Here is a 72,089-nt window from a genome sequence, read left to right as displayed (position 1 = left end):
AGTTGACTGCAATAGTGTAAAAAATTGCAAATTTACATCCCACAACTTACAGTGTAACGGGACAAAATCGCAAATGGTGTAAATTGTGAGACGTAAATTGCATTTTTTCATACTTTTTGTAGTCAAACGTTGGTTAACAATGCACGTGTATCATTCCGTCAAAAATCTAATGAAAAATATGAGTGGGACATAAAATGCAATTCTTTTACATTTAAATGTGGTGAGTGGAAAAATAATGAGACCAAAATCACAAAATATATAAGTTATGGAACGTAGATTATAATTCTTCCAATTATATTTTTTGAAATGTCAGTTATATACATTGTTGTATTAGTAGTATAAATTATTATTTTTTTTATAAAAGAACTTTTGCCGTTTGAGCTGTACATAATCATCTGGAATTGATTTTAGGTAGATATTCAGACAAATAAAGATTTACTTACACTAATATAAAGAATAAAAAAAAATTCATATACAATCACAAACGACGATAAATAATACCAGTATATCAATTTAAATATGGCAATAACTATACGATAATTTTAAAAATTATTTTTATTTACTTGTGCATTTTTAACAAAAGTAACTTCATGTCATTTTACACCACTACATAAATTCTTTTATTATCTCGATATTATTTTAAGTTTTTAAAAAAAAAAACTATTTGTTTGAATTGCTCAATTGCACCTGATTACAAATTCTAATTCTGGAATTTCAGTCAGGTATTTAGGAGGTAAAAACTTGAAGTAATTAGCTGTGGTATATTGCTTAATTGAAATAAAATATTACGTATTATATGCACTCATGAACGGCGTGTCAAAATTGTTAGTATTATAAAAGAAAATAGGGTTTAATGCAATTTACCCCAGGTAATATTGTAAATGAGTAAATTACCCCTCTATGATAGAAAAATTAGCAATTTACCTCCTTATATTTTTTTTAAAATGAAGCAATTTACCTCCTTGCCTAAAGACGTAAATTGCTTCATTTTAACAAATACAAGGGGATAAATTATCGCATTATAAAAAACATAAGAAGGTAAATTGCTATATATTCTTTTCATAAAGGAGTAATTTAATCATTTACAATATCACAGTGGGTTACTTGCATTTTTTTCAAAGAAAATATTTTGTCCTATAAATTTTTTATTTATCAAATTTATTCTTTAATTCATTTATCCTCCCTTGAAAGAAAATTTTGGTTCGAATAGTAATTTTATAATTATAATTTTTTTCTTCTCAACCGCTACTTTAAGTTTCTCTATCACCTTACTTCTTTATGTTTTTTTTTTCCTCACAAACTTTCGTATTTTCAATAAATTCATATTTACAATTTGTTTTTCTTTCTCAACTCACCCCCACCTTTCTTATTTCACACTATGATTATTTCATTTTTCAAATTTATTTTTTCTTTTCATCTTACATCATAGTACATTTTTATATATTCCGGAGATTGCATGCCGCGGACCAAACATGTTACCAACTTTTGCAGTTTATTAGTAAATTTGTAAGTATTAAGTTGATTTCCCAACCACTTTTAGTAAATTGTACAATTTTTGTTTGGGATGGTCCAAACCGATCCAAATTAAAACTTTCGTTACTAACCCTTAACTCAAATTTTTTTCCTATTCATCTAATTGCGATTATGGGCATTGGCTTACTCAATTGTACAGTCCAATGATTTGAACTCAAAATTTCTTACAAGGGTTCTTGTTTTCGAAGTCGAGCACGTACGTTAAAGTAAAAACTTTGTACCTTGTTGGGTCTTTATTGCTTAATGGGTCATAAGGATAGGTCCAAATATCTTAATCTTCAAGCCCGTTCCTATCTAAGGTCTGATTTGCAGTTAATGGATTAAACGGGCCCCCTCTTCACAATGGGCATATGTAGGCCCAGTTTCGTTTAAGAAACAACAGCGACAACAATATTTACAAGAAAAATGCAATTGAATGCTGCAATGTCTTGGAGAGATAAACGGAGAAATAAATTAAAATTTTAATTTAAACTCTAATACCATATTAAATTATCAATATTTTTATAATTAATCAATTTAATATTTAATATTTTAATATAAAACTCAAATTCTAAAACCGATTAGGGGTGTTCATCAAAACCGTATGACCGCTTCAATCGATCGACCCAAACCAACCGCACCACAATTGGTGGGTTAAGGATGGGTTAAGTTGATCTTGCATAGATTAATAAAAAAAACAAAAAAAGGATCGTATTTTAATAATTTGGTTTGATTTTATATTTACATAGACCGTATAAACCGCGTTTGACCTCAATAAATTATCTAAACTGTTATAATAAAATAATTTTATTGAGATAATAAGAATCATGTGACGTGCTTCTCACTAGTATTTATAAATAAATAACTGAGATCAGTGAGTTAATTACTTCTTGGTTATTAGTAACTTTTTATATTTTTTGTGCCATTAATAAATACAAGAACTTGAAATAGATGTCACAATCTTTTTTCATAATCACCTTATTTTATTTTAATTAATATTTATATATTATTGTGATTCATTTAATTTATAATTTAATTCGTAATAAGGACTTTTTTCAGAATCTCATTTAAAAAAATTGGTAAATTTTTATATTTATCTGTGTTCTTCTATAATAAATATAGAATCATGTATATTTTACATGTTGTAATTGATATATCATATTTTTACATTTTTGGTAACTATCACTACAGGAAAATACATTTATTATAATAAATAATTATAAAAAATATAAATTGTCATAAAATACTAATATAATTGTACAATTAATTAACTCTGTACTAAAAATCGCAAAAATCTCCCCAACCCGCGGAAAAAAAACAATTATTTTGTCGCGAAAAAGATGCTATAGTATAAAATATACTAAGATTAATTATAATATTTTGTGGTGGTTGTCCGTACGATAATGTAATAGTTAAAGTATTGTACTTTTTGTACTTTTTGAGTAATTGCAAAATCAAAGCTCGCATGATTTTGAATATTGACATTTGTTTTTAGAGTAACAATGTTTGGATAAAATTGGACTGAATTTTTCATAGATATTAATGAGACAAATAGAGATTTATAATAATCTGAAGATTAAAAATTTTGAATATGGATTAATTAATTGCATAAATTAAAACAAAGATAACAATCCCATCAAATAAATTTGATCAAATATTTCATATTAAATTTCCAAATACTCATCAAAATAATAATAATAATGCCAATCAGGCATCAATTAGCCACCATTAAGTAAGTAAGATCTGACCACCCCCCAATGCCGCCTTCGCCGCAGCCAACGTCGCCGCCTTCGCCGCTTCGTCCCAGCTGCCGCCTCTTGCTAAAACGGCCACGCCACTGGAAACCGCTGCCCTTATTGGCAGGATAACTGAAATAGCTGCGCCCATTAATGTTTCTTTTACTCTGCAACTTGGACTAAATTGATGAATAAAGAGGGTTTGGAAGGGCATGCAATTTATAGGCATAATTCAGTCACTCCAAGAGTTATTTTGCAATAAAGTCGTTCGACTTTTAGTCGATCAAAACAAGACCGGATTCAGTTCATGTAATAAACCATCAAGAAATATATATATATATATATATGTGTGTGTGTGTGTGTGGTGTGTGTGTTGTTGTCCGTTGGTCTTTTCATATTCTCCACTCTAAGACAGTAATGTATTTTACTTTTTTATGTAAGGAAAAAAAATAAATAACCGTTGCAGTAAAATACAATACTATATATAGTTCCAAGAATATTTAAATGATTTATAAAGTGAAAACGATTTATTTGTTAATTATTAATATTCCAAGTATTATATATAATATATATGTATATATGAATGCATACACTTCTTGATATTCAATTTTAGTACCCATTATGTTATATCCTTTTATATCCCCCATTATGATTTGTAATTATAATAGTTACGGTGTATTTTGTAACCATAATTTTGATGGTCTATAAATACCACCATATATTTCATTTGTAAATAGACTTTTGGAGAGAATAAGAAAGTGATTTCGAGAAAATATATATATTGTTTTTTTATATTCTATTAGGAGTAATAGGCCAATAAACTTATAATTTTTCTAAGTTTATAACATATTCCACTGTATATATATTAGTGATTTGTACGATTAAAAAAATTAATTATGGTAAATTATTAATTTGATTGCCAACTTATTTATATTCTAATGCATCGATTTCCTATATCTCTATATATCTGTATCTATATCTACGTATAAAAGTATGAACTCGTTTGTTTCTAATTGTGAAAGGACAATTACACTCTTACTTAACTACTTCTTTTAATAATAAAAAATTAATTATAAAATAAAATTCCAATAAAAAATAAAACTATATAGTAGTTCTAAACTCCTAATTGCTCTAAACGAGAATGCATAATATACTTAGAGAATACAGAGTATATCCAACTAAAAAAATAATAGGCAAATAATATTTCAATGCAATTACTTTGCTAGAAGAAATCTTAATTTTTTTCACAAAAATTTAAAATAAAAATACACATTAATAATAAGTAAAATACTAATCTAAACTTAAATTTATCAATCATATATATATATATACACATGATAATGAATAAATATCAAAGTTTAATTGCATAGTTGAAAATGGGGTTTGAAAAACACAAGGCCTAACACATTTATTATGAGATATGCAGCTTACAACAGTTTCATGAATTTTTTTATCGTATTATATATATATATATAATTAACTTTGAATTAAGAAGAAATATCATATTTTTAGTAGAATACATTGTTATTATACTCACACAATTCAATAGACTATATCAAATTTGTCAATGAGGCCTAGTTCAATTGGTGAAACTGAGATAGAGGTCATTGGTAAGCCTGGCAATGACTCGAGCTCGACTCTATAACTTTGAGCTCGAGCTCGATTTTCTTTGTTTTGAAATATGATTTTGAGCACATTTATATAATAATTTATTGTTAATCAACTAATCATTTAAAAAAACAAACAAAGCTTACCAAATTCATAAAACCAAATAGAAACAACAATTTATAAAGATTAAATTTGTCAATAAATTATTTAAATAAAAATAAATTTGTTACATTTATCAAAATTCAGAAATCATTCTAAACCCATGTTTGTTCAAAAGTCACAAAGTCCATATAACGAAGTCGTTCTTGTTGTTATCCTCTCAAACCTACATAAAATAAATGATAATAAATTAAATTAAAACGGTATAACACAATTCAACCAATATGTATATATCTCTTTGCAAGTGAATGAGAATAGCACAAGATTATCGATATGGTTTGCTAGAAAATTAACAAACCCAACAAAAAAGATAAGAAAGTTACCACGTAATTTGATATCAATACCAATTGAAGTATCAACTCCAATCTCCAATCTCAAACCTCAAATCTCAAACTTCAAACCTCAAATCCACCACATTAAGTCATCTCAAAGATGTCACAACATGATGCAATTTAAAAAACAATCGAGATAATTATCGGCAGTTGAGTTACATGAAGTTACCTTGACAAATCACCATCAAGAGACAAATTTACATATATTGCTTTTTTGTCGCTCTGCAAATTAATGAATAAAATTCAATACACTTATAATAAGTTAGAAACAATAGTGATATGTTCAAAATTTTTAAAATACAAAAGAACTTACCAAAGATTTTTTTCTTCACTCTAATGCGTTTTCTCAGCCAATCTCCTCCGCAAATCAACACTTGAACCGTATCTGAAGTCAATTATGCACGATATTTGTTTATTACTCTACTTCCCACACTAAATGTAGCCTTAGAAGCAAAAATGGTGATTGGGATAGCTAAAATATCACTTGCCATTATTGATAAAATCTTATACTTCAATGCATGAACTCTCCACCATTCTAGAACATCAAAGTCTTTCTCATCCTTCTCGTCCTTCTAAAATATATAACAGTTTTTCTCAAGATATAAATCAAGTTCAGACTTTTGAGGTTGAATAGATTCCAATTACTTCAGATATTCAGCATACTCAGACCAGCCACATTGAGTTTCAACATTTCTAAGATCTCGATTCGATAGTTTGTTTCTTTGCCCTTCTCCAATTGACTCGTCTTCAATGTTGGAAATAGTCACATACTCAGAATAGAGCTTATATAATGTCTTCCGAACAATAGTAATTTGCCTCTCAACATTCTCTGAAGAAAATATAGTTTTGGATAGCAGAATTTAAACGCTCTCAACTTACACCTTGAATCCAAAACAGCTCCTGTAGACATCAGCAAATTAGTCTCTCCCCAATATTTGTCAAACTTGTTCTTCATTCTTACATCCATGTCCTGAATGAATATATCATTTTCTAATGTTTTCTTATCTAACAAAACTTTCAGTCTGCTCACCTCATTAAGGAACAAATTTGAAGTAGGATAATCACTTTCGGAAACAATGTTCGTAATAATCCAAAATAGCTCTAATATCGAGCACGTTTTCTCTGCTTTTGTCCAATCCTCTGCACTTGGAAAAATATCATAATCTGGTTCCCGATCAGCAAACCTTGGGAAGACATCCTTAAATTTGATTGCAGCAGCCACTATCTCATATGTTGAGTTCCATCTTGTCCGACAATCATCAACTAACTTCTTTGTCTAGTAAATTCAATTGCTTCACTATTCAGAAAATATTTTAAATCTTGTATCGGATCGTCAGAGATACTCTACACTATCACGTATAACATCAACAGTATTTTTGATCTCAAAAAGTTCATTTTGAGCAATGAGATTAAGTATATGGGTGCACATCTTACATGGAATAGTGTTCCCTCACAAAGTAGTCTTCTTTCTTCAGATTTTCAATAGTTGAATCATTGCAGAAGTATTATCTACAGATATGGTGTGGATCTTACCATTGATGCCCCAATCCTCGAAGCAGCGCCAAATGGCATTTGCAATTTCAAGACCTCGACGTGGAGGTGGAATATGAACAAAGTTAAGTACACGCTTCTGTAATTGCCAACTTTCATCAATCCAATGATCTGTAATGACCATGTATTCGATCTTTTGGTTCTCTGATTTTCAACAATCCATTGTGAGACTGATTTTGTTCACATTTTTCAATAAACTCTTCAGCTTCTTCTTTTCTTCCTCATACATGTTGATGCAATAAACTTTTGCTGTATTTCTTGTAATTTCGCGCCACTTAGGCATTCATCTTCTTTGCATCAAATTGAATCCCTCTTCTTCCACAATAGAAAAGGATGCTCATGCATCATCATCCAATGAGCCACTGATTCTTTCATCTTCTCCATATCAAACTTCCCAACATACAGACTTGGATACGAAATTGGATCTATACTACTGGTTACAAAACAAAGTTGTGTTTGCAAAAGTCCATCTTTAGACTTATCAGCTTTTACTTTAAGATAGTTAGCACAACTTTGCAAGTGCCGATGCAATTGAATTGTTGGAGTAGTTTTTGTTTTTGCTATACATTTTTTCACAATGTATACTAGAGATCTTCATAACTCCATCTGCATCCTTTATTTTTGTGAAATCTGATCAAACTGCTGATTTTTTTTTACGTTTGGGTTTTGATCCTAAAGTTTCATCATCTTTACTAGCCTCCTCAATGTTCTTCTCTATGCCAATAGTATCCATATCAACTCTATTAGTCATCTCTTTATTAGTAGCACTGGTTATTTGTTCAAGTATTTCCTCCTCACTTTGCATTACTGGACTTGTTGAATCGGCTATAGGAAAAGAAGTATTTGCTGAAATATTCATATCTGAACATTGAGGAGCGAATACTTATTGCCTTGAGGTTTGCTAAAAAAATTATGACCAATTAAAAAATAACCATAAATGCATATCCAGACTAGTAATCAATTAACATAACATTCTAAAACTTCCAAATTCTAAGTTTTGAGATGATGTTTATGAGGTTCCAAGTATCTATAACACTACAATTCAACATTCAACAATTCAATAAAGAATTAAACAAATAAAGAATCTGATTAGTATTAAATAAGATATAAAAAATTTACGTATAATTATATCAAATTTTAAGAGAAGGGAGCGTAACTATTTTCAGTATAAATGAAGAGAATTTAAATACATTTGGACGTTGAGTCCCCATGCACACACATTTCTTGTACACTTAGTTTCGTACAATCAAGTAGTGCCAACTTTTGTCCTTATGCATCCACTTGGCTTGATGACGCCGACACCAATTCATTTATTTGTTTAATTCTTTATTGAATGTTGAATTGTAGTGTTATGGACACTTGAAACCTCATAAACATCATCTCAAAACTTAGAATTGGAAGTTTTAGAATGTTATGTTAATTGATTACCAGTCTAGATATGCATTTATGGTTATTTTTTAATTGATCATAATTTCTCTAGCAAACCTCAAGGCAATAAGTATTCCCTCCTCAATGTTCAGATATGAATATTTCAGCAAGTACTTCTTTTTCTATAGCCGATTCAACAAGTCCAGTAATGCAAAGTGAGGAAGAAATACTTGAACAAAGAATCAGTGCTACTAATGAAGAGATGACTAATAGAGTTGATATGGATACTATTGGCACAGAGAAGAACATTGGGGAGGCTAGTAAAGATGATGAAACTTTAGGATCAAAACCCAAACGTAAAAAAAAATCAGCAGTTTGGTCAGATTTCATAGAAATAAAGGATGCAGATTGAGTTATAAAGATCTCTTGTATACATTGTCAGAAGATGTATAGCAAAACCAAAACTACTCCAACAACTCAATTGCATTGGCACTTGCAAAGTTGTGCTAACTATCTTAAAGCAAAAGCTGACAAGTCTAAAGATGGATTTTTGCAAATACAACTTGGTTTTGTAACCAGTAGTGTAGATCCAACTTCGTGTCCAAGTCTGAATGTTGGGAAGTTTGATATGGAGAAGATGAAAGAATCAGTGGCTCATTGTATCATGATGCATGAGCATCCTTATTCTATTGTGGAAAAAGAGGGATTCAATTTGATGCAAACAAGAGGAATGCCTGAGTAGCGCGAAAGTACAAGAAATACAACAAAAGCTTATTGCATCAACGTTTATGAGGCAGAAAAGAAGAAGCTGAATAGTTTATTGAAAAATTTGAACAAAATAAGCCTCACAACGGATTGTTGGAAATCAGAAAACCAAAAAATCGAGTAAATGGTCATTACAGGTCATTGGATTGATGAAAGTTGGCAATTACAGAAGTGTGTACTTAACCTTGCTCATATTCCACCTCCACGTCGAGGTATTGAAATTGCAAATGCCATTTGGCACTGCTTGGAGGATTGGGGCATCAATGGTAAGATCCACACCATATCTATAGATAATGCTCTTGCCAATGATTCAGCTATTGAAAATCTGAGATTTATGTGAAAAACAAAAGAAGACTACTTTGTGAGAGAAGAGTATTCCACGTAAGATGTTGTGTCTATATACTTAATCTCATTCCTCAAGATGGACTTTCTGAGATTAAAAAAATTGTTGATGGAGTATGTCCGACAATCTGATGTAGGACTTAAAATATTTTCTGAGATAGTGAAGCAATTGAATTTACCAGACAAAGAAGTTAGTTGATGATTGTTGGACAAGATGGAACTCAACATATGAAATGTTGGCTGTTGCAATCAAATTCAAATATGTCTTCCCAAGGTTTGCTGATCGTGAACCATATTATGATATTTGTCCAAGTGCAGAGGATTGGACAAAAGCAAAGAAAGTGTGCTCGGTATTAGAGCTATTTTGGACTGCTATGCATATTGTTTCCAGAAGTGATTGGAATCTATTCAGCCTCAAAAGTCTGAACTTAATTTATATCTCGAGGAAAACTGTTATATATTTGAGAAGGACAAGAAGGATGGGAAAGACTTTGATGTTCTAGAATGGTGGAGAGTTCATGCATTGAAGTATAAGATTTTATCACTAATGACAAGAGATATTTTATCTATCCCGATCATCACTGTTGCTTCTAATGCTACATTTAGTGCAAGAAATAGAGTAATAGACAAAGATCGTGCATCATTGACTTCAAATACGGTTCAAGTGTTGATGTGCGGAGGAGATTGGCTGAGAAAACGCTTTGGAGTGAAGAAAAAATCTTTGGTAAGTTCTTTTGTATTTTAAAAGTTTTAAACATATCACTATTGTTTCTAACTTATTATAAGTGTATTGAATTTTATTCATTAATTTGCAGAGCAACAAAAAAGTAATATATGTGAATTTGCCTCTTGATGGTGATGTGCCAAAGGTAACTTCATGTAACTCAACTGCCGATAATTGTCTCGATTGTTTTTCTTAAATTGCATCATGTTGTGACATCTTTGAGATGACTTAATGTGGTGGATTTGAGGTATGAAGTTTGAGATTTGAGGTTTGAGATTGGAGGTTGGAGTTATACTTCAATTGGTATTGATATCAAATTACGTGGTAATTTTCTTATCTGTTTTGTTGGGTTTGTTAATTTTCTAGCAAACTATGTCAAAATCTTGTGCTATTCTCATTCACTTGCAAAGAGATATATACATATTGGTTGAATTGTGTTATACGGTTCTAATTTAATTTATTATCATTTATTTTATGTAGATTTGAGAGGATAGCAATAAGAACGACTTCATTACATGGACTTTGTGACTTTTGAACAAACATGGGTTTCGAATGATTTTTGGATTTTGATAAATGTAACTAATTTATTTTTATTTAAATGGTTTATTGACAAATTTAATCTTTATATATTGTGCTTTCTATTTGGTTTTATAAATTTGGTAAGGTTTGTTTGTTTTTTTTTTAAATAATTAGTTGATTAATAATAAATTATTATATAAATGTGCTCAGAATCATAATTCAAAACAGGGTAAATCGAGCTCGAGCTGTCGAGCTCAAGTTGAGCTCATCGACTCGAGTTCGAGCTTGAGCTCGACCTAGGCGAGCTCGACTCATTGTCAGGCCTAATTGGTTCAAGCTCCACTTTATGCATGGATATTGTATTTACTAAATAGTAATTGTGTTGTTTTTACTATAATAACAAGTGTTGATTAGATTCCATTTATTCGATACTATTGATCAAAATATAATTATTATAATGATCGATTTCCCAAAAAAAAATAATTATAATTAATTTATTTTAATTAACAATAATTTAATGATCTTATTTTTTTTTTTTAAAAAAAGCTACATAAAATTTGAAAAGGTATGATCCATCTTCACGTGGTATTGTCTCAACATAGACAACATGTATTATATCTTTCCCCAAATTTTGTCAAAATCATGATTTAATTTGAAGAAACTCACAAGCTTAAGCAATATACACTCTACACGTGTATTTGATTTGGACATATAAATACAAATCGTAATGTGATGTCAATTGTCACACCTGATCAAACTAATTATCAATGGAATCTAAAAGGATAAATAGGTCCCATTAATATGAAAAGTGTTAATAATTTGAGCTTGCTGCCATTTGATTGATATACTCATTGTCAGATCGACGACTTATTTTGAATTGTATATCAATCATATGAGACATAAATTATACTTATTTTATAATTGATTTTGATCTAGCAAAACTCGATTTGAGTTAGAATTTTTTGTGAAACCTAATAGTCATGGAATATTCATTTTTCAGAAAGTATTGTTACTTTTCCCAACTTGATTACTGTCGCCCCCGCTAGTGTACGTGTAAGTGAAGCCTAATTTCAGTGAATCGAGTACCATGAGGTGACCACACCGGATGTTCCTTTTGCCAGCTTGTGAGACTCGTCGAACTTAAAGGGTGTTTGCAAACAAAAATTGAAAGTGAAAAAAAAAATTGAGGTTGGAGTTTCTGTATAAACAAGTTAATATTTTTTATTTTACTAATAAGTTGCAGACTATTAGGAAGATGCTTATATCATTTAGCGTAAATCAACTTAATTTAAGAAAAATTAGAAGTTTTAAAAGATTAACACTCTTTTCAACTTACTTTCAGCAATAAGTTGATAAGCAGTTAAAATAATTATTTGCAAAACTCTCCCTTAATCACAATAACCCCACAAATAAAGGAAGAGTCTTAATTTAGATAAAAATAAGTCTGAAACGGGTTAAATTTTGGACTATCGCAATAAATTCAACAAAAGATAGCGCAATATATTAGCAATAATCTGGTAAAATATCAGGCACAAACCTTAACTATCATATATACTATATAATAAAATAAAGGCCATCTTTTTTTTTCTTTAATGTAATATATTGATTTATATATTTTACTTCTTATATAATATATTTTAATTAAATCGTAAAATATTATTTATTATATGCACGCAGGAACAACATACTACAAAATATAAAAATTTGACTAAATTCGATCGAGAAATAGAAAAATCTAAAGAAATGTCCGAACAATAGTCGAAACGAAAAAATTTCACGATGCATGGTAGGTACATCAAAATGATAGATAAATTACCCCATAACTCTTCTCAAATAAAAAATTATAATTATTTGAAATTCCACCATCGGACCATACAGGAAAACACTATTATACTTTTTAGTTTTGTCCATTCAAAAGCTCACAAAGTGTATTCGCCTTACGTCCTATATGAAAAAGTCTATGAGTTCAGTTAATTATCATAAAAATTAGATGAAAATCTAAAAGAGGCTAATGAAATAGAACGTTACAATAAAAAAATATTGATAATTTTTCAAACAACAAATAATATTTATAATTATGACAAATTTAAATAAATATAGTTGTAAATTTAGCCTTTATTCATGTAGATGTTAGTATTTTTCTCTGACATATGTTTCCTTTTCCAACGTGACAGCAACAAGGAGTTCGCAGAGGTACTTCCAGGAAGAAGGCTATCTATCAATTGGAAGGGAGGGCCCGTGAGGTGGCTCAAATGACAACTATTACTAGGTGTGGTCATGGTGTGCTTTTCAGAATTAAATTAATTTAAGGATAAATTATAATCACATTTATTAAAATTTAATATGATTGTAAGTATCTTTTTATTTTTTAAAAAATTATAAATATTTATTTAATTTGAACGTTCGTCTATCAATGAAGTCATATTATTAATTTCTGTTAGATTTTCATTCAATTTTTGTAATGAACTGATCAAAATGTCATTTGGGATTATAAATCATAATTTTATATATTTTTTAAAATTTTTTGAAAAATTTTATGAACTAATATTCTCTATAGAATTTTTATTTTGCCCACCCTCAAGTTTTTTTTTTATGTTTTTTTTCAAATTATTATTATTTTTTATTTTTTTACAATACAACTTTCATTTCATGCTTAAGTACGATTCCACTAATACTAGAAGAAATATGATTTTTCACTATTAATAATTATCATGATTGAAAATAAAAAATCATAGTAAATGCTAATTAATCATGGCTGTGCAACTGCTTTCAACTGTTGTTTCTGTAAATGCCGCCAAAAACTTTTGCCACAACAAAACTGTGGCATATATTTTTTCATATTGTAGAAAAATTAATTATTCCATTTACTATTTACCATGACCAGATAAAATCCGTACCAAAACTTAAAAGTTTCACGATTAATCGACATTTACGATGACTTTACTCACGGCCAAAATTTTTGACATAGTTTTAGGATGTAATAAAAATAGTTTGACCTCACTTGTAGAAACATAGCCTAACAGCCGTTGTGTAGCTGTAATTAATTTATATCTGTCATAATTTTTTACTTTTAATCATTGTAATTAAGCATATTCAAAACCCATATTTCATTTATTGTTCGTCACTGATATTAAATTTAATTTTTTTTAATGTTATGCAATTTATAATACAATTTTTTTTTTATTGGCCGGTAATATTCTAAAATCGCAAATGAAATTCAATAAAAATTAATTTGAGAGTTCTTATTGTTGGAATAAGCGCTCATTTAACCATAACAAAGGGATATATAAATGCACATATATATAGATGCTTTTGGTTATTTTAGAGAGTTATAATTTTATTTTTAATAGAAATTAATGAATTATTACGTTATTAACTACCAAGATGTCAAAGACAAATCGAATAAATTTATAATTTTAAATTTAAATATATATTCAACAAAAACAAATAAGAAATTCCGACATTATTTATAATTAAGTATATTGAATAAATCGTGATATATATATGCATATAATAAGATAATAGTATTTAGAAAGAAGAAAATAAAATAAAATAAAGCCTTCACAATTGATTAACTACTTAGCAATATATAACCAATTATAATTATTTTTTTTAAATAAATCTAAATTAGTGAAACTTCAACTTGAAACCATGCTCAAATCATGCCAATTTTGAGGTAAGACTCATAACACACACACACACACATATATATAAATAACCTTAAAATTAATAATAACTCATGATTACCTTTTTTGCTTTATGTAATAATTAGTGTCTTGATTCATAATTAGTCATTTTAAAGTATCATTTACACTTCATCAAGTGCATTTAGATACAACCAAAATTGGCTTTTCAATTGTAATTATATTTTGACATACCACCTCAAAATTATCTTCCATGAAATGTAAATTATCATTTAATTTAATTTATTCCAATTAATTTAATTAAAATTACTTAAAAAATCCAATGTTTTGATTATTTATAACTAATTAAGTCTTATTATCATTTTTTTAAAAAAAAGAAAAATCTAATAATTTAAAATTACAATACAACATACAACATTTCCTATTAATTGATATATAATATCTTCATTTAATTAATTCTATTCATAGACAATATTGAAAATTTATTTAATACAACGCATTAATAAGAACAAAACAATAATAAATATCAATGAAGTCTTATAAACAAGTTCGAAGTTATGAGTTTAAATCTCATAATTAGACATATAAATATTTATCTCATTTTACACGAGTGTATTATAATTTATTTCTAAATTTTTTATTATATTAATTAATTTATTAAAGTAATGATATAATTACGTAAGTACGATTTCTATCAAAATAATAATGGATCTGTATTCAACAAATCTAAAAAGAAAAAAACCAAAATCGAAAACAGTCACTATCAATAAATATCTGCTTTTTATTTATTAAAATTAATTAATTAAATTAGGCAGTGGAAGGCTCATTTCGACCGTCCAAATTTTTAATCAATTTCTTGAATTCCACTCCATTTAATTATAACCCAAATGCCCTTCAACCATATAACAATATTATCTCCTGAATGCATTGAACTTATGTCTTCAATTATTCCCCTAACAAAGTAAAAATAAAATAATAATAATAATAATAATAAAAAAAAGAATTAACAATGATGTCTCTGTCAATAAAAATCTGCTTTAAATCAATTATTACATGTTTGGCAGTGAAGGGCTGATTTCAGACCGTCCGTTGCTTAATCACTTTCTCTAATTACAACCCCAACCCCATATATACCACTGATTGATGATTGCATACCACTAGTTCAGCATGTGGGAATATTCATGTTGTAATTAATTAGATCCTGTACTTAATGGCGGGCTATTAATTAATTATTTTCAGACACTAACAAATTAACCTGTCGTTTTCTGTTGTATGCTTTTGAGATACTCTTAAGGGCGTCGCAATGATTAATGACAATTAATGAGGGATTAATTAAATGGTGGCGAAGCAATGCGCACCGTTGAAATCCCGATGCGATCTTGTCTTAGTACTAATTGGTTGGAGATTTAGATACGTGAAATCAGGGTAATAACGCCACACCCACGACAAATAATAATGTTTTCATATGGTTCGAATGTCTGCCGGCGAATCCTTGGACTTGCGTCTTCAAATTAATTCTTGGTAATTATGATTATTATTTGGTTTTTTTTCTTCGTAAAATAATTACTATACTTATTCAGCTCATATCAGAGCTGATGACTGAGTGATCGATGAGGGTGTAATATCAAGATGTTCGACGAAAATGAGGAGTTTGTATGATTTATAATTTTTTATTATAAAAATATTAAATTGAGATGATATCGTCTGTGGGGATGATGCAATTCGTGTATATACCAAGACTCATTACAAAATACTTCGTCTGGACATGATTTTACATTGGATAAAGATGGAGAACTTACGTGTTATAAACCCTAAAACTCCGTCCCCTTTGCTCTTGCTAACAAAATATCTTTTCAAAAATAAATTTATGAGATTCCAACGAAGTAAAATAATAGATCGCGTATATATGATGATGGTCTCGTTAGATGTTATTGTCGTAATAATGCATTTTGTATTAATACTGAATCGTGTATTTAATTTTAAATCTTGTTGTTATCACTCAGTAGAACACACTTATGTATAGTATGTGTACGTGTAGATGCCTCCTGATAGAAGATTTACACGGCATAAAATGATAAAAACCACACTGAGAAGGTTTCAGTTATAATCCTCTACTGCCTAAGTAAAAAAGGTTGTAAATGATATAAATATTTAAAGTCGTAAGAACTACATGGGAATGTAGAAAAAATTATACAATTTTACATAAATCAAAAATCTAAAAATAATTGTAGGAATCCATACATAAACTCAAGCTTTAATTGGTCCTAAATTAGGGTTTATTATCAATGTAAATTTGGCCATGATGTTTTCCTAAGTGTTATTTCTTTAGTTAATAAAAGTTGTAGGTGGAAGTTTGAATGTAAAGCAAGTTTAGTGCTATGCTCAACAAACATAAAATATATATGTACTTATACTTTTTGCCGGCCATTATGTATTAATATGTCTTTCTCCTATGTAGTTGTAATAAAAATCTTCAGATAGAACAATGCTTCCTAAGTTGTATGCTTCATTTAATCTCGATCAAAGACAATTCTTACTAGTTATTTTATTACCAAATGAGTTTGTCATTCATTATTGTTGCGGCATCTACACGCCATATATTTTAAAGCTATATATATATATATATAATTGTAAGGGAAAAGTATTATTTTAGTCCGCTAAATATATCTAATTTTAATTTTAGTTCGATAATTATATCCATTTTTGTTTAGGTCCAGTAACTTACAAAATTGCTTACTTTTAGTTCTCTGACAAATTTTCGGACAATTTTACCCCTATGAGTGCATATGGACTAAAACTGCCTTTCAAAAGTTGTATAAAGGTAAAATTATCCGAAAATATGCTAGAGGACTAAAACTAAACAATTTCGTAAGTTACTGGACCTAAACGAAAATGGACATAGTTATCGGATTAAAATTTTAGGCATACTTAGTGGACTAAAATAATACTTTTCCCTAATTGTAACTTAAAAAAGTTTTTGGAATATGTTCTAATTTGAATTCACGGTTGCATAATTGATTATGAAAAAATTATTTTTGAAATGATTGATTTTTTGTTTTAAGAAATAGTTATGGTATTTGGATTTATAATTTGATCATATACATGCAAATTATAGTCGAGACCATGGTAAATATCGATTAATCATAATCAAAATTGAAGTTTTTACACTGATTGGTCCAATCCCGAATGATAGTATTCATTTCTTCAATTCTTAAATTATAATAATTTGTAATATATAGAATAATTCATTTTTTATACCGATATCAAATAGTCTATATTTTCAATAAATATAATTTAAAAAGATTGACTACATTATTAAATACACCATTTAACAAAAGTAATATTCAAATAACTAGTTAGTAACATATCAACTCACGTACATATATAGAACATTATTTTGATCTACATTACAACGTACAACAAATAAAGTAAAAATGCTAATTAAATATTCAAGTACATAAATCTCACAAATAATAGCAAAATGTGTACAGAAAGTTTGATAAGACCGAGAGGACATTAATTCTGCATAGCTCTTTTCAGAACATCTCTCCGTTTGGCCCAAAGAGCAGCAGTGATTTGCTTTATCAGCTGACCTGCTTTCCACACAGCACCGCTGGGGGTAAAAGGAGCTTTCTTTATTTCACCACCTTTTAGACACTATGCTACCACTGGGATTGTTGAGTCGAAAACTCTGGCTGAAGCCTTCCTTGCCTATATAAAAACACACAAGTTCAATTTTCATGTTTTTTTATCTTTTTATTACATTTTGTTAAGTGGGCTTATAACTGGATGTTCTGGTATGAACTGGGCTGCCTTATGACTAATCAAATGATAAGTGTACTAGCTTTTGTGCTTGAACATGGGGGCTTTTTTTCCGGTTATTTATTAATATGAGTGACTTTTACCTCCGTTTCCCAGTTAGTCCGGATGGTTATGATTGACAGGAAAAATGTTTGGGCGAAAACTGCAGCTATGATTCCGATCCAGAGGCCCTGAACATCGAGAGTAAATTTAGACAATTTTTTTAATGAAAAAGGAAAAGGACATCGTATAAGGACTAGAGATTAGTGAAATTATGTACCTTTCCTCCAAGGTGCAACACAAATGCCAGGACTACACCGAGGGGGATACCGATGATGTAAAACGACCCCAAGTTAACGATGGCGCCAATTTTTTGCCAACCACACCCTCTTGCGATGCCTGGAACAGTTCAAGAACGACGATTAACTCCCAGAACGCTGACTCATACGCTGATAGTACTGTTTGCTTATGTGGTAAGAATATAGAAGGAATAAGGCATATGTTACCGTTGAGAACGGAGAGAACCCCGTCTGCCAAATTGACTATGGCAATCAGTATCATCATATCAGAAACGTATGAGACCACATCTGTCTCACTGCTGAAACAGTATCCCCAGATCTTCCGGCCCAAGATTATGACCACCACCGCCACGACGCTCTCCAGTGCCACCATAAACGTGGCCATGAACACCGCCAGACGAGCCCCTTTTGGCCTTCCAGCGCCCAACTCGTTTGCAACCCGTACACTGAGGATATAACAAAACTTGAATTTAGGCATAGCAACTTATGATTGATGGAAAATGTTAAGGGATAAGCTACAATGAATCACCTTATCGCACTTCCTAGGCCGAGTGGTATCATGTAAATCATGCCATTGGTATTAAGGCTGGAGGACATAAACACCAGAATTTTTCAGTAATAGTTAACAATTTAAGTGTAGTTCATAGTTATCAACGACGACAGGTAACGGACCTGATTGAGAGAACCGACGTTTCCAATGTGGGATTCGGGAGAAGGCCTGACACGATAACCATAATCTCGTACGACCAAATCTCCAAGCTGTCAGCACAGCACACAGAAAGATAAGACATAGTCATCAGATCACTGCAACATGTTTCAATTTTCTACCAGAAAAACGAACATAAGCGGAACATATTCGTACCAGACCATAATTGCTGATGGAACAGCAAGCCAAATGAACTTAGAAACATTCTGCAAAGCTTCTTTGGACAAACCTCTCCAGGTATGCTTGCAAGCAGGGGACAGAGTAATATACAAGGCCAAGAACAAGTCGTTTGTCCAGTAAGAAATGCCGTTGGCCAGGGCAGCGCCTTTGCTGCCGAGTCCAAACTTGGCGATCAGGAGCCAGCAAATCGGTATGTGGAGCAACGTCGTGATGCCTGAAGTCAGCATCATCGGCACAACGTTGTTCTGAGTCTGCAAGAACCTGAACTGGCACTGGAGGAGAGCAAAAGGGAAGATTGACGGGATCATGTAACGTGCATAGGCGCCGGCCTCTGCTGCAATCGCCGGATCCTGCCCGAGTAACTGAAGAATGTCACCCGCCGTGGCCCAAATGCATGCGAGAGGGATACTCACTAGGAGCAAAACAAGCATGGCTCTTTGCATGTGGATTCCGAGCATGTGGTATTGTTTCGCGCCATATGCCTGCCCGCAGTATGTGTCCAATGCGCACGCCATTCCCACCTAAATGGTATTGCATTTTATATTCAGTTCATTAAAATGCAAGCTACGAGTATAAAATATTTCCTTAAATACATAAACGACGTGACTTCCGTATACATACCAGTAAGCTGAAACCGGTGACGGATGCGAAGGAAGTGGCCATGGAGGCCCCAGAGAGGGCAAGTTCTCCAACGTGGCCAACGAACATAACCGAAATTGTCTGTATGAGAGACAACAAAAGATTGACAAACATCATCGGACCTGCGAGGAACAATTGCAACTTAGTCTCTGCAAGAATCTCATCTCTAGTGAAAGTTGCTTTGGATTCAGCATCTTTGTCCTGAGAGATTGAGATCAATGGTGTTTGAAGCTCAGCCTTTTCACTATGAGAAGCCATTGTTTTTCCTTTCTTCTTTGTAGAAAACTAGAAAAGAAGTTGTCCTAATTATTTATCCCTCTCACAGCCTCACTCTCACTTAGCAAAAATATTCTAAGAGTAGTGTACTACTCTAGTGAGCGCAGTGTAGTGGGCATGCTTTACAATGAATATCTCACTATTTATACTAAAGTTTACCACTACCTTCCAATTCTTTAATATCATATAATAAAATCAAATCTTGAATATTTTAATCTGCATGATTGATGATTTTCCCCTTCTATTCATCTTATATATTTGTTGCATTTTCATAGGCCAAACCCTCATTTCCTTCTCCATTATGATTCATTTGAAGAAGGGACGTGGTGGCTTCTTGTCAGGTGCTACTTATTTATCATGTCCTAAAATGATTCAAATTTCTTGGTAAATTGGAATCTTGCCATGGTAATTATTTTTAAGACATAATTATATTTTTTGTTCTGTAATTATAGATTGGTGGCGGGTAAAATATTTTTTTAATCTCATAAAATAAGGATAAAATTTGTTTTGTTACCATAACTATGATAGGTGTCCATTGAGACCCACCAGCACCTATTATTTTGTTGCCCTTATGCTAGACAGTGTCTTCAACTGTGGCGACGTGAGGTCTACTTGTCTTGGACCACTAGAGAATGGATCATTGATGTATTTATTGCTGCACGAAGATGGAGGGGGAAACATGTTATCAATGCTGCCTATCGTAATCTTTTGGCATTCCTTATGTATCACATTTAGCAAGAATGGAGTCGACGGAGGTATCAACAGTTGGTTCGAGATGCAGTGCCCCTTGCTCGGATTATTCTTGATGAGCTTAAACTCCGCAAACTTAGTGCTGAACTACCTCATAGCATTAGTACTATCGCCTCGTACAGAGTATGGCGGATACCATGGCCTACTTAAATTGCTATTTAATTTGTACACTATGTACTTTTCCTTTACTTAATGAAATTTACCATTACCAAAAAAAAGCTATAGCAGGTATCGCTTTTAGTTCCATCAAACTCATAATTATGTTATTTTAGTCCCAAAAAGTCATGTGCGTTGTGGTTTTGGAACTGAAAAGGCGTTGTGATTTTGTGACTAAAAAGTCCTAAATTGGGGACTAAAAAGATGTGATTTTAAGTTTTGCAGGACTAAAAACGTCATTTACCATAATTGTGGTACCAAAAATAATTATGCCCTTATTTTATGGGACTTAAAAATTATTTTGCCCGGTCGGTGGCATTTTTGGTTCTGTAGATTGCTCTATGTAATAATTCGATCCTTTTTTTTTACGAGTCTCTGAATATCTCACATTAGATCATTTTTTTTTAATAAATTTAGTCATGTGTTGATAATTTTAGACCTAACGATCTAAAGGTACATGATAAAAAATAAATCTACTCCAGTATGAAGGGGACATAAATTATCAGCAAATGACTAAATTTGTCAAAGAATGACATAAGATTAGATGTTCAGGACTAAACTTGTCATAAAACGTACTAAATATCATGTAAATGAATTAACTAACACATTATAGGATCAAAATTGCCACCGACATAGTTATGTGATAAAAAATGTAATTTGATTTGCCTTATCTTTAATCACTGCCCAATAATCTTAACGCATACTAACATCTTGCAGCGATATATATATATGCCGATGCCTTCAAATTCTATGATGCAGCTTGTCTCTCTTTATATGGGTGATCGTTTCTTAGGAAGCAACATTGATGTTTCGATATATTTTGAAAACTGCCGAGCAAATTTGGTCGTCCTATTTCTAGCCGTTTGTGTTACATCGTAAGTCTGTACAGAAGTTATACTTCAATATTTAGTAGATTTTTCAGTACGAATTTTGTTTTCGTATTTTATTAAGTAAATATGTATATACATACATACGTGTACATCTTAAATAATTAAGTATGAGATGTAATACTATTCAATAATATTAATTAAAGATTGAACAGATGAATCCTTCTAATTATACAAAATTAGTAGAGGTCTGACGAATGTAAACTGGACTAGTATTTTGCCCTGACAACCTAGCTACACTCCAAATATATATATATATATATATATATATATTCCTATAATATAAATAATTACTGCTTAAAAATTATCGTAGATAAATATTAATTACTAAGGTCAAAATAAAATTAATATAAAATCTTAATTTTTGGTCATGATTACTCAATATTTATTATAATTTTAACTATGTCAAAAATATTTGTTATAATTTTAAATTATGACTAATGTTTTGGCATCATTTCTAAAAACAACAACCGTACCATTTCTTTGTAAAATCGAAAATGCCACTAAACTGATAAGATAATTAACTTATTTAACATTTCAAATTTTACATTAATTAGATAAAATAATTTTATTTTTTTTTTATTTTTTTAATGTAATTAATGTATTGATTTATATATATCTTACTCTTATTTATAGTATACCTTAAAGTATAAAATATTATATATAAAAAATTGATGATCACAGTTTCATGCTTGGAACAGTGATCGGCCAATTTTGTCCTTGTAAGTATGCACGATGAGTGTGTATTTAAATGAGTATAGTATGGACAACTACTTGGTTATTATAAGTATTTTTTATTTCAGATTTTTGTTGATGTCTTTTTCACAAGGGAGTTAGCACCAATTTTAAATGGCCATGTTAGAAATTAAATATTTAATTGTTTGAGCATTATGATTTATAGTAAAGACGGAAACATGCACTACGTCTCTCTACATCAAATACTACACTATTAATTATACATATAAATGATCAAGTGGCACAATTGAAATTAAAAAAATGTATTTATAAGCTGTCCTATTCGATAACCACTTATTAGTCTGAAGGGGGAGTCAGAAATCAACTACCACAAATTGGTGCATTTTCAGTGAAACAATGGGTGGTTAATTACAAAGATTATGCTATGAGTTTCATAAACAAGTTCAAAGTCATGAGTACTGATGGCACTTTCAGTCATGTTCGATTATGAAATTGCAATTCAAAATTGTAGTTAAAAAAAAATACATATTAGTCTAGATTTCGTCGAGAAAAGTTAAAATTGATCGGAAATTATAACATGTCTTATGTGGGACCTAGTCAGTTTATGAATTTTTAATTTTTTCGGGCGTTTTCTCTGATGTGGCATGAGAAACGTATGGGAAAAATGCAATTTCAGTAAATATTAATAATTTATTCAACAGCGTAAACTTTTAAATAAGATAATAATTTGATATTTTTATTTTTTATTTTTGGTTTCTTTTCCAAAATAACTGTCCTTATTCTTTTAAGCATTACTTCGATTGAATCATTACAGTAATATGACTGTAAACAAATTATAATAATTCACGTAAAGTGAGACAAATACTTACATAAAGTGAAACAAATATTCAAACATCGGACAGACTCAAACTTGTTCATAAAACTTCAACTTAACATCAGTCACCAGGTTAAGACATGATCGATGAAACAGACAGTGATTGAAGCCTGTGAATATGACATATTCCTCCTTGATTCTATGTTCCAGATTTCTGATTCTAATTGCACCTTCTAGCCCTTGTGAAAGCACATGGGACTCCCCATAATTAAATCCAAAGAGTGAAAACTCAATTGTAGCTAGCTTGTAAATTGCATGCAGACTAGCAAGCTCCAATATTTGGACATCGTCTATGGCCAGCAGAATTATTCCAAGAATCAGCCAATCACACACACCGAATTTAGAGACAAGATTCTATACGTATAATTTGCAGCTGGTTGGTAATAATAATAGTTTAGCATGAATATTTGGTGTCAAATCTGATTTTTTCTCAGAGGTCTGCTTTCTTACATGTTCAACTCCACATGCTCTACCTTTTTGGCATCCATGTGGTAATTTCATTAGTGGTCACCCTTTTTTCTGAGTAATTTATAAAGAATTGGACGGACAACTTTGTTTGTGGCATGTGTTCATGGGATCTAGTTGGTGAATCTTGAGCTTTTATGAAATGTTGGAGCGTTGAATGCAATTTCCTGCATTTTAAAGGGTTGTTTTGCAAATTTCAAAATCCACCAACCTCCTCTTTATTTAGTCAGACATGAGAAGGATGACCAACATAGCAATTTTTTTTAAGTGTGCATGATTGTAAGAGTTTCACACTTATGTTGTGAAATGTTCGATTTGAACCATATTTGAGGCTCAAAGGACGAGTCTGTCGTCACATTCCAACTGAAATGTGAAGCGGACCAAGACAACTTCTCGTACTCAAGGCTTGAATTTATTTATGTAGATTCATGGAAAATTCTTAATCAAATTAATTAGGTTTTGCAGAATCAAACCAATCATTTGTTATGTGATTGGTCACTTTTTTTTTATCTGTACACCTATCACATGACAAGTGTATTGTACTTGTCATATGAATGATTTAAATTTGACTGAACCAAATTTGAACTAAAATTTTTCATAGATTTAGATTTAATATGTGTCATGATAAATCAATACTATTCAAATTTGCTTGAAGAGTTTGTAGTATTTATGAAGAAAAATAATCTCTTCTTGATCAATCTAATTTGCAAATTCTAATATGAATGAATTAATTATTGCACTAACTATCAGGTAAACTTAGTATAATTAAAAGTAATAATAATAATAACGATAATAATAATATTGAAATCGGTATTACATACAGGGGCATTAATCTGGACATGGTGTCTTTTCAAGTGTGGACAAGCTAACATTAGTGAGTGAGGGAGGTCTTAGCAATTTTCGGATTTTTAAGGGATCAAAACTGTAATTTAGTCCATGTACGTACGTACTAACTAGGGGAGGGCGATGACTGATGAGGGTGGGGTGCAATAGAATATATATATACATACCCAAGTCAGATGCATCAACAAAGCTGGAAGTCCCATAAAGACAGCATGTGGAGGACGAGAAATTTAAACATAAACCAAGCAAACGTTTTTTAAAAGGGTTGTTGCAAGAACATAGCTAAAATCAAAGGCGGTATGTGGGAAACAACAAATTTAAACATGCCTGAAGTACCTATTTCCTCCCATAAATAAGAGGCTTTTTTCTTTCTAATTCTATGCTTTACGGGATTTTTATTTTGATTCCGTTTTTTTCAAAAACAAAAAAAGCTGTCAATTTAATCCCAAAACCCATCTTCCGTCAAATTTTAACGACAGAATGAAAAATCCATTTACTCTGGCTGCTGTAAGTGAAATTGATTGTTTTGCCCTTTTTGTAGAATAGAACTTGACTTTAAAAAACGGCAAGCATATATAAGAGGAGGTGTTTCCATTAAGCTACAACATGAAAATACTTAATTCTTTATTTTTTTTTTCCTTCATTTCTTCTTTTCTTGCTTGCTTGGATGGAAAAAAAAATGTTGGAAATTAATACAATAAATTGCTTTTTAAAAAAAAAAAAAAGAAAAACACATAACCTAACAAAAGATCATTAATTTCGAAGTACGATAAAGAGTGTTGAATACAGAAAATAACGTCATCACGGTCACCTATTTACACTTCATAAGTTTAGGGTATTGAGCATCATCAAGCCACTCTTGGACAAAAAACTTCTCAGGCCTATTCAAAGCTATACGACCAGCAAAAACAGTTGTCACAAGCCCTCAAAACCAATCATTAATCTAGGACAACTGACAACAACATCACTTCGAGAAAAAAAAAAAAAAAAAGCTCTAAAGTCTTCATTAAAAATCGAGAACAAAGATTACAAAAATAACCCTTCTTTCAGACCAAATCCAACCATTGATACACAACAAAGATCCAGCCATTATCTTACAAGTCGAGAAAATATAAAGCCCTAAAAAATTAAACATGTAAACATAGAAAATTAACACCTACCATAGCTAGGGTTTTCCAACTTGATGAGATGGTTGGTCCGCAAGGGCATCTTTGCCAGTCTTCGCTATGTTCACTTGAGTTTCTCAAGCAATTTGAAAGAAAATGACCGAAGAAATTTTTAGGGTTCAATAGGGGAGAAATGAGCATATGTTCGATTCGGGGCTGGATTCTACTCATAACTCACATGAGAACTACATGTGTAGCTTTTTCTTCAAACATTAATTGCCGTTTAACAAATTTTTCATTCTTCCGTTAAAACGAATATATATATATATATATATATATGATTAATTCATTTGAATTTGAAAATCATTATGTTATTATTCAGAAAATTAAATTATACTAACAAAATAATTCAATTCAACTACGTGGAAACGAGTTTTAATCAAATTCATCTCGTTTATTTATTTCTATACTAGCAGCAAGCGATTTATATACTCTCTGTGTGTGAAAAAATATTTAAAAATTAAATCTCTTATTGATGAATTTGTTATCAGTCACCGGATAGCATAGCGGGCTTCAAACCATAAAATGTGCCAAAAGTTTAAGTGTGTGCAATTTGATGGGTATTTTAGTAAATTCATTTAAAATGTTGTAATTATTGTTATGATTAAATTTTACTCAAGTGGTGGAATGAATTAAAGAATAAATCTGAATATTCAAAAATTGATATGACATCTGAATTTTTTTCTTTTATAATAGCATAATATATAATATTATACGCATTAATGAGGATTTGAATTTTAGTCGAACTGTGAATGATTATAGAGAAAAATAAAATATATATACATATATATATATATACACAATTCAGAAACATAATATTTACGTGGTTCGAATAATTCTTCTATATTTAGTCAAAATTGATTTTTCAGGAGAACAAATCATTGGATTTGAAGGTTGATATAGATCAGATTCTACGCTCCAACGAATCAACTCTATGCACTTGAAAAAAAATTACTATTAACTGTAATTATTAACCACACTTAAATTAAATTGATGAAAAAATCTAACTTTTTCGCTACAACTAAGAGCCATGATAGAAACAAAAAGTCATGGCAAATATTTTAGCCACTCTAGCAAAATTACTATTAGCAACTGTTACTTTATCAATGATTAATGATGATTTACTATAATTACTTATTATTAATTACGATTAAATGGTGTATTTCTTGTAGTGACACTAGAAAAAAAATTACTATTGATTATAATATTAATTGTTATGGTTGAAAATCATGGTAAATGATTATTATTAACTACGGTTCAATAAAATCGATGTAAAAAATTAGTTTTTTCATCGTAAAAAAATTATTTATTATGACTAAGAGCCATGATCAAAATATTTACCATAAATTTTAATCATGATAAATATTTTAGTAACTCTCGTAAAAACTAAAATCAATAATCATTATATAATAATGATCGATAACTATTTATTACGATTATTTATTATTATCAACCATAACAATCAATCACATTTAAATATTATAATTGTTGTAGTGTGATGAAAACCTAATCAATGTAGAATTTCCATTCATACATACTAGCCGTTAAATTTGTACTGGTGAGGTCCATGATAGGTAGACATCACTGTTTGTAAAGCGATGTCATGTCAGAAAAAATAAAGTCGTCCGCAGAATGATGAGAATTCACAGCACTGTGAAATTGAAAAGGATACCAAAGCAATCCCATCATTCTACAAACTTCTATTTTTAGCCAAAGTTTCTATATCTGAAAAAGCCTTAACTGTTGTTCAAGAACTTTAAGGTAAATTCTGAAACAATTATTATTGCAAGTTAACAGTAATTTTTCCAACCTTTACATAGGAGTACTGTAAATGTGCAGCCAAAATTTCTTTTCTTAAAAAGGGAAAAATTAGAGACAGCAAAAAGGGCAATTCAACAAAGTAAATATCTTTGGGCATAGTTAATAAATTAATACAAAAATTTAAATTTTGATCATAATAAATAGTTAATATCAACAATGATTATTTATTTATGGTCAAAGTATTTATTATGATTTACTATGACTAATATATCAGAATTGTTTATTGGAAAGACGACAATTAGTCATGTTTTTTTTTAATTTTTTGCCGTGATAATTAATCATAAAAAAAATTAATTATATTTTGATATTCAAACTATGAGTATTTTTATATTTTGACACTTAAACTTTTTTTTGTGTCAATTTACCATCTCAACTTTAAAAATTTTACACTTTGCCATTTATAACCATTTTTCAACCAAATTTTTTGTCCAAAAAAAAAGTTTTAATGCAAAAATGTAAGAACGAGCATAATTCAGATGGCAAGATATAATTTACCCTGAAAAATATCATATTTCTTACACTGCAAGATGCAAAGTGCATCAAATTCATTTCTATTGAATTATTGAGTGAGCAAGTTCAAGTTTAAATTAATCTAATCTATATTAATATATATATATATATATATTTATACTATATCTATACTAAATCTATCCTATATATAAAGAAAAGACCTTATTATCTCACAAACGGTGGTTATAACACATCAATACTAATTTTATTATTATGCTACTAATACCCCTAAATTGATTTTCTTTTTCTTTGTTGCTTTCTTTCTTTCTTTTTTTTTTCTTTTTAAAAATACGATGTGTTCGTTTATATATAATTTTCTTATTTTCAATATATTTTAAAATATAAAATATTATCTATACTATATAAAAAAGAAAAGACCTTTTTATCTTACAAACGGTGGTTATGACACCGCAACACTAATTTTATTATTATGTCAATATTACCCCTAAGTTGATTTTTTTTTCTTTTTTCTTTTAAAAATATGATGTGTTGGTTTATATATAATTTTTCTTATTCACAATATATTTTAAAATATAAAATATTATTTATTGTATGCACACAGTGACGGCGTGCCACGATGGCTAGTATATATAAAAGAAAACTCTATTTTCACTCACAAATAGTGGTTACTTATACGACTATATTAATTTTTTAAATACCAAAAATGTCCTTGTATATTTTCAATCACCTCTACTCAAATTCTTCTTTTGTATGATATATACTCCTTTATCTATACAATATGAAATTTCACTCACACTAATTTTTTTTTGTATCGATAATTCCCAAAATTAGTTTTATTTTTATTTATTAATTTTTTAAAAATATGAATATTGGTTTATATATCTTAGGCTTATTTATAATATATTTTAAAGTATAAATAATTATTATTGCACGCACACAAGGATAACGTGGCATAACAGCTAATTAATATAAAAAAGAAACATCCTCCACACTCACAACCGACGGTTGATGACATAGTTGCACTATTTCTTTCTTTTAAAACTAAAAATGCCCTTGAACTTATAACATAATTAACTTATTCAACTTTCTAATTTTTACATTAATTGATAAATTATTTTTTTAATATAATATATTATATTATTTTATATATTTTACTTTTATATATTTCATATTTTAAAATATAAAATGTTATTTATTATATACACACAGGACGACGCATGACAATCACTAATATATTAGAAGGAAACCCATTTTTCACCCATAGGTAGCTTCTCACACCTTCACAATAATTTTTTAATTGTGTCAATGATACACTTAATTTGATATTCTATTCTTTCTTTCTTTGAGATGCGATGAATTAATTTATATATTTTATTTTTTATAAATTATATATTTTAAAGTATAGAAAAATTATCTATTAAATATATTTTAAATTATAAAAAAATTATTTATTATATACATATAAAAATAACGTACCACAACCATTAATTATTAATAAACACAGCTCCTTTCATTTAAACTATATATGCCGCCATACTGTTAAACCAAAGTTTGATCATTGTCAATAAATCATGACAAAATAATAAAAAAAGTATGATGTAAGGTTGTGGGCCAAAATCATTTATATAAATTAATTAAGCTCCGATTATTATATTGGAATTTATTACCATTTTGAAGGAATGCATTACTGCTGCCAGCACTTTGTCGCGCTGTAAAGGCCATCGTCTGCACTCACATTTGCAAACCATTATTTTAACTGTACATAATTTTTTTTTGTAAAAAATATTAGTTGAAAAAAATATTTTTATTTTAAAACTTTTCAAATTAAATTGACTTAAACTAAAAATTATAAATAAGAGGATAAATTATATTTTATCATCCAAATTATGGTATTTTTATATTTTAGCATCTAAACTTTTTTTTTGTATCAACTTACCATCTCAACTTTGTTAAATTTATACTTTACAATATATGACCGTCTTTTGCTGATTTTTTTAGTTAAAAACATCACCTGCTATACATATGTGAAAAACATCTCATTACATAACTCTTAATTATCACGTGCACTACATGTGATGTTTCGTTGACAAAAAAATTTAGTGAAAAAGTAAGTTATAAATGACAAAGTATAAAATTTCATAAAGTTGAGATGGTAAGTTGGTATAAAGAAAAGTTTAGATGTCAAGGTATAATAACAATTATAGATAGCAAAATGTAATTTACCCTAAATAATTTTCTATCCACTTCTGTCGTTCATTAATAAAATTGTACCTATATATCACTATAAAAAATATAACAGTTAATTATGGCTAATTAAATCCATTGCACATAGCTCAATTTGCATATTTAAGACTCTATAATTCTAAAAGTCGTGGGTTCGAACCCTTTGGGTAAGTTTTCTCTTTTAGCAATTTGAACAACAGTTCTTGTCATTCTTAAACATATGATATATTATGAATGTGGCCAGAAAACTATTATCGTTTAATGTGTTGTTGAAAATAAATATCACATTATTATTTGACATTTTATTACTAAGACTCCTAATCTAAGAGCAATTGATGCGAAGAAAACATTATTATCAGTTAGTACGTATTATTATTATTATAATATATATATATATATATATATATATATAAAGAATTCTATTACTACTTGATGTATTATTCATTTTGAATATTGGGTCTGGTTTGTGGACTCGTGATCTAATATGCATTCATATTTGAGATAGAATTTGAGTTTTCTAAATATATGTTGGGATAAAGACTTTTTAGGAATAGATCTAATCTCAGATTGAGTTTATAGTCTTCCAAATATATATTGAGATATGAACCTTTTTAAGGATATGGTTGAGTACATCCATAAATAGGGTAAATGATTGTATTAAAAGATACAGAAACACAAGTGTGATCAAAATAAGTTGATCACAATACTAATTAGGAATGGTTTTCCACTGTTTAGGAACACTTATTTGAAATGGTTTTAGCAATGGTATTTGGAACGGTGAATGCAGTTTAAGACCACGCGTTTAGAAAAGTTTGAGTAATGGGATTTGGAACGGTCATTTATTTATATTTGTAACATTTCTTTACCATTACTAAAATCATTCCTAATTTTTTATTTATAATTTATTCATATATTTAGTAATTTATAACAAAATAAATAAATTTATATATTTTAATAAATTTTAATATATAATTAAATTAATTTAACTAACTTTAATTAATTATATTTATGAATTAATTAATTAACTAATTATGAAATAATAGAATGCAATAAATATTATGAAAAATGAATAATTAAGAAAAAAATATTATATTAATATAAAAAATTATCTAATTACAAAAATAAAAAAAATTAAAACCTAATTTAACTCTTCTTCGTTAGTGACATCCATATCGTCCTGGTTCGAGACTGGGGGATCTGTCGGAGGCGGTTCTGGAACGTCTCCTGCAAAACAAATAAAAATTATTAGTACTTTTAACGAAGAATTATTTATTCTAAAAAAATAATATTAATAATCTACTTAATTACCGCCACCTCAGCCGCCCTCAGCCCGCTCCAGCCGCCGTCCTCCTTTTTCTTGTAACATATTTTAAATAACTCCATCTGCTTGGGCGGCAGACCGAGCTATGCCTCTCATAAAAGAAAAAAATAGTTAGTATCTTATTTATCAATATTGTCTTTTGTTGACAGATGAAGATCAATAAACCTAACTAGTTCTACTGAAAAAATCCACTTGATGAGCTAAACAAGCTTAAATGCATGCTTGATTTGTTTGTACGTGGTTACAAATGAACTATACATTTTTAAATAATTATTAATTATTGAGATATCGTCCCCAATTTGTTTTCTATTTCTAATGACTATGTAATTGCATTTTAATTTGAAATATTACCTTAATATTGTTATTACTGACATTATTTTGTAAATAATATTATTACTGGGATTATTGATCTAATTTTGTGATTATTAACATTATTATTATTGAGAATATTTGGCTAATGTCATGTAAAAAATAATATTACATCAATTAGCCTAATTAGAAAATAAAGAAAGTTCACAAAAATTTAAGCAATATGATTCAATACACACAAGAATTGCATAAATTACAAAATTATACAGTAAATTGCACAAATAATTACACTACACAATTACTAAATTACACAATAATTGCATATTGTTACACTCTTTCAAAGCAAATTGTTCCAATCATAATTATTATAACAGTTTCAAAATATATTCCTAATAAAGGGCAAATATGTTCCTAAATATATTCCAATTTAAATGAGTACATATGTTCAATCTTCCATTCCAAACTGTAATCCTACAACAGTTACAACAATATATTCCAAATAAATGAAAACCTATTCCTAATAATATTCCAAAGTATGATTAAACTTTAGTTCCAAGCACCATTCCAAAATATATCCCCCGCATACACAACCACTATGCAATTTTATGTAAAAAGTATCCCAAAAACCGTTCCCACACTATTAAGAACTTTTATAAACAACTATTTTAAAATATAAAAAAGTGTTCCAAATAAAGAAATTTTATGTTTATATGGCCGTATGCAATTAGGAATCGGTCACTTCGCATGTGGTTTAATTCCGTTACAATTAAAAATCTTCAAGTCGTTTATCATTTATTAGGAACATCGATTATCACAATGAAAGGCTATCCGCTCTTTAACCGTTCTAAACTCTAATGCAAATTCTGCACTTTTTTGTAATGATTAAGAGGTGTAATTTTATACATAGATTCAATTAATAAAATAATTTAAATTTAAATTAGTACAAATAATAAAAAAAAAAACATACGAGGCTATATTATTCATTCCCATAAATATTACTTTGACACTCCCTCTATCTTTTAATAATTACAAAAACACTCTTGAGGGCAATTTTGTCATTAAAAAATTAAATTAAAATTTAACCGGATCAACAGAAGCATTATTTAATTTGGGAAAATTGCATAATACCCCCTGCATTATACTAAATTGCACAAAATATACCTGTATTAAATAAATAGCCATAAAAGACCCTGTGAATTTTGAAATCCTACAAAAAGACCCCCTCCGTCCAAAACTGACGAAAGGTGCTGTACACGTGGTGAAAATGAGAGTAGGGTTTTTTTACCCTATTTCAGTTTTTTTTTTTATAGTGCAATGGTCCAAGATATCCTTCTCCTTCACTACATATACAACTTAACATCCTTCCACAAACATACTACATAAAAATAGGGTTTTAGGTGGGCAAATGTCCAATTTGTCCCTTTTGTTTGAATATAAATAAAAATCACTTATAATATTATATATTATTAATTAAAGTAAATTATTATTTAAATTTAAATATATTTTAATATTTATTTATAAAATATACCAAATCAATATAACAATACCTAAAAATTATATCAATTTTTTTAACTTATATGAAATGTTATATCAAAATTATTAATATATATTTGAATTAAAAATTTAATATTTTTTATTATTTTAAAATTTTATTAAATTAAATAATTTATTACTAATTAAATTAAATTATTATTTAATTTAAATATATTTAAATATTTATTTATAAAATATACTAAATAAATATAAAAATACCTAAAAACTATACCATTAACTTATATAAAATATTATATTAAAACTATTAAGATATATTTAAATTAAATATTTAATATTTTTTTATTATTTGTAAATTTTATTAAATTAAATACTTTTACTAAATTATTATTTAATTTAAATATATTTCAATATTTATTTATAAAATATACTAAATAAATATAAAAATACTTAAAAATTATATCAATTTTTTTAACTTGTATAAAATATTATATTTAAATTATTAATATATATTTAAATTAAATATTTAATATTTTTTATTATTTTACTTAATTTTTGTTTATCTCTTTTCTTTCTGTCATCTTTTCCATCGCTGACGAGGCGCCAACGGTAATAAAAATGGGAAAGCTTGGGCTTTTTGGAATCGTCTGGACGAGAGGAGTCGAACGGTAGTAGTTTCAAGCCGTGATTCGTCCATACGGCGGCGAATCGACGGCAAGAACTTCACGGCGACGATTCGTCCAAAAATTTAAAATTTTTTGATCTCAGCAAAAACTTGATGAAAATGAGCAAGGTTGGTCTTGTTCGGATCTTCAGGTCGAAGCGAGTCTAGTGGTGGTGGTCCCAGGCCGGAATTCATTCGAACGGCTACAAATCGAAGCCAAGAAGCTTTGACGGTTGTGCTCGAAGCCCACTCTCTCCGGTCAATGAAAATCCAAATTGATGGCATAGATATGTTCGTCTTAAGGAGAGGATTCAAATGGTATAAGCCATAGCTAGAAATTCTTTCAGACAACGCCGGAATCGTAGAGAGAAGATTTAGGAGAAATAGTATATACGTTGTGTATAATGTATATATAAATAAAAAAATAAATTAAATTACTTAAGATCTAAACCATTTATTTTTTTATATTCAAAGATCAATGGTTGTTATAAGAAGGGTATAACAATCAATTTAATAAAAATTTAACGTCGTTAGAGTTTACCTAACGGAATGGGAGAGTATGCAACATTTTGAAAAACACGAGATTTTTTTGCCTATTCTTTTAACACGAAGTGTTTTTAGCTAAATTTTGAAAATATTTTATGCAAGTTTTCCATTGAGTTTTAAAGGCTGTTAGGGATGATTTTTATAATTTTTAAAAAGGCAGAGGTGTTTTGTGTAAAAAACTATAGGTGAGAGGGTGTAAATATAATTATCCCTTAAAACTATTCAATTCCTACATTTATTCTATTTCTCGCATCCAAATCCATTCATGCATACCAATCACGCACTTAGAGAAACATCAACTTAGGTAACAATTGCATCTGTTGTAGATCTTTCTTCTACGGCGAGCAGAAAGTGAAGCAAGTCCAGTATACATATTGCATGTCCCAAAAGGGAAACAGCGTTCAACTTTAAATACCCGTAACAACATTGAATAACCTATTCATGTTATTCGTGCAGCATACTTAAGAGTGCGATTTATACTTTCCTGAAAGAAGGCACCAAATGGAATAAGAAGGCAGCGCTGAAGCACCTTGTGCTGAAGTATTACTTATGATACTTTCCTCTCTGCTTACGTGCGAGGTTTATGATGTAAATACTTGAAACGTCTTTACACTGACGGAACAGGGCACTCGTTTATATTCCAAATTTCTTTGGCATACTGGGCAATTGTCCTATCACTGCTAAATTTTCCACTGCCAGCAGTGCTGAGTATTGACATCTTTATCCATCTCTTTCTGTCCCTGCAAGAATAAATTCGAGGTGGGTTACCATTCACTTACATTTATTGGTTTATGGACTGTTGGAAAAACAATGTGGGGGTTGTATATTGACTGAGTTTAGATTTGACTCTTTTCTTCAAACAATATTGCTATCCAAGTGAACGTTTTGCCCCTCACAAGTGCTAACCATTTTCGGCAGTTTTTCTCTCTAAATCCAACTACTTACTATTCCCAAGACATCACAAATTTTGGAAAACGTCAAACCAACCAAATACTATTTGGAACTTTCTTAATGGAAGGACTGTAAATTGCTTTTTAACACCGTTTGCAATGATTTAAGTGCTCAATCAAAATTTGAGTAGAATGATGATCTAGCTAGTGCATTAAAGATGAATTAAAATTATCACAGGCAATCAAAAAGATTGTATCAGTTTCCCTCATATGCTCAGTTAAATAATGGGTAATAAAATTTAGGAAAAAATGCAAGCAACCCCTGTGATATTACAAATGATCAAATTACCCATCTATAAAAAAATATTAATTTAACCCTGTATCTTTTAAAAAATGCAACAATTTACCCCCTGTGTTTTTAAAATGAAGTAATTTATGCTCCTGAAATTGCTTCATTTTAATCAACGCAAGGGATAAATTGCTATTTTTTCCATAAGGGGGAAGTAAGCTCATTAGCAATATCACAGGGAGTAATTGCATTAAACCGAAAAAATTTATCCCCATAACATAATATTGAAGGTGGGAAGGTTGGATTTCTTCGTCTACTTACTTGTAAGCTTCATCCACCCTTTCTTGGGCATCCATGTAGCTTGGAAAGTCACAACCAACCAGAAAATAGTCACCACGGCCATAGCCAGAATTGCCCTCAAGTGACTCAAGCAGCGGATTATAATCATAACTCCCAAATGCTCCGGATCTTATGAACTGTTTGGCCTCTTCAAATCGAGGATCTGGTTTAAACTTTACAGTAAGAAAAAAGAGATGTTAATGAGAATGGGCCTTCCTTTTATTTGTTGGCTATCTTTTTCCTCTTTCAAAAAAAGTAAGCTGTAGGTAAGCTATGTGGTATAAAGAACATATAAAGATGTACCAATCCGTTCTCTCTTTCTTTACGCAACCTCGGAACTTCATCAGCTGTGGCGCCAAAAAGAAAGAAATTTGTTTCCCCAACTTCTTCTCTGATTTCAACATTGGCCCCATCCAGCGTTCCAATGATGAGACATCCATTAAGAGCAAATTTCATGTTACTTGTGCCACTTGCCTCCATTCCAGCTGTACTGATATGCTGTGATAACTCACTTCCCGGAATAAGCATCTCTGCCACAGACACATTGTAATTGGGCACAAAGACAACCTGAAATATTGGAAGATAAATAATCTGATTAAAGAAATCCTAGTAGAAGAAGACATCCGAGATTATCATTTGTTAGTGGTGAACACAAGCAAAAATTGAGATACACAAGTTAAGGCTTTAGCAGGGGTCAAGGCATGTTATCAAGACTGGCACACTGCTGAATATCTGATTGGCTTACCCAACACTTTCAGGGATCATATAAGATTCTTTCTCATTAATCTAGTTGTATGATTTTTGAGTACGTCACTGCTCTATATAATAATAAGACCTAAGCTCTACCAAGCAAAAGACTAAGATGAAATAAATAAGGAAGAATTGCATTTTAGCCTCTGCTTCGTAAATGTAGTGAATACCTGATTAGAGCAGTTTCCACAACTTACATTATGTTAAACAAACAATTTAATAAGAGAGAAATTTCCCAAGTACGAATAAATCGTCTTCTTTGGTTCCAAGTTATTTAAACATGCAAAATGTAATTAGTGATATAGAGGAAATCTACCTTTAAACAGCTATTGACCTCTGGATCATTGTTAACAACAGAGCCAACATCATTTACAAGCTTAACTATTCTTTTAGCATTAGTATATGTTGCAAATGCTTTTCCTCCAATCATGATGGTACGAGGTGTTGTTCTTTTCCGGTCTTCAGGGCTCATCTCCTGCATTGGTAATACACTAAGTTATAAGGCAATGACTATGTTCAGCATACTAATATATCGATTATAAAAGCAAATTGTAAACAATTGAAGTAATGACACGGTTATGGAAAAGGAAAATGCAAATCATTTCTGTGACTGGAGCTTAATGTAAAGCATGTGGTAACAACGACCGAAGAGTACCTGATGTCACTAGATAAGCGACACCTGGCTCAAACACTTACTTAAGAAATGCATCTCATTAAGAATACTTTATGGATAACAGGATGTTTGCCTCACCTTCAGTTTCTTGTACCTATAGACAGCACCCAAAATGTTTAACAGCTGCCTCTTGTACTCGTGGATGCGTTTGACTTGAATATCAAAGAGTGAGTTTGGGTCGATGCTCACACCCGTAACCTGCACTATGTAATTTGCTAAACGTTGTTTGCTTGCCAATTTAGCTAATTCCCACTCGCTCTGGAGATCTGAATTATCAGCAAACTTTGGGAAAACATAGTCAATAAAACAGAAACTCAACATGAGGTGATATCAACAGAAAGTAACAATTATTTGGGAAATATCATAAAATACATACTTGACGCAGATTGGCTAGTAGGTCAAGATTAGTCACCCATTGGTCTGTTTTCAACCATTTGGTGATAATATGACTGAGCTCAGGATTGCAGAACCTGAGCCATCGACGGGGAGTTATACCATTAGTTTTGTTCTGAAATTTGCCAGGCCATATAGAGACATAATCAGCAAATAACTCGGCCTTTAATATGTCACTATGCAGCTGCGCAACACCATTCACCTGCAAGAAGAGTGTGCACAAAGGTTCACTTGCTTATCTGTTATGCGTCAAAAATAAAATTGTAAAAAATCCTAACACTGTAAGCATTCATGACAAGTACCAAAACACAATCACATATCTTATAAAACAAATTGATGTTGCTTGAAGTAGGCATCCTATAAAGAGAACATGCTGCCAGAATTCAATGGCCTGAGGATGAATTTTGAGTGTGAAAAAATACCACCCTCATCATGCAAATTTTCCATTGACGAAAGTATCATTTTAATTTTTATCATGTAATTTCCCACTTCTTTCATATCTCTCTAGCTATGATGCCATTTAGATTACAGAGGCAAGACAAGTAGAGTACAGCATAAGATTGAGATCAGTTAGCAGAATTGTGATTATTAATTTTCAACCAAAAGGGTATTGTTCTTGTTTTCTTATCGCTTGTGAGGCATATAACAAGACATATCTGTATGAAAGAACAGATTAGGATCCTCGTATTATATTTTCTGAACCATTTCAAGTGTTCCCAAGAAGTCCATAATATCTATGTTTGTACTCAAACATGCAGAAGAACTCATACCGTGTGTGAGGAAACCACGCACAAGTTGGCCATACGAACAACTGCTTTTTGTGAGTTGTTATCCAGAACACGTAGACCAGGAAGCTTGCCCTCAAGATCAGGTCTTGTTGACTTTATCATTGCAATGAACTGCAAAGGGCAGGATAAACACTAAGTTCAAGTCGGTTTCGCACACAAATACAGAAGTAATGATAGCTAGAGAACAAAATACCCTCTTGTCAATTTCTTCAATAATTTCCATATGGCGTGGAAGGAGCTTCCACATGACAGCTTGCGACCATTTCTCCAGGGCTTCAGGAAGGACCGTATGGTTCGTATAGGCTATTGTGCTGTAGAATACACATCAGATCCACAAGGTGAGGACCACAAGGCAAGCATTAAAAATCATATTCTACTGAAATAATCTACAATGACAAATTTCAGGGAGCACCTAGTGGTGATATTCCAAGCTTCGTCCCATCCAAGGCCTTCATTATCCATTAACAAACGCATAAGCTCTGGTATTGCAAGAGTAGGATGTGTGTCATTCAATTGTACTGCAACCTTGGAGGGGAATTCAGACCACATGATCTCATTGTCGTCACCTTTCCTCTCCTTAAATCTAGCAATAATGTCCTGAAAAAGTGGCATGAGTATAGGATAAGGGTAACCTACAACTGATTTTCCCTATCATTATTACTTTTAGCGAGATATTTCTCAGTGAAAACATGTGATCTCTACATTGAAGGGATAGAATCTCCTAGATACTTTGTACAAATGAGATGAGATCTTCCCAGTGAAAGAGCCCAAAAACCATCAGAGATGCAAAAGGTCTGTGGACAATGTTTTCAAACTCCCAGTCAAATGGAGGAGGAGCTCCAAACATTCACATATAGAACCAAGTTGGAACTTTCATAATTGACAATGTTGTAATGTATAGTGGTAGTTGGCTTTTGAAGTATTTTCAGCCCTAAAAAGTCTATGTACTACTAAAGAGTCTTATAATCACAAAATTGCTCATTCACACCTTAAAACTTGAATTTTCTCCAATATAAATTTCAAAGTGGCTTAAAAGATTTTGAATGCAGAACTTTTTGGAAATGGAATCTGAAGAAAGAAATGTAGACGTGTAAAATAAGATAAATCAGAGATTTGAGTGAAAGTGATGATAAGTAAAGGGATAAGGCATCAGCAAACCTGAAGTGATGCACTACACAGGAAAAACTGCTGCTTCAGTCTTAAAAGTTTTCCATTTTCAGTAGCATCCCCAGGATACAGAACAGCACAAATCTACAAATATTAACATCCTGTATAAGCATGCAATGACAGTGCAAATATACAAGATCGGATAATTTAGACTTAATAGCAAACATTCACATATTTCAAAATGTTGCGGATTTAAGCATGAATAACTCTTGACCTGCTGAGCCCTTGAATGAAGTAGAGCCGCAGATTCATACTCTCCATCATTAAATTGAAATAAGTTGAAGTCCTCGGCACAGGCTTTAGCCTCCCACAGACGAAGACTGTTAGTATTCTTTGTTTTGTATCCAGGAATTGGTACATCATATGCCACAGCTTGTATGACCTCTCCACCAACCCATTTGCGACTAAAACAGTTTTAAAAATAAAACCCATTTATGAATACATATTTCTTGAAGAAAATTATATTTGAATTATATCCAGAGACTAAAACTCTACCATAGTAAAATGAGAAGCATATTGCAGCGGCACTTACGAGCCAGTGGGATGGACCTCAACTTGACCAAAAAATCTTACAGGGAATACAACATCATGTCTGACAACTTCCCAGGGACTGAACTTCTGCATTAAATAACCAGGAAATTAAGGCTCACTAAATTTTCAAAAAATGAAGAGCTAATATTGTATTAACAATGTTTAGGGGCCAGCAAACCTCCAACCAATCTTCTGCAATTTCCTCTTGCCCCGCTTTGGTTATCCGCTGCTTGAATAGACCATATCTGTACCTCAATCCATATCCCCATGCAGGTAAATTCAAGGTAGCCATTGAATCAAGAAAACAAGAAGCAAGCCTCCCAAGACCACCATTTCCAAGCGCAGCATCTTTCTCCTGCAACAATCAATTAAAATTATTTTCACAATCTGCTGGGACGTAAATATTGAAGAGAGTACACGCTCAATGATGACAACAATAACATGAAAATAAAAATCACTCCTCAAAATGTGCCAGATGAAGTTAAATTTGACGAATGAATTTAAACCAAGGGGAACATATTTAGGAGGATACCAGTGTAGCATTATTTCTCTTCTAATAAATATTGCCAAATAATCTGATTGATACAACAATTTTCACATGCAAATGGGTAATATATAATTACCTGCTCCACAATGTCTTCCAATGCATGACCCAGTTGCTTTAGAGCATCAGCATATGCATCTTGAACATCTAGGTTTCCAACTGCATTGGTCAAAGCTCGACCTTGGAGATATTCCATGGATAAATAATATGTTTGCTTAGGATTAACTTTGTGATAGTGACTATATGTTTCATTCCATTGCTGCAAAAGTATTCAAAATAACAGGATGTGTTTTAGAATACACCTCGATAACATATAATCATACTCTAGCACTACAAATATGCATTACGAGTGAACCAACTAAGGTTCCCTGCAACTTCTTAGAAAACTGTGAATTAGCTTCTAGTATTTTGTGGGGAAAATGTAATCTACGTTGCCACCAAATGAAAGCATGCGATTACCAAGAATAAATAAAATACTACAGGGAACAAAAGCCTTTGGGTACCTGCACAATCGCCAATTCATACATGCAGGGCACAGAATGTATATCCTTCAAATATAGATAAGGCATCCATCGCTTAATAATGTGATATATAAATGGCCAACCTCACAGAAAAAAGTTATATCAGAGTTGGCATTGGTAGACTATTAACCTAGTTACACAAAGAAACTGATGGGGGATCTGCTGAAAGATCAGCTTATAACTGATGCCTCTATCTTAAATTTAAACAGAGAACTGTTGGTTAAAACAGATATCATATAACTGATGACCAATCATTCCATTTTAGCTAATCTATAAAGTAACAAGATACATTCAAACACTGGAAATGCAGTTAAAAAGTCTGGCACAAACAAATGAAATCAATATCCAACTTTAATTTTCCAATTCACGGAGTTGAGACCAAAAAAGGCAAACATGATACATAAAATTTAGCACTAAAAATTCTAAAACATTGAAAGTAAAATGTTGGCCAGGATATTTAAGAAACAAGAACTTTTGCATACAACAATTGCTTTATATTGTAAATCTTTGAATTTTAGCTTAGCTCATGCCGTAGAGCACTAACGCTCAATGCATGAACCTTGAAAGAGACTGCAATGTGATGCTGACGTGACACATAAATGCAAAAGAACTAAATGACACTATCATGCAATTGGCATTCAGGGAAAAAAGTGCATATTGCAAGGATGATAAGCAAACAAAGGCATAAGCAGATTTGCCAATAGAATTATAGTATACAACATTGATTTAAGAAATCAAATGAAACAACATTTCCCCCTTGGAGGAAATAAACGGACTTAATCAAGTCTGTCCATCATCCGCAAAACTATAAACACTTAAGCTAGAATATAATTGCTTGAACCGTTGTCATCATCAAGTTTCACCTCTAAAGAAGCAGTTACAGCCTCTCATGCGAACAAGTAATTACTAGTTATCCTTAAGAAGGCATATAAACAACCCAATGTCCTTTCTAGTCGGAATCAACAAAATTACAAGTGAAGCAGTTCAGAAAATCAACAATATGGATCCCCCTTAAAGTACCAAACCGGGTATGACAACTCAGTTTGAACATAATACCTTGATCAACCGATCACGAACGCTATCTGCAGTAGCATAGTATGCTTGCTCCAGCTCAAACTTGAAAGGGGAAAAATGAGGGCTGTACTCAGCATGGTACTTGATATTGGATGCAATTTCAGTTGACTTTTCAGCCAGTGGATGAGCAACTGCTGGTATTTTCTCTGAAATTTTAGCCTTAGCAGTTGCACTGCCGTTCGCCTCCATTGTAGCTGCCATTTTCAGTAGTTTCACCAATTTCTAAAGATATACAACCTGAAAAAATTGTGTAGGATAACAAGGGAATAAAAATTATTTGAACAAATAGTATATTTCATCCACAACATAAGAAGGAGGTTCACATGATCTCATAACAAGCAACTCATTCTCGCATAAACAATCAAAGTCACCAACAATTTCAGGTTGATGATATAGGCACCGCAAAACCATTTCAGATGCTAAACCAGCAAATCACACAGTACACGTGAAGAAATAACAAACAAACAAACTATGCAATGTTGAAGCATAATTTAGCGAATCACAAAAACTTCGAGATGCAAGAACCTCAGAAATTGAGTGAATCACACAAACTTTTCAAATTAAAGAAATGAAAAAATCTAAGCAATCCACATTACCTGATGTACCCTTCCCAATTCGAAAGGAAACAGACTGGAAACAAAGCGGTTCGTTTCTGCTATAAATTATAGTGGGCGGGACTACAAATAATACCAGATATTTAAGGAGTGGAATGGAAAGGAATAAATGAGGAAGATATTCTTTCCTGCAGAGAAAAGTGACAAAAAGAGAAAAGCAAAAAAGGGATTTGTATCGTTCTTGTGTTTTTGTGGTTATGAACTATCTGAGAGATGATGATGATGGAGAGATCGAGATTATGAACGAAATAAATATCTGCTAGAGCGCAGGAGAGTGAGATGACGAGGGAAAAATGGGCGGAACCTCCACGTGATTCGCTGATATGAATACCCCTTACCAAATTAGAGTGATGTGGGAAATGCACTCGCCACTTGTCATTTTTTCAAGAATAAAATATTATTCTTATATAAAATTTATTAATAATTATAATATATAAACATTTATTACAAAACTAAAAATACTATTATTTTTATAAAATATAATTCATATATATGTGATGTAGCGTGTCGAGTAATCTATACTTTATTTTATAAAGTATTGGTTCTGGCAGAACCATCACGAGTTTGTTCTTAAAAATACATATTATTAGACAGAAAAACTCTTGAAACTCACAAACTCTTCGTCTGCATTTGTTACAAAATGTATGCCAAAAATAGTAAACCAATAATAAAAGCAAAAAATTAACAGCTCTTTACCTTCCATAGAGACAAGAAGTGTGAGATACCATTTTCGTTGAAAATAACCAAAATTCTGAGAGGTTCACTTATGATCTTCTAAATTAATCGTTAAATTATTTTTAATACCCCATGTTCCGACTTTATCAATTTTGGTTCTCAAATTTTTTTTAGATAATCAAAATTAATCGTAATCCAAACTTACCATGCATTCGCACTTGTGCACTATAAGCCCTCACACCCATAACTAAAGGCCACTTAATAGTAGTTGACTGAGTTAAATTAAGAAAAAAAAAATTGCAACTATGAACATCATTTTTTTTTTTTTTTGGATAATCAAAATACAATTTGAAATTATTCCTTTATTTTGATTAACTAAATGACCAATACATGTTTAAATGTGGCACAGTAGAAAAATAATTCATCAAAAAATTTATAGTGTTTGAAAACGATGTAAGTGAGTTTCAAGCCAATAAGGTAGCAAATATTAATTAATTTGGTAATTCTAAATAAATCACATTTTGTGATTAAGAAAATAACGTTAATTAAATTATAAAGAATCAATTAAATTGTGACACTTTATCAAACGATTACAGCACGAGCTTTCATCCTCATCTATAAATATGAGTGTTTTTTTAGCAATATAAAAGTAATAGGTCAAATCAGACAATCAGTCAAGTGACTTAAGCCATAGCATGTCAAGATACACGATAAGTCAAGATACCAAATCAAACCTGAAGGCTCTGAAATCCAAAGCACTTCGCCACAATGAATTATCGCTGCAAGGAACAGTATGGCCTCAAAGAAAACTTATAGCATGGTTTCGAAGAGGAGGAGACCTTACTAGGGAAGTGGAAAGACAGTAAGATGGGGAACTCTAGTATAGCTGAAGCACTTAGGATAAGAAGCGTGGACTTGAAATTTCCTTCAAGAAACATTTTGTCTTTAAAAAAAGTTCATCATGTATCCACTGTTAGAAGAAATATATGTAGTGGTTCTATAATAATTAGAGAGGGATATGAATTAGCATTTAAATTCAATAAAGTTGTAATTCAGCAATTTGGTACTTTTATTGGTAAAGGTTATTTTGACAATGGTTTGTTCAATGTTCAAGTTGAGAATAATAATAAAACTGATGTTTCTGATTCTATTGTTTTGAATGTAGAATCTTCTACTATGTGGCATAGCAGGTTAGATCATTTAAATTTTAATTCAATCAAACAAATGATGAATTTGAATTTAATTCCTTGTGAAAATATTGAATGAAATCACAAATGCCAAGTTCGTGTAGAAGCTAAACAAGTTAGGAAACCCTATCAATCACTTGAAAGGGATTCAGAAATACTTGATTTAGTTCACACAGATATTTGTGAATTTAATGGAGTTTTGACCAGGGACCATAAACTATATCTTATCATCTTTAGAGATGATTGCAGTAGATATTGTTATGTGTTTCTCATGAAAAATAAGGATAAAATCTTAGATAAATTTATTTTGTTTAAAAATGAGCATAAATCCAAATTGGTAAGAAACTTGAACGACTAAGGTCTGGTAAAGGAGAAGAGTATGAGTCAAGTAAGTTCAATGAATATTGTCAAACTTTTGGCATTATTCATGAAGAGACTCCCTTATATTCTCCTTCATCTAATGAAGTAGCTGGACAAAAGAATAGAACATTCAAAGACATGATTAACAGTCTCCTACTAACCTTCGGGTTATCAAAGTGTTTGTAGGGAGAGGCTATGAATACGGCTTGTCATATTCTGAACAAAGTACCTATAAAACACAATACGGGTACTCCTTTCGAGTAGTGGAAAGAAAGAAAAATCAAGCCTCAAATACTTTATAGCATGGGGGTGCCTAGAAAAAATGCTAGTCCCAGAACATAAAAGAAAGAAATTAGGCCCTGAGACTGTTAATCCTGTGTTCTTGGGCTATGTGGAGACAAGTTATGCTTTGAGATTTCTTGGTTATTAAATCAAAAATTCCAAGCATTGAGGTTGACACAATAGTCGAATTTCATGATGCTGTCTTCCTAGAAAATGTATTTTCTATGAAAATAAGAGTACCTTCAAGTGTTTTACTTGATGATTCACTTGCCTCCACGTCTATTCCTGAACACGTAGAAAAGATGTCAAATGTGGGGCTTAATCCTAATAGTATTAGTTTGACTTATGAGGAGTCAGATGAATCTAAATGGAGTAAGAGAGCTAGGTTGTCAAGGATTTTGAAAGTGACTTTGTCAATAATTATGAGAAGGACTTCGTTATTTCTAACGGAACATGGATGCTCGTCGATCTCCCTCCGGTGTGTAATACTATTGGGTGTTAGTGGATCTTTAAGAAAAAACTGAAATCTGATGGGACTATCGATAAGTTTAAAGCCATATTGGTGGCTAAGGGTTTTAAACAAAAGGAGGGAATAGACTATTTTGATACTTATTATCTGGTAGCTCGATTGACTACAATCTGGGTGCTTATAGCACTTGCTTCGTATATAGTCTTCTGATTCACCAGATGGATGTGAAAACAACCTTCTTGTATGGTGAAATCGAGGAGGAAATATACATGGATCAGCCTAAGGGGTTTGTAGCTTATAGTAACAAGCACAAAGTTTGTGAACTTGTCAAGTCTCTCTATGGACTTAAACAAGAACCTAAACAATGGCATGAAAAATTTAATAAACTATACTTAAGTTTGGTTTCACCATAAATGAGACTGATAAGTGTATATAATGTGAGGTTAAAGGAGATAAAATAATAGTTTTATGTCTGTATGTAGATAATATTCTTTTAATAGGATCATGTCTAGATATCATTACTAAAACCAAGTGATTTTTGAAAAATAAGTTTGAAATAAAGGAAATGGGTGAGGCTGATGTAATTCTTGGCATCAAGTTGACATTCAACTTATGGGATAGCCATATCTCAATCTCATTATATTGAGAAGATAATTGAGAAATTTGGATATCAAAACAGTAGAAGTGTTAAGACACCATATGATTCTTTTGTAGCTTTATTCAAAAATAAAAGTGGTGTTCCAGTTGCACAACTAAGGTATTCCCAAATTATTGGGAGTTTACAGTATCTATCAAATGGCACGAGACCAAATATATCTTGTTTTCTCAAAGTTAGCTAGATACACTAGTTGTTTTAATAGAACCCATTGGGGAACTTTGGGTAGGGTACTAAGGTACCTTAAGAGCACCGTGTCACTAGCCATACATTATGGCAGATTCCCTAATGTTCTTGAGGGATATAGTGATACTAGCTGGATATAGCCAAAAATTCCGATAGCAATGGGTGTTCAGGATATATTTTTACCTTAGGTGGGGGCGCAGTCTCCTAGAAATTTGTAAAACAGACTTTGATAACCTGATCTAGTTTTGAAGTTGAGTTATATGCGTTGGATACTACTAGTACCGAGACAGAATGGTTATATGGATTGTTATTACAACTTCTCATCAGTAAACCAGCCTCTTCCACCCATAGTTGTACATCGTGATAGTCAAACCAAAATTGCAAAGATGATGAGTCTTAAATACAATCAAAAGACAAATAAGACGTCCAAGTTAGACTAAAGTCTATAAGGGCATTAGTATCACACAGAGTAATTGGTATTGACTTTGTGGGAACAAAGGATAATGCAGTTGATCCTTCGACGAAAGAATCAAATCTGTCACAAGTATATAAATCCAGTTGGGGATAAGACTAAAAATCCATCAATGATGTATCTATGATGTCAACCCAACCTTCTAAGTGGAGACTCACAAAGAAGGTTCAATGTGGTATTAACAAGTCGTAGAGTATGTTAACAACCAAAATAGACTGATACTTTGTATCTGGAGTCTGTCCCCTATAATTCTTGAAGATGTTGGTACTGTAAGTACAGTAAGGCTTCATTCTGAAGGGATTCAAATCTTAGACGAGATGCTAGTAGTGCATCCCTAGAGTCGTCCAACTAAGTGAATGTAGTTATTTGGCCGCAACTAAGGAATTGAGTTATTCCTGAAAGCATTCATGAACAGGATAATGACATGTATCCTAAGTGTCAACCCTAAAATTCAGCACAAAGTCAGTAGCTTATTGTTACTGACATACGCTGTCACGCTCACAAGCTCAAATTCAAGGCTTAGTTTCATTTAACCTGGTAATAACTAACGCTAGATAACTTAGACAGTGGTTCAAACCGAAAGGTACAATTGTTGAAAGCAAGTTACAGAAACTTGAGTTCAAATCTATGGATTTGTGGGGGATTGTTGTAATTTTAATAAAATTATATAAAGAAAATCCATATATTTTGTTGAGAAAATGAGAAGAAGAAGAGAAAGTACTTGTCCCACATTGAAAAATGATGGGAAAAGTGGAAGGATTTGATAAGTATATATGGGGTTATGGGGGTGAGTTTGATACTCTCATATTCTTTTATCCCATATAGGAAGTTTATTGATGCAATAAATTCCTTATATAGGTGGTTGTGGGGCTTGTGGCGGATTGTTGCGACCAGGGGCGGAGACGACGACAGATGGCCTTCGCAAGGAGTGGCGTAACATTCTGCTGGCGACGGGGAACAAATTGGCTGAAAAACAGACGGGAATGGCGCAGCGGCATCTACGGTGGCCGATTCTTCTTCCTCAAAGGCACACTTGCAGATTCCGGCCACCAATCCCCAACCTCCGGCGAGGTGCAGCAGGTTACCGGCAGCATCTCACAACACGATGGCCGGCGAGGCTGTGCTGCTGGCGAAAGAACACCAGCAGACCGGGAAGGAGAATGATGATGCAGCCGCTGATGTCATCGATGATGTAAGCACTGATGCAGCTGCTGACTTGGGTGATGATGTCACTGCTGATGCGGATGATAATGTGGATGCTGACATCAGGTATGATGTGGCGGGTGACATCAGCGGTGATGTGGAAAAAACCAACCCATTTGCTACACCAGTTAGACCCATCTTTACGAGATTATTTGTTGGGAACATTCTATCGGAAATGACAAAATTGCAACTGCTTTCAACAATTCCACACGGAAAACGCTCTCATTCATTGCCCCTACAATTCAAAATAGGGAGGTCGTGGTTCGTCCATCTTTGGATACTATGCAAGATGGCTCTAAACGCTGGAAATCCACTGCAGTTGGATATTTTTTGGGTAAGCGGCCGTATTACCATCATTTGAAGGAATACGCCCATTCGGTGTGGCTTGCTCCACGTGAGGTAACAGCAACAATTAATGGATTTTTCTTCTTTCAATTTGAAACTGACATTGATATGGAGGAGGTGATAGAAGGGGGTCCATGGTTGTTGCAAGGGCAACCATTAGTACTACAGAAGTGGAAACCATGTATGACTATGAGAAAACTGATACATACACAAGTACCGGTCTGGATAAAACTTTGGCACCTTCCAATGGAATATTGGACAACGGAAGGGTTGAGCACAATTGCTAATGGAGTGGGCAAGCCCTTCTACCCATATGCAATAATGAGGGCATGCACACGATTGGACTTTGCTCAAGTATGCGTGATGCTAGACATTACTAAGAAGATGACTAAACACATTATTATCATGGCACCGGATGAAGATGGAGGGGAAACACCGTGTAAGATTGATGTTGAATACGAATGGCTCCCTCCAAAATGCACGAGTTGTATGACCATTGTGCATATGACGAAGGATTGTTCACTTCATAAATCCCTTAAACCTACGCAACCCCCGGTAGCCGTATATGTACCTAAAGTTATTGCGCCACAACCATCACAAGCCACTGTGAAGACTAGGAAGACTTTGCATACCCAATCACCACCGGTTCCTGAAAAGAGTATGAGGGCCTTGAACAATAATAATACGGGAGTTGGTATGGCGAGAACTAAGGAGAGTAAACGGCACATGGAAACCAATGCGAGACCACTACCTTTGCTGCCAACTCACAAGTTGAACAATCGAAGAGAGGAATGAGAGCTTCCTCGTGAACAAAGGTTGAGCTGTGAGGAAAAAGGCAAGGCAATTGTTGTTTCTAACTCGTTTGATGCTCTACAATTGCTAGACAATGTAGAAGATACACCTAAGGGGCACATACCGAGACTGGAGACTGGACTACAGACACTGCATCATGTGCTCACCTCCTTTGGAAAAAGCACAACCCAGATGCTTAAAGTACACCGAACGATCACCTATCACCATGGCATTAGTAATTATTGAGGATTTTTTATAGCGTTTCCATAGTTTCTCATATTGAGCATTATCGCTAGTTTGACTGTGGGTAACCCTTGGTCGGTCAAGGGATACACCGCTAGATGATCGATTTTTTCTTTCTTTTTATTTTTATGCAACTTGCCGTTCCCCGAACTTCAAATCTAAATTTGTGGTTGAAGTGTTATGGAGATTAGATTGAACAGGAGGGTGACCTATGAGAGCTCCACCCACTCGCCCCGACTCGGCTTCGGCCCTGGTTTTGAGCATGGAGATGAATGTCTCATTTTCAGGATATATTTTTTTGCAGCAAAATATTTGAATTTATTTTAAAAGTTGAAAATTTAAATTCTAATTTTAAATACCAAATTTTCAATTCTGATTTCAAAATTTAAATGCATAACACCCCCTGTTCGTGTTTTAAAAAGTATGTTAAAAATCCCCCTCTGTTTTAAAAATTAGGCAAAGAATCCCTTTCTGTTTTATTAAATGTAGCTTAATCGCCCCTTTCAATTAAACCTAACTAACAACGTTAAATTTTTCACAAATAACCGTTATACCCTTACTTAGTATATATTATTTTTTATTTTAATAACCATTGGATCTGTATTGATTGTATCAGTGCTGATTGTATCAGTGCCATTAAATCTCATCAATTAATCTTTAACTGTTGGATTTTGAATATATGAAAGAAAATCAAGATTTGATATTTTATTGATTAAAAATATTATTTGAAACAAAAAATATTAATCCCCACTACCCCCACCCCTAGGGGTGTTCTGTTTGGTTAACCGAATCGAATTTTTGGTTAATCGAATTTTGTTCACCATTTTTAAAAATAAAAAATTGAACCAAACCAATACTGTTAAAAAACCAAAAAATTGATTTTTTTATAAAAAAATATATATAAATAATTTTAATATTTTTTAATTTTATCCAAAAATACATGTACCAGAATATTAAAATCTAAAAAATAAAATGTATCATGAAAAGAATATTTACGAATATAATTCAAGATTTCAAATCAAAATAAAAGAACACAATAGCAATCCACTCGTTTAATTTAAACTCAAATTTAATAGTACAACTACAATATTCAATATCCTATTAATACAATATTCAAAAAAAATTTATTAGGCATTTCATTAAACACATTCAAAGCAAAACTTGTAAATTCAATTTCTAAATTTCTTCTGCAAACTGTAAAAGAAATTTACAAAGAAAGAAAAACTACCTGTGCGAAGTGTAACGTTTCTCTTCTACCACCAAGAAGAAGAACGAAGTCGCGAGAGGTAGAGTCGCTGGTGGGTGTGGTTGCCGGTGGAGAGAGTGGAGAACTGAAGTGGTGCCTTACTGCGTTTTCTCATTCAGTCATTCTTTTCTCTTTTAGTTTTTTGTTTATATTATAATATTAATATATAAATATAATATGATATATAATATATTTTAACATAATATAATTAATGAAATAATATATATATATATATATAAATTGATTTTCGATTCTTTTCGGATACCAAACAGTGATGAAAAAAATCAAACCAAAAATTAATTTTTTTTGTAAAGAAAACAAAATCGAACCGAATTTTATCAATTTAAACCAAACTATGAACACCCCTACCCACCCCCACCACTCACCCCGCTGTCTACCCCCAACCCAATCATTGCTACCCCCAGAACGTCGTTGTCTTTCTGTGGGCGATGCCCAGACCATCGTTGCCCTTCTGTGGGCGACGTCCATTTTTTAATTAATTTTAATTATATTTCAGTTATTAAAAAATAATTTTAAATAATTATAATAATTAAATATATTTTAAATAATAATTATACTTAAATTGAAAACACATGCAACCATATGTAAATGTCCAAACATCGCACTAATAATCACTACCAACAAAGGCGTGAGCGGCAGATTAGTTAGCAGTGGAGTAGGGGACTGTCAAATCCCAGAAAAGGAGGGAAAGCATCAATCCCAAGAATCACATGAAATGCTGGATCTCTCTCGTGAGTTGGGCGCTTTCTAGTTTCTACTCCTCTGACTCTCTCACGCGCCCTTTATGACACTGCAGAAAAATAGCCGTCAACTAAACGTGTCATCCATCCCTCCACAACCACCATACTCCCTAAATTAGAAAAAAAAAAACATATAATGTTTAGATTCATATTTTTGTATTTTTAAAATAAGATAAAATACATTCAATATTTATTTTTGTAATTTTACACCTTATTTTTGTATTATTTTATTTTAACTTTTTATATATATACATATATATTTATATATAATATAAAATAGACATAATTTGACAATAAATAATGATTTTTGTTTCAAAAAAATACAACACTAAACGTACAATATTTATATATATATCTATTTATATATAAAAGAGATACGATTTGCTAATGAACAGTGATTTTTGTCTTCCAAATCTCAACATTAAACCTACACCACTTATTTTAAAATATTTTAAATTACCTCAAACCACAAATCCAAACATATCATCTATTTTCAACACACACTTACTTATCTCTATTTTTCTCTCTATATCTTCAAAATACAAAATAAAACACTCAAAATACAAATTCAAATAAAAGATTAATTTCCCATTTCTTGGTTTGACTTTTCTTTTTTGAAAAAGTAATTATTGTTGCACGGGTTGCGCAAACATATAAAAAATTATATTGTGATATGAATAGAAACGAAATTATAAAAAAAGTATACAACATATAATGAAATAATGAAAAAGAAACAAGTATGTGAGAAAAAAAACTAAAATACGAAAGAAAAATAAATTATAATTATAAGTTTATTAAAAATATCAACATTTGTAAGGAAAATTAAGTATGGATAATGCAAATGAAAAAAATAAATTATAATAGGATTTATTAAAATTATTGAAGTTTGTGAGGGCAAAATATATAGAGAACATGAGCGGGGAGAGAGAAAAAAATTATAATTATAAAATAACTAAAATATATTTAAATTACTATTATGAAAAATTATTTCTGAAAGAATAAAATAAATAAAAAAAAAAAAATTTGTACGATCAATAAATTTTCTTTTATAATATTATAGATAGATAATATACGGCAAGATTCATATCGTGTTATTATATTTAAATTGAAAATCAACAAATGCATCTATCTATTTTCTGTATGGCATATAAAGTGAACAAGCTAATTTTTGATCTAATTTACCACATATACTTATTTCTATGAATATCTTCATTTTTGTCTTTAAAACTTTTGATTTAATTTATGTATTTAATTTATATTTTTCAATTTAATTACTCACGGCAGGTAATATTTACCATTGATGTTGGTCGATTTGACGATATCATGATACTTAATACTAATTTTGGCTCCAATAATATTGAATCTTATAATATTTATTTATAGAACATATATTCACTCATGTAATTGGATATATTTTTTGTAAATATATATATATATATAATAAATAAATTACTTATACGAACTTATTTTGATGCGATTGTTTTATTTTAAATCATTTGGCACATATTTAGCCAAGTTTTTGAACTTTAATTTTTATTCGTTTATTTAATAGATTTGTTATTCCTTAATTGTCATATTTCACATCAATGGATTTTTTAATTGATTATCATTTTATTTTATTTGTAATACATCATTATTTTAAAAAACAAATCTGTATATTCAAATGGTACAAACATTATATTTTTAGTTATGAAATTCATATATAATAGCTAACACCAAAGAATAATTTGTCTAATACCTCAATTGCATCTTGATATTTAAAAAATTAATCTATTCAAAAATAAATAATTAACCATATTAAATATTAAATAATTTTTATTAAAAGAAGGGAAGTTTTAAGGTGATTAAAATAATATTTAATTGTATTTCTATATTTTCAATTTTTTTGAAAAAACTTCTTTGCACTTTTTGATCATTATTTACTAAAAAATAATTATCTAAAATATTGAAATTTTGAAATTTTGTTTTAAATATTTCAATTACTACAATTTTTTAATATTTTATTTTAAATTGAATTTTTTAACAATAATTAGCAAAGTGGTGATTTTTATAAAAATTGTTCTCTAATATTTACAACTTCTTTGAAGTACTATACATTTATTAAAAAATTCTACCAAAATATTTTGTTATGATAGCATCAATAGATACATTTTAAAATTGTAAATTTTTTATCCATTCTTTGACTAATTCTTTATTTTATTGGATTATGATGATTTATTTTATGTTTTAATTTTAGTTTTATGCCTATATACTTATTATGATTCCATTTTGCAATTAATATATAATATTAAAATTTAAGAGTATATCTAAAGCATTAAAAAATTAAAGCATAATATAAGGCTTAAGAAAAGTTCATCGTCTTTCTATACCACTCACTTTGAATAAGAGAGTTTTCCTTAGCTAAAGATAATCAATCAATATTGATTGAAGATGGTATTTCAAAATCAATTCTAATGATATATAAATTTCGAAAAATCAATTCAAAAAGATATCAAAATCCATTCTAATAATATCAGGTATTCAAAATCAATTCTAATGATATATAATAATGTAAATTGATGGATGGTATTTCAAAAACTGATATATATGTGAAATGGATTCACATATGAGTTATTGAAACAGTAATAAAAGTAATTTTTTTAAAAAATACATTTATCAATAATGGATAGAAGACGTGGAAGTATACTCCATGATACAAAGCGTGGAAAAACAAAAACGTGTTCAGATGAAGCTCGCAGATAGTGGTGAGAACGCGACATTGGATGTTAAGGGAGGCCTGCGATCTGACAAGAGACGGTATATTCCGCCGGACAAGCGAACCTAACACTGGTCGCATTGTGACAGAGCAGGACATAGCAGAGAGATCTGTTTTAAACTTCATGGAACGTCTGAATGGTACAAGAAGCTATTGGATAAACCCAAAAGAGATACAGGCGTAGCGCGTGGGTTCGCAGCGGAAGTAGTGACCCGAAAGGAGACACCGTCACGACCTGATGCTAAGGAGGAACTACTGCAGGAGTTGCTTAAGCTTATGCGAACTACCATGCAGTCTGGAGGGCTAGATAGGGGAGGTCGCACGGAAGGAGGAGGTCGATTCGATGAATTTGCAGGTACAGATATTGCCCTTATGAGTTCTGGAGCTAACTATTTAAATTCCTGGATTGTAGATACGGGGGCGACTAATCATATGTGCGGTAACTCTTGTCCCCTTGAAAATCTAACCCCCATCTCACATCCTACTCAAATACATTTTTCGGATGGTTCCACCAAGCAAGTTACCCATTCCGGGACAATCACCTTAGACAAAAACTTCACTCTCACCAATGTGCTACTAGTGCCTTCCTTTAAATTTAACTTGCTTCCATTTCCTAAGATATGCTTTTCACTACCTGTTGAGGTCATTTTTCACGCTTCCTGCTGTGTATTTTAGGACCAGAGGACTAAGATGACCATTGTTGTGGGGAACCGGGTTAGGAATTTTTACTTTATAGATGTTTCATCCTTTAGTTCTCTTGTGATTAATTCTTATCATTCTCCTCGCATCTGTAACACATCGTTATGGCATAGAAAGCTCGGCCATCCTTCATCCAATGTACTCAAACACATCGAATCTATTAAATTTGATGTTTCTTCAATCAATGATCAGTGTGATATTTGCCCCATTGCTAAGCAGCATCGTCTGCCCTTTACCCTTAGTACCACTTCCTCTGTTAATGTTTTTGAACTCTTATACACAGATCTTTGGGGACCTAGCTCTCTTGGGTCACTGACAGGGTGCCATTACTTCTTTACCATCGTAGACGACTATAGTCGTGCGACCTGGACCTTCTTACTCAAATATAAGTCCCAGGTTCCTCAAACACTGACCAACTTTTTAAATATGATCAAAGTTCACTTTCATGCATCTGTGAAATATATTCGATCAAATAATGGATTAGAATTTGTTAACGATCAATGTTGTTCGCTGTTCAACTCCCTTGGAATTATACACCAGACTTCATGTCCTTATACCCCTCAACAGAATGGGGTCGCAGAACGTAAACATAAGCATATCTTACAGATTGCCAGGGCTCTTCTATTTCAATCACATTTACCCACTCAGTTTTAGAGGAAAGCCATTTTCACAGCCACCTATCTTATCAACAGACTACCCACTTCTACCCTTGATTGGAAGTGTCCATATGAAATCCTCTATCATAAACGACCCGACCTCACATGACTTCGCACATTTGGTTGTCTGTGCTTCACAACCAACACTCTGCCTCACAAGAAAAAGTTTGACAAACGTGCCACGAAATGCATCTTTCCTGGCTACTGCCAAACCAAAAAGGCTTACAAAGTCTACAATCTTGACTCCCATGACCTTTATACCTCTAGGAACGTGGTATTTCATGAGCACATCTTTCCTTATTCCAACCTTATCTTGCCTTCTGATCCTATCACCCTACCACTTCTTGGTAATGACTTCGATCCTCCTACTCTCTTGAGCGACCTAGCAGTCTTGCACCAACTGCGGTCACTCCCTCTACTCTTGATCCAGTGCCAAGTTTTCCCACCTCTGTTCCACTTCGTAGATCTCAGCAACCTCATTCTAGGTCTTCTTGGCTATCAGATTATGATTGCAACTACACCCCCATTTCTCCTTCCTGTATCTCTGTATCGTACTCCGCTGCACATTCTAGTATTCTTCACTTATCTACTTTACAGAAACCTAACAGTTATTTGTAGGCTTGTAAGGACAGGAATTGGGTGGAGGCTATGTCTAAGGAGTTGGAGGCACTTGTTGCGAACAGAACTTGGATCTTGACGACCTTGCCGCTTGGAAAATGTACCATCGGTTCACGGTGGGTCTATAAGCTGAAGCTTCATCCTGATGGGACCATTGATCGCTATAAGGCTCATTTGGTGGCGAAGGGTTATACTTATATCGATGGGGTGGACTACTTTGATTCGTTCTCACCAGTCGCTAAGGCTACTGCTGTACGGATCTTTCTCGCATTGGCAGCCTCCAATTCGTGGCCCCTGGCACAACTGGATATCAATAATGCATTCCTCCATGATTTTCGTGATCTTCCTAAAGGCCTCCTTGTCGTTCCCTCCGGATAAGTTTGCAAGCTACAGAGATTGCTTTATGGGCTCAAACAAGCCTCTAGACGGTGGAATTTGGAGTTTAACAATCAGTTGCTGGCCTTTGGTTTCAAACAGTCGAGCCATGAACACTATCTCTTCATCAAGCGAACCTCAAGCGAGCTCACTGCCTTGTTGGTTTATGTTGATGACATCCTCCTCACTAGGTTGTCACCTTCTGCTCTGGATTTTGTTAAGGCCTATCTTGATTGTTTATTCACCATCAAACACCTCGGACCAGCTAAGTACTTTCTTGGGCTCGAACTCGCTCGTTCTTCTCATGGCCTACAGATCACTCAGCATAAATACTTGCAGGACATTCTGGCTGATTTTTGGCGGCTTGTCAGTCGCCTCCTGTATCTCAATCTTACATGACATGACATCTCTCGTCCAACAACTCAGTTAATTCCTTCAGGCACCTCACTCTTCTCATTGGGTTGCGGCCCTTCATGTTCTTCGTTATATGAAGGGGTCGGCGTCCACCGGTTTTCTCTTTCCCTCCACTACCTCCCAGACTCTTAGCGGTTACTCTGATGCGTCCTGGGCCTCTTGCCCTGACTCTCGACGATCAGTTATCGGATTCTGTGTGTTTCTTGGGTCGTCGCTCATCTCTTGGAAGACCAAGAAACAAGCTACCATCTTGCGTTCATCAGCTGAGGCTAAGTATCGCAACATGACCTCTACTGTTTGCGAGCTCCTCTGGATCTCCTATGTGCTGCGCGACTTCCATGTCTCTGTCCCGCTGCTTATCCCCTTCTGGTGCGACAACAATATTGTCATCCACATCACCGCCAATCCCGTTTTTAACGAGCGCACCAAACACCTCGACATTGACTGTTACATTGTTCGAGATCAGTTCAAACTCGATTTCATCTCTCCTTCTTACATTCCTACTACTAATTTCGGACGTTTACTTTGCAAGTTGGGCCTCGCTTCCTCGGCTCCATCTTGAGAGGGGGTTGTAGCGACCTAAAGATAGCACTACACACAGCGACCTGCCCTAGCGAGCGATCTCACCGATCTCACCAACGACCTCCACCAGCACCATCTCATCAGCGACCTATTTATTTTTTGTCATTTTTCTCCCTGTTATATTTTTCAGTTATTGTTATCAGTAGTTTCTTAGGTTGTTATCCACATAGGCATTTTCTTAGAATTTGTTACTTTCTCTCTCTTGCTTGGTGTATATATACTCATCGATGGTGTACATTCTGGATTGATTTTCATGTGAATATTGATATCTTTTTACTCCCAATAGTCTATTATGACTAGACTATTTTGTGTTCACCAAATTATTCGACACCTACCGCTAGTGAAACAATAGTCATAAGTTTTTCAATAATTCACAACCAAAAAAAAATATATACATAACAACAAAAAGTCAGGTGACAACATTAATTATTATCACTAAATATTACATGTGTTGGGAGCGACATAATTTTTGTTTGTAGCAGTAATGAATTTCATAATTTTAATATGTAGTGACAATTATTTTGCAAAAATTATGACTAGCTACTGGTAATTACTAATTAAAAAATATTATACATAAAGCAATTGTAACTAAAAATAATTATTGGCAATCCAGTTATGACAAATCTCATTAAAAAATATAGGACTTTTTTGTCATGGTTAATTACCATATATAATTATAAAAAATCACGATAAATACTAATTCATCATAACTTGCATTGGCTACTAGCCGACGTTTTCAGCAGGCGGATGAACAGTATTAGCCTCAGTTAAAAATCATGATAAATATTTTGTCCATAATTAAAATTACAGTGATGTTCATTAATCATGATAAAAGTTTTATTTTTTCCATTCATTTTTTATTATCTGTGGTAAATAGTATTTATTATCAGCAGTAGTCATTTATAAAATAGAAAATGATTTACTTTTTTGTAGTGTGTATAATTGTTACTACATTGCAGATATACTAAATCTTTTCGTAAATGGGGTGTCACTAATTATCAAAAGTGATATATAGTTTAATAAATTTTTTGTCACAATGAACTTTTAAAAATTATTTTATGGAACCAACACTACCAAAAAAAAAAAATATTCAAAATGGAAATTTCCTAACGGGTACCAACCATCAGAAATTGGGACGAATTCTGTAACAGATTCGTTGCATATGACATCATCACGTCATTTATACCAACTTCAATAGTTGTAGGACATCAAATTCTTAACGGCAGGCCTAAATTTGCACGAAAATATTAATGTGTGCGACTAAAAATGACTATGTTCAAATTCATGGGACTAATATTACTTACCACCCTATAGTTCAGGACGAGAACTGTAATTTTCCCGAAATAACCCAAGCTTTCTTTTAAAAGTTTAAAGTGTGCCTCTTCAAATTGTAGTTACACTATAAGTACACCCTCTATTTCATCAGTAAAAGTTTATTCAAACACCCTCGCATTATTACATTAAACTAACACCTCTTGTAATTGACAAAGAATCATGAATGTTTGTGTATTCATATCAAATCTTGACGAGTATTAATATAATTTATCCTAATTATAAATTAAATTCTGTTGCAATATTCGTAATTAGGATTCGATTATTTGAATTATTTTAAAAGGGTAGATAGCAATTTACCCTCCTGTGATATTGAAAATGAGCACATTACCTCCTATAAAAAAAATATAGCAATTTGTCCCCTATAATTTTTAAAATAAAGCAATTTACCTCCTTATATAGGAAGTGACTGAGCGAGTTTGGGCCTGGCCCATTAACTTTGTCAACAACCAGTTTTCATTAATACATAAGACTGCTATAATTTCATTTTATTTGAAAATGAACGTCCAACTTCTCTGGTGCAGATTGCGTCTAAGTTTCGTTAGTGGGTATCTTCTATCACATCACTGTGATATTGATTAGAATTTAGGTTAAATTATAATTACATCTTCTAAAATTTGACATAATTATAAATATTTTTTTAATTTTTAAAAAATTTATAATCATTCCATATCAAACAGAAATAATTATGTACCTCTTGGACAGTAAAGTGGGCACCACTATTTTACTCTTGTTGACTTTTTTTAAAAGTAAAAAAAATATTTAAAAAAGCATAAAATTAAATTGAGGATGGGTAAAATAAATAATATTGAGGGAATATTAGTTCAAAAAAATATTTTAAAAAATTATAAAATATATATAAAATTATAATTTATAATTCAAAATGGCGTTTTGGTCAGTTTGCCAAAAAAATTGAATAAAAACCTAACAGAATGAGCTCGTTGTTAGACGGACATTAAAATCAAAGGGATATTTGTAATTTTTCAAACAATGAGAAGGTATTTGTATATATGCTAAACTTCAAGAAAGGTGGTTATAATTTACCCTAAAATTTAGAATAGGAATCTAATTAGAACTCTTTTTTGTTCTATTATAGTATGGACAAAAAAATTGTGTTCTAATTAGCTAGATTTTAATTTTATGTTTAATAAACTAACTTTTAAGGATAAAATGTAATTATTTGCCCCATGTGTTAATAAGAAATACTTATAATATCTCCCTGTGAAAAATAAAACATTAAAAAATCTTTATACGATTTTCAAAGTATAACAAAATATTTCGTACATGCTTTAGGTGTATCACATGCGCCCTTTTCTATTTTTTTTTCATTTCTAAATATAAAATAATATTTTTATCCTTATTTATACATCATTAGATCTATTCTAACATAGATGAATGGTTCAGATTTTGTCAATATTATTTAAATTTATGAAATTTTTTATTTTTAAATATATTTAATGCTATAAATAATATTTTGTGAAATCTGCACCATAAATTAAAATTAAGTGAGATCTAAACTATTGAATTGTGTGTTGGATCTGAACCTTCAAATCAAATTTAATGAAATTTAGGGATTGGCTTATTTTCTATAAAATTTCAATCGTAGGTTCATAAATTAAGATGTAAATTTAATTTTAGTGCTAAAAATTTAGGTAGCATGATAGACATGTGTGCCACACTGCTGGAATTGAAGGGATGTTTTGTCATATTTTAAAAATCATAATAAATATTTTTAGTATTTTATTTTTCATAAGAAAGTATTTTAAACATTTCTTATAACACAAAGGGGCAAACTGCATACCGTGCCAACTTTTAATTATCAATGCCAGATGAAGTACGTTAATTTATTTTTGATCTTGTAGTTCGCTACAATAATTATAATATTTAATCATGACTAATTATCATGGTTAATAATAAATAGTCGTAATAAAAATTCATTGATCAGGGCTACAAAGCGGTTGTTGTCGACCATGGTTTTTGCATGGGTGGCTAAAATATTTAGCCATGAAAAATATTTTTACTATGGCTCTTAGCTGTGGTAAATAATTTTTTTTATAATGAAAAACTAATTTTTTACATTAATTTTATTTAAATATAAATAAATAATAATTATTTATCATGATTTTTAACAATAACTATTAACATGTTTAGCTAATAGAATTTTTTTTTCTAGGGGTTTTATATTTATATATAATCATTGCGGTGGATAAAAACAACAACAATAATACTTTAATTCTCCATAAGCAAAAGGCATTGCATGGATTTATGTCAATCAACTCAGTCTCTTCTGCCTAATTACTGCCCTTCGGGACACTGATTATTTCCAGCAACTTCTTGAAATTTTTAGTTGAACTCCCCTCCAATTTAACTGCATTTCCAGCTTTCTCTCTGAGCTGATTAACATTTTCCCTGATCACTTTTCCTGACTCACTCCTCAGTATATAATTGAAAGCCTCGATCGTTTCACTTTTCTGGAAGACTCCTCCGTGAACCCTCACGCCAATCTTCCAGGACTCCTCCACCATTCTCCCGTTCAGCTTCTGATCCCCGAAAAACGGCCTGCAAATCATCGGCACGCAGCTACAAATACTTTCCAGGATGGAATTCCAGCCACAGTGTGTGACGAAGACTCCAACACTAGTATGTCCAAGAACTTGCAACTGAGGAGCCCATGGGACAATCTTCCCGATTTTATCTGTGCGCTCGAGAAATCCTTCTGGCAGGGATTTCTTCGCCTGGTTGTTCAGTGACCAAAGAAACGGGAATTGACAGGTTTCCAGGGCTTCTGCCAGTGCAACTAGTTCATTTTCGGGGGGTGTAATCACGGTCCCGAAGCTTATATACACCACTGATTTCGGCCTATTTTGTGTTTCCAGCCACGCCAGGCATCCTGTTTTGTCATCAGGGGTTGGCGGGACGGGGGACGAAAGAATTGACGGGCCAACGTTGAGAAAATGCTGGAATTTTGATTTCAGGTCAGTTGTAATCTGAGGGTCAATTTCTTCGAAAGAATTTAGGACTATAGCAGTGGATTTTGGAAGATTTTCGACCATTTTGTTGATTGATAGAGCCAGTGGTGATGGATTTTGTTCTAAGAAAATCTCCGGAGGGAGATCACTGAGACGTGCCTTTGATAATCCAGGGATAAAAGCTAGAGTTTGTTCTCGTTCCGCTGTTTCTGCAACATCTGTTTTTCATGGATGTGTCACAAAACTTTTCAGCAAAAGAAAACAATTCATTGTAAAAATAATACAATTTTTTTTGTTATAATTAATCATTATGGTCAACATTAAAGAATAGGAATAATTACACACATCTTCCTTGAAGTTTGGTATAATTACATTTAGACACTCTGCTATTTGAAAAATTAGATCTACCACATCTGAGGTTTGCTTCCGTCTAACAAATAAGTCTATCAGTTAGTGAAAAATCACTGAATTTATTGATATTAACAACAAAATTGAAAAAATACAGTCTCGATAACTTATTACTGACTTATAGCAGGTAAAATAAATCTTTTTATGATCAAATTACCCTCATACATCATCACGCGTCAATGCATATTGAGAAGGTATATTTTCACCGTTATAAGGTAGTTTAGTTCGAAAAAAATTATTGAACCTGCAATGAGTCAGTAATAAGTCAATCAAAGGTAAGTATCAATTTTATTCAGTTTTTATTAATATCGATAAATTCAGTAAATTTTGACTAACGGAGAGACTTCTTTATTAGGCGGAAGCAAACCTCAGGGGTAATAAATATAATTTTTCAAACCATACATGATTTACGTGTAATTATATCCAATTTTTAAAAAAGAGATTGTAATTACTCTAAAAGATATAACAAATACAAATAACCATATGAATGAGCAATGATTGTTAGCTAACCATTTCATTAGTAGGTTTAAATATTATTGCTAATGTTTTGACTATAACTATTAATTATTATAAAATATTTTGATTATAATTAAAATTATTGCAATATTGGTTAACATTTAATTAGAAATGACATTTAATATTCCTATTATTTACTATTATCAAACTAACAAATCCAACCATTAAGATGTCAGCGAATACCTTTTACTTAATGAAATTTATATTTATCTAAAACAAAATATTAGCGAAGCACAAAAATTTGAATAAAAATTCAATTTTAACCTTTAGTTAACCAATTTAACTATTTGACGATAATTACATAAACCCCTTAAAATTTGAGCTAATTGAAGATACACTCCTCCAAAGTTTTTAAAAATTACACATAGGTACCTTTACTATTATTGATTGTCATCCTACAAATCATCTGAACACTTTACAATACTATCGGCATCATTATTTAAGTAAAATAATAAATTTTAAATTAATTATTTGTCTAGATTTATAAAGTTTCTCTAAAACTTTGACTATGTTTAAACTGATTTGAAATTTATTTGATGTATATATATCTCAAAATTTTAATATTTCTAACTTGTGAAACAAAAATTATATTCACTGATAAATATTTTAATTTGGTTTCATTTTATCTTGCATTTGAAAAATTAAATTAATGAGTTTGGTTACGTCATTACGATTATGATCATATGAATTTTCTTACATTTGACGATGACAACATAACATATGGTAATTAAAATTTAGAAAGAGAAATGATAATGATCCGATTTATATTTAAATCTAAGTATAATATTATGGACTTATATTTGAATTCAGAAATTGAATTTTATTTATAAAGATCCTACTTAATACATTCTTATTATTTTATTTTAGTAAATATTAAACTCTAAGGATCTAGTTATAAAATGAAAAAAAAAAAATAATGAAACCTATTAGGGGTGGTATATATAGTTTTTTAAAATATAGAAAGTTTAAATACAATCGGACCAATCTTCATGAGGAGGCGTTGTAATTATCCCTAAAAAGATTCTTGATTTAAAAAAAAAAATTAATTCACCCCTTGCAGTTATGTGTAAATTTCTTGCTATAATTTGTTCAAATTTCAGGAAATGTCTAAATTAAGTTGTAGCAATACTAATTTAATGAAAAAAAAAATACAAACAACTCCTTATAATATTACAAATAAGTAAATTACTCCTCTATAAAAAAAAATTACCAGTGTATTTTCCTATATTTTTAGACATACAACAATTTACCCATGTTTTCTTTTTCAAAATAAATCAATTTATCTCCTTAGACAAAAAGTAAATTGCTTGTTTAAGGAGATACATTGCTTCATTTTAAAAAACATAAGAGAATAAATTACTATTATTTTTTGCTCATTGACGATATCACATAAAGATAAATTGCATTAAACCTGTAATTTACCTGTTGATCTCACAACCTTTAAGATTTCATCGGTGTAAACATGCCCAGAGAGAGAGCACGAGGCAGCTGTCCAAAACGGCACCCATGGGATTCCTCTTTTTGCAGCCAAATCACCACCAAACCACAAAAATGCATCAGTAACAAGGCAGCATATTTTCATACCAGTTTCCTCTTCAGCCTCTCCAATAGCCTTCTCAAAATTACCCTGCGACGCGTTAAGGAACAGCCCGGCGGCCTCGAAATGACTTCCAGAGAAACCCTCCGGCGTTCCATCCCACACATCATATTTTCGAATATTATCGTACGAGTCTGATACACGTTCGCTGAAAAGCGTACTGTTGGAAACAGTGCTGTTAAAGAAGGAAAATCGAGTGTTTGGAGCAGAGGCGGATAGTCTCCGGACTAGGGCGAGCAGTGGAGCGGCGTGTGTGCCGAAAGGGAATGCTAAAACACCAATGTGCAAGTGAGGAAACATGTTTAGGAGTGGAAAATTTTACTAAGTCCTATGATTGATTTTAGGACATGGTATTTAATGTTGTGGAAGTCCTGTACCATGTGGTGAGTGTTGAGTGTTGAGTAAGAATTGTTGAATGTATGAATGAAACTAGGCAACTAACTTAGCAGCTCAAGGCTTGTGACTTTATGACTACCTACTCTTCAATGGAAGGAAACCAAACGCTATCAAAAAATTTTAATGCAAATCAAATTTAGTCGAACTAAATTTATCATAAAGCAAGTATGTTATATTAATTTGTAATGTGATTGATCACTTTGCCTGAACTGTACAACAATTACACCACAAATATATTGTACTTGCCTATAGTTGGTTTAGGCCCGACTAAATCCGAATGCTTTCTTTTATATGCTTGATTGACCGCTGCAGGTTGGTCAAATTTACGAAGAAAAATTAACTTTGCTAAAATATTAATCCTTTTATGTCGGATAGAGTACTAGCCGGCCTATTAGTTGTCTTTACTAGTTAGGTTATCCGTTTCAAATCGAATTTTTTATTTCGAATTATGTTATTATTTCATTATATATATATATATAAATATGTTATGTATATATATTTTTTTCTTAAGCAAAGTAAATGGCATTATCGTAGTAACGTGACATATAAATTAATTGGAATAAAAGATAGAAAATTCATTTGGTATGATCTGGTGGTTGATATATTGAAAAAGAAACGAATTAATTCGGTACACATATATTATAAATAAATAGTAAATGTTTTATTGTAGTTTATAAAATTATATCTAGTATTCTCGACGTTTGTTTTTTTTCAATAAATAGATTCATTCGTCCGTCAAAATTTATAAAATTTGATATTGAAGAAGAAAATGAATGAAAACCCCCAATTGATTTATTACTAACTTATTTTAAATTAAATAATTTTTTTTTTATCAAACTACCGTTATACATCTTTACATGCTAATGCATGTGAAAAAATGCGTTTTTGCACTTATAAGGATAGTTTGTTCAGAAAAAGTATGTTTGAACTACAATAAGACTATAGGTCAATAAACGGTAAACGTGAATTTATTCTTTCAACTTTTTTTTTTGTTGGTGTTAAAAATTTTGTAAATTATACAGACAAATAGATCTATTTATTGGATAAAAGCAAACATCATGCGTGCTAAATATAATTCTCCAATAAACACGAAATTTACGTTTAATTACCTCAAACTTTAGAAAAAGAGAGTATAATTATCCCTTTATATCCAAAAAATGGTGGACGTAAGGGCTTTACATTAAACATCACTTTCAAATAGCAACCTATCTCAAATTTTCCTCTCAGAACAACCAACGTGCAACCCTACTCTCCACTCTCCACCCTCCAATTCCCTCCCTTGTCAACCAACCTTCAAAATTGAAAATCCTAATCTTGATAAGAAGGGTAGTTGGGCTTCCATTTTTAGCAACAGCGTTGGGGGCTAACATTATTGGTACGTACTTACCGTTTTTTTCTTTTTTTTTTTTTATTAGTAATGATGACACGTAGGTTCTGCATGTATAAATTTTATTTAAATAAAAAATAATTATACTATTTGAATGGGAGTACCTGTATAAATTTTTATTTGAACTAATCATTATTGTACGTGGTTTTTAAGAGCAAATAATAAAAATATATGGTGTGAGATGAAGATAAAAAATGAAATTTGTGAAAGGAAACAATTGTGATGTAAGGGGATGAGAAAGAAAAAGTAATTAGGACAACATGGAGTGAGGTGAGAAAATAAATTATACTTGTTGGTTTATTAAAAATATAAATGTTTATTGAAAAAAGAAATTATAATTGTTAGATTATTAAAAAATTTTGAAATAACTGTTTTGATCATTTTTTAAGAAAATTAATGAATTGAAGGATTATATTTAAAAATTCAAAAATTGATAGGATAAAAAATCTTGTATAATAGTATAGATATTGGGTTAGGGGTGTAAATGAGTCGAACTCGAGTCAAGAGCTCGAGTTCGAACTTGACTCTTACATGATGAGCTCGAGCTCGGTAGTTTCTTTTTATTATTAGATTGAATCATGGGATCGAATCACCAAATTTTTACATAAATTTATAAGTAATAAAATAACTTGCATAATGTATACTATGTTAAAAATATACCAAAATATAGTATGAAATTTTAATTTGTTGTTATAAATATAAACTACTGATTTAATTTAGTAGTAATATAATTAGTAAAATATACCAAAAATAATTCATACTGAACAATTTAAAAATTATAGAAAAATATCCATTATCTGAAATAATGCAATCAAAATACATAGAAATATTTTATAGTTGAGATTAATATATGTTCACAATCTGCAATAAATTTATATATTTATAAATGTTAGTATTACATTGATGTAACTATCATCTTACATTATTGAATAATATGGGTTACTCGGGCCATCAAAATTCAGATCAAACCGTTATATATGATCAAACTTATAGGAAAATAGATTTGGTAAAGTTTTAGTCTTATTGGATATATGAATGTCGAGATACCGTACTCGAAATATAAGAGTAATCATTCAAGACAATGTATCATTGAATGCATGTAATTTTAAATCATATTGTCTAATAGATCTAATGAATACAATCTTATACATATTCAAATTTGGTATGAATTGGGTGCCCGAATTTTAAGATATCATAATTATTATTTAATTTTTTTTTATCTCATTATAAATAATAAAATAATAATAAAAATAAATTAAAATTGTTCAACCATCATTATTATTATTTTTAGATTAGTTCATAAGAATCACTAAATTTCGACATAAGTTTATAAGTAATAAAATAGATTGCATAATGAATAGTATGTATCTTGATATAAATATAAAACTCAAAAATTAATAAAAAAATCATAAGTGTTACGTACCAATTAAAAAAAGTATTACACAATACAAATATATATTAATATGACATAAAATTTATATGTGTCATATTAAATAATAATTTCAATTATAAAAAGTATTATAATTTACTAAGTTATAGATTAAATTTATTTTTGTATAAAGATTAAATGTATAAATAAAAGTACCATAATTTATTATTATCCAAAATAAAATATATAAAATTGATTAATAATTATAATATATAGTAAGTTTTGAGTATAAAATTGATAAAGTATTGAATATGAAATTAAATATATAAAAAATTAAAAATCAAAATATTTATAAAAAATAAAAAAAGCTCACGACCCGGATAAACAGAGAGGATCGAGCTCGAGCTCAAAATCAAGTCGGTTCACAAATTTCGAAAACCAGCTCGATTCGTCTGCCACCCCTATATTAGATACCTATTATAGAATAAGTTATATATAGGAATGTTTATAAGGATGATTCCGCTGACGAACTTAATTTGAATTGGACCCAAAACTCGACCCAAAACTTAACTATCTTGATTAAATTTTATGTTTATGACAATTAATTGATAAGGTGAATAGCAATCTATCTTTGTGGTATTAAAAATAAATATATTATATTTTTATGAAAAAAAAATATTGTAATTTATCTCCTTGTTCTTACCTCCCTATACAGGGAGGTAAATTGCTTCATTTTAAAAAACATAAGAAGGTAAATTATTGCATTTTAAAAACACAGGGAGATAAATTGCTATTGTTTTTTCATAAGGGGCCAATTTGCTCATTTGCGATAAAACAAGGGGTTGTTTGCATTTTTCTCTTAATTAATATGGTTTTTCAAAATTTTAAATATCTGATGAGATATTATTATCATAAAGATATATTTTATTCTATATGTACTAAATAAATACAAAAAATAATTAAATAAAAATATATTTAAAAGTATTATATACTCGACAGCTCCAGAGCAATTGTGGGTGAGTTTTGAACAAGACTCATGTAACTTTCCACAAATTACGTGTATATTGTGGCTTCGTAGTTCTTCAAATTAATGCACACCAAGACATGACTGAATATTTCGAATACATTCTCTTATTCTTTACTGGTTGGTAATTTTATTTGTACTTTTTTCTTTTGTTCTATATATATTGTGAAAATCGGACTTTACATCTATTATAATATATATATGTGAGTTGTGGGCTTTATGTGTTGTCATATTGTTACTCTATTTGTAAATATAACTTTTTTTTTTTTTTTTTGTAAATTGAGCTGTAATAATTTCACCTCATTGCAATGGAAAATGTACGTGCAGTATCTTGTTAATTGCTTCAACGATTCAAATTTTTCTTTCATCTTAATTTAACATTTTTTCCCCGAGTATTTACTTTAGTTGGTGTGCTTTGCTATGTTGTAACTTTTTTTTACTGATTGTTATAAGGCAATGCCTTAAGGACCGATCTTAGGCTTATTTCTCGTAAGTGATTCAAATGTTAAGTCTCGAAGCTATGGTACAATACAATGTTGAAAGTTACTTGTGTTTACTCATTTGTAACCTGGAACTTGTTCTAAGAACGTCTTGGACTTCCGCAAATCTAGGACGGCGATTCTGTGGATGCCGTGGATCTTGTGTGCATTGATTTTAATAATTACAAGTATATACTAAAAATGTACACCTTCTACATGTTGCATTCATTCACACTTTTTTCTAGAACTATGTAACTCCTAAGTTAACTTCCAATCTTGCAATATAGAGGTCTTATTGCGGCACGTTTCAGTGGGTGGAGCTACCAATGTGTCAGCTGGTCAAAAGACGACCTAAGCACATAGAGGTTCTTAATCAAACACCCCGTAGCCATAACTCTATTAGTCTTCTGGTCCTACATGGTGTAAATAGAGCTCATAAATTGGAATTGAATAGGTAAAGAGATACACAGTTGCCTCACAGATAACAGGTTAACTAAGAACGCAGGAATATGAAGAACTTGTGTGAGTGTAACATCTGGAAGAAGCTGCACTGATCCTATATGCAAAATCGATTTAGTGTGGCCATTTGGTAAGTGGATTGTCAGAGGTGTGGTGAGCGCAATGTAGGAATGAAATAGACGAATGTTTGCACAAATGTGATTTATTGCTCCACTATCAACTATCAAATTCCTAGAAATTACGAAGGAAGAGGTTGCAGTATTACCTACGAAGTTGTCCAGCTGAGCATAGTTTACTTTGAGTGGATCAAGAGGCATCTCATCTTGCATAAGCCTTTTCATCTCAATCCTGGCTATATAACTTAGTTGCAATGTGTTTCACCTTGTCAGTTACTAAGGCAGCGACCCCTCTACCTCTGTTCCCTGATTTCTTTCTCTGTTATGCGATCTCTTTAAACCAATTCGGTATCCCATGCAGCTTGAAGCACGTCTCCCTAGAGTGTCCCGGCCTTTTGCAGTGATCACAGACTAAATGTCGTTTATCCACAGCTGGTTTTTTCTTGAAACTTTGAGCTCGCACTTGAAAGACAACTCCAGTATTTCCATTTTGCTCAGTAATGCTCATCTGCATTTGTTTTTCCATCCTAATGAGCATGGAGTAGGCCTTGGCAACCAAAGGTAAGGGGTCCAATAGAAGTATTTGACTGTGTGCCTAGTCGTACACGCCATTCAATCCTACCAGAAATTGTATCAATTGATTTCAGGCGGAAGCATCTGTCACAGCTTTGTTCACTGCACATGTACATCCAGTGCAAGTACATTTAGGTGTGGGAGCTAAACACATGAGCTCATCCCACAACCTTTTTAACTTTGTGTAATACTCAGTGATTGACATGTTACCTTGTGTCACTTATCCAATCTCTCGTTGTAGCTGATAAATCATAGGGCTGTTACTGTCCCCAAATCAAGCTTCCAGTTCCAGCCATAGTTCACGTGAAGAACTGACGTACATAAAGGATTCTACCAATTCTTTTGACATACAATTCAGAATCCAAGTCATAACCATGGAATTAATGCAATTCCATTACTTAAAATCATCAGTATGAGTGGGAGGTCGGATTGCGATCTCGCCAATAAAATCCAGCTTCATTTTTGCTGTCAGAGCTCTCCTTACCGCTCTGCTCCAAGCAAAGTAATTATTCCCAATGAATATTGCTAAAACCATTACCATACTTGGATGATCGGAAGATTGTAACTGCATAAACTCCTGATCAAGGATTCCACGTGAGGTTTCATCATTACCCATGGATCCACTGTAATCTACCGTCGCCATGGCAGAGGTTCAAATTTTGTGATAAAGATATCAGTAAGATATGCAGAGACATTCACAAGGAAGGCTCTGATAATATGGTGGAAAAGGGAAACATAGAATTGAAAGTCTCAACTCTAATGGAAACCATGATTTGGGGCTGGAAAAATTTTCATATATCCACTTCAAGTGGTACAGCAGTCGTGTGCTTAAATACAGGGATGAAGAGTATGAACAGAAAAAACAACAAACTCTAACTAACTGACAAACTCGACACGTCAGCAACTAATAAAGACGGGAATCATAATATACAAGTCATAAACTAGAAGCACGTGAACGGAAACGTGACGTTTCCTGCGACCTCTTCAATCGGGTCGCTCTACGACCTCAACTTGGGTGCCATTTGCAATCAGCATCACATTCGCGATCATCATCAAATGCATTCCCAACAGA

General features: G+C 31.4%; 3 protein-coding genes across 4 annotated transcripts; all 3 read right to left on the bottom strand.

Moving 5' to 3' along the window:
- Positions 1-17,587: 17,587 nt before the first annotated feature.
- LOC105155670 (protein DETOXIFICATION 16) lies at positions 17,588-20,286 on the bottom strand. Its single transcript, XM_011071587.3, has 8 exons — positions 19,868-20,286; positions 19,223-19,767; positions 19,033-19,119; positions 18,890-18,946; positions 18,568-18,806; positions 18,342-18,460; positions 18,166-18,252; positions 17,588-17,971 (listed from the first exon to the last, which is right to left on the bottom strand). Exons 1-8 carry the CDS (start codon positions 20,141-20,143, stop codon positions 17,918-17,920), a joined length of 1,464 nt encoding a protein of 487 aa, XP_011069889.1. The 5' UTR covers positions 20,144-20,286; the 3' UTR covers positions 17,588-17,917.
- Positions 20,287-35,144: 14,858 nt separating this feature from the next.
- On the bottom strand, positions 35,145-51,538 carry PHS2 (alpha-glucan phosphorylase 2). 2 transcript variants are annotated; one of them, XM_088878022.1, is made up of 16 exons: positions 51,515-51,538; positions 42,786-43,040; positions 41,288-41,467; positions 40,843-41,019; positions 40,666-40,751; positions 40,348-40,537; positions 40,125-40,217; positions 39,379-39,563; positions 39,160-39,277; positions 38,949-39,077; positions 38,162-38,380; positions 37,864-38,067; positions 37,429-37,587; positions 36,666-36,929; positions 36,345-36,535; positions 35,145-35,584 (listed from the first exon to the last, which is right to left on the bottom strand). In XM_088878022.1, exons 2-16 carry the CDS (start codon positions 43,002-43,004, stop codon positions 35,452-35,454), a joined length of 2,547 nt encoding a protein of 848 aa, XP_088734148.1. In that variant the 5' UTR covers positions 43,005-43,040; positions 51,515-51,538; the 3' UTR covers positions 35,145-35,451. The 2 variants fall into 2 exon arrangements, with proteins under 2 accessions (XP_088734148.1, XP_011069887.1); XM_011071585.3 differs by lacking the exon at positions 51,515-51,538 and adding an exon at positions 43,400-43,696.
- A 10,393-nt stretch (positions 51,539-61,931) lies between these two features.
- Positions 61,932-65,632, bottom strand: LOC105155667 (anthocyanidin 3-O-glucosyltransferase). Its single transcript, XM_011071584.3, has 2 exons — positions 65,040-65,632; positions 61,932-62,911 (listed from the first exon to the last, which is right to left on the bottom strand). The coding sequence occupies exons 1-2, from the start codon at positions 65,512-65,514 to the stop codon at positions 62,016-62,018; spliced, it is 1,371 nt and encodes a 456-aa protein (XP_011069886.1). The 5' UTR covers positions 65,515-65,632; the 3' UTR covers positions 61,932-62,015.
- Between the last annotated feature and the right edge of the window lie 6,457 nt (positions 65,633-72,089).

Source organism: Sesamum indicum, linkage group LG2, assembly GCF_026168435.1.
Source record: "Sesamum indicum cultivar Baizhima isolate 11 linkage group LG2, ASM2616843v1, whole genome shotgun sequence".
Lineage (NCBI taxonomy): Eukaryota > Viridiplantae > Streptophyta > Magnoliopsida > Lamiales > Pedaliaceae > Sesamum > Sesamum indicum.
Note: the sequence above shows the minus strand (reverse complement) of the source record. Positions and strands in the feature narration are given on the sequence as shown.

Bases quoted from the DNA above. Each gene is read 5' to 3' on its own strand.
- LOC105155670 (XM_011071587.3), bottom strand. From the start codon at position 20,143: ATGGCTTCTCATAGTGAAAAGGCTGAGCTTCAAACACCATTGATCTCA. The intron at 19,768-19,867 runs GTATGTATACGG...AATACCATTTAG, and splicing joins TCACCGGTTTCAGCTTACTG to GTGGGAATGGCGTGCGCATT. The intron at 18,461-18,567 runs GTAACATATGCC...GAACTGTTCCAG, and splicing joins GGTTCTCTCCGTTCTCAACG to GCATCGCAAGAGGGTGTGGT.
- LOC105155667 (XM_011071584.3), bottom strand. From the start codon at position 65,514: ATGTTTCCTCACTTGCACATTGGTGTTTTAGCATTCCCTTTCGGCACA. The intron at 62,912-65,039 runs GTAAATTACAGG...CATGAAAAACAG, and splicing joins AAAGGTTGTGAGATCAACAG to ATGTTGCAGAAACAGCGGAA.
- PHS2 (XM_088878022.1), bottom strand. From the start codon at position 43,004: ATGGCAGCTACAATGGAGGCGAACGGCAGTGCAACTGCTAAGGCTAAA. The intron at 40,538-40,665 runs GTAAGTGCCGCT...AAACTGTTTTAG, and splicing joins GAGGTCCATCCCACTGGCTC to TCGCAAATGGGTTGGTGGAG. The intron at 39,278-39,378 runs GTGCTCCCTGAA...TGTATTCTACAG, and splicing joins GCTTGGAATATCACCACTAG to CACAATAGCCTATACGAACC.